Source organism: Salvia hispanica, chromosome 4 (genome assembly GCF_029641045.1).
Source record: "Salvia hispanica isolate PSC_SH4W2 chromosome 4, Shi_PSC_v1, whole genome shotgun sequence".
Taxonomy (NCBI): Eukaryota; Viridiplantae; Streptophyta; class Magnoliopsida; order Lamiales; family Lamiaceae; genus Salvia; species Salvia hispanica.
The window spans coordinates 26,326,501-26,398,589 of NC_142695.1; the positions used below are offsets into that span (position 1 = coordinate 26,326,501).

General features: G+C 40.5%; 4 protein-coding genes and 2 pseudogenes across 4 annotated transcripts; 3 read left to right on the forward strand and 3 right to left on the reverse strand.

The window, feature by feature from the left end:
- Nucleotides 1-646: 646 nt before the first annotated feature.
- On the forward strand, nucleotides 647-1,759 carry LOC148927564 (uncharacterized; annotated as a pseudogene).
- Nucleotides 1,760-16,103: 14,344 nt separating this feature from the next.
- LOC148927565 (uncharacterized) lies at nucleotides 16,104-17,029 on the reverse strand. Its single transcript, XM_089056649.1, has 2 exons — nucleotides 16,665-17,029; nucleotides 16,104-16,377 (listed from the first exon to the last, which is right to left on the reverse strand). Exons 1-2 carry the CDS (start codon nucleotides 17,027-17,029, stop codon nucleotides 16,104-16,106), a joined length of 639 nt encoding a protein of 212 aa, XP_088912775.1.
- Nucleotides 17,030-24,047: 7,018 nt separating this feature from the next.
- LOC125194919 (large ribosomal subunit protein uL30x pseudogene) lies at nucleotides 24,048-27,949 on the reverse strand (annotated as a pseudogene).
- Nucleotides 27,950-28,919: 970 nt separating this feature from the next.
- On the reverse strand, nucleotides 28,920-29,546 carry LOC125194920 (uncharacterized). Its single transcript, XM_048093135.2, has one exon. The coding sequence runs from the start codon at nucleotides 29,544-29,546 to the stop codon at nucleotides 28,920-28,922; it is 627 nt and encodes a 208-aa protein (XP_047949092.2).
- A 19,719-nt stretch (nucleotides 29,547-49,265) lies between these two features.
- Nucleotides 49,266-50,129, forward strand: LOC125194921 (uncharacterized). Its single transcript, XM_048093136.2, has one exon. The coding sequence runs from the start codon at nucleotides 49,266-49,268 to the stop codon at nucleotides 50,127-50,129; it is 864 nt and encodes a 287-aa protein (XP_047949093.2).
- Nucleotides 50,130-67,276: 17,147 nt separating this feature from the next.
- Nucleotides 67,277-67,735, forward strand: LOC148927566 (uncharacterized). The gene has a single exon (XM_089056650.1). The coding sequence runs from the start codon at nucleotides 67,277-67,279 to the stop codon at nucleotides 67,733-67,735; it is 459 nt and encodes a 152-aa protein (XP_088912776.1).
- Nucleotides 67,736-72,089: the final 4,354 nt, after the last annotated feature.

A 72,089-nucleotide genomic window follows, 5' to 3' on the forward strand; every position in this document is an offset into this window, starting at 1 on the left:
TTCTTGCTTTCATTCTTGATTTCAAGTTAAGTATTGCATTTACGAATTTTTGAGGTTGAGCATTCATCAATGGAGTTTGTTAGATCTGGTTAGTTTAGCTTGGTGAAGAAGAAAATGTCACAATCAAAGATATGTTACTTTTGTTACTTTTTGCTTTTGTACTTGCACTTTTTCAGCTTTTCTGCAACCCAGCAGCCAGTCTGCCAGCATGTCCTTTGATTCCCTTTACCTTTTGTCTAGTCATTTTTAGTAAGTTTTATCTAGTAGCTTCTCATATGCACAACTAGGTGTCCAGCTTTCACAATCACGTACACATCCAGTAGCATTAAGCATTTAGTTACCTACTGGTCAGTATAGGTAGAGTCTCATTTTACTTTTACGCCTAGGTAGAACTCAACCCCAAAAGCGTGGTAGCAAACCAACCCTTCCGATATGTCTTTGCAATTGCACTTCGCCTACATCCATCTCTGTGGGATCGACCCTTACTCCATTATACTAGCCAGTAGAAGTGGGTTGAGGTATTTTTGTTGACAAGAGGTTTTAGGCACAGACTCAACGACACAGCTAGGTCTAGGCACTCTCCTGGCCAGTTGACGCACACACAAGAGTCGCCGCCCCTAAAAAATAAAACCTCGTCCTTGTCAAAATGGCGCCGTTGCCGGGGATGGATGGTGTATCATGTGCTTTTGTTAAGAATTTTGGTGTAAATATTGTAAATAAACTTTTTTTTTATTTTTTGTGTACCGCAGTTTAAAGACACTGAGTCCAACTGGCTAAGGAGAGAAGGGGTAAATCCAGTTACCGCTCATTCAGAATTAACCACTGCCTTGGCCGTTGACTTGGATACGAGCAGTGAGGAAGATTGTGACACAACCATCAAGAGTAATCCGGATTCATTATCCACATCTGAAGAGGAGAAAGCCAACATGGCTCACTGTACGCCCACTTAATTGGTGAACCACTGCAAGCTATCGTCACGACCCGAGGACAAGAAGCAGTCTACGTGAAGCCCCACATTATGGCCGTCCTGCCTGTGTTCTTGGGGAGGTGTTGTGACAACCCTTATGAGTTTTTACATGAATTTTGCAAGATCTGCAAGACACAGAAGCGGCCAGCGGGATCAAGCGCGGATGACTATAGGCTGAAGGCCCTTCCCCTTGCTCTTAAAGGGGAGGCGAATACTTGGTTCATGAGGCTGCCACCAAATTCTATCAGAACCTGGTCAGACTTCAAGATGATGTTTTTGGATCAGTTCTTCCCAGCGGCCAAGACAAGAGCACTCAGGGAGGAAATTCGAGGAACTACACAAGGTTATGATGAGACCCTAAATCAGTACTGGTCAAGATACATGGGTCTGTTGGAGGCATGTCCAAACCACCACATGTTGGAAATAGAAATTTACTCGATTTTCTATGAGGGGATGAATAAGGAGAGCAAGTACTTAGTGAACTCATCGAGTGGAGGAAGTTTTTCCAAACTACGAGTTAGTAAGGCCAAGAGAATTATGGAAAGACTTCTCTACGCGAAAAGGGCCTATGACGATCCACGTGCTCCCCTGCCCAGGAGAGGTATGGCGAATGCTGCAGCAATTGGAAATGATGATCAGTTGGAGAGTCGGATTGACAAGCTCGAGAGGGCACTTTTTTCGGCAATTGAGAATAATAAACCACAAGCTCTTCCAATCAAGGCCACCACAGTAACTGCCCAAGAGATCACTATCGAAATACGACTGGGCTTTGGAATTCAAATAGGAGCTTGAATCCTGGAAGGCAGGAGGATGCACCTTGGAAAGAACACCCGAACTTTAAATGGGAAGAGGGAAACGCTAACCAGCCTAACCCGCCTCAGAATTCCTACGGTGGACCCCCAACCCAAGATACACAGCCGAACTGGTTAGGAAGAAACCAACATCACCACCCCAACCAGTTCAGCCAGTACCCTTCACACCAAAATCAGCCAAACTACCCATACAATCAAAACCATCCAAACTACCAGCCGCTTTCCACCGACCAGTATAACTCCCATCACAAAAAAAAAAAATCCCTACCAAAACCACCCAAATCCCAATCATAGTCAACGCCACAACTCTAACCAACTTGACCAGTACCCCTCTCATCAAAATCAGCCAAACTATACCTACCACCCACACCCTAACACCCAGTATAATCCCCACCATCAGCAGAACCCCAACCATTTCCCACACCAAAACACGCCAGGAAGATCTATGGAAGAGGTGATGGGAGAGATGCTTGCTTCACAGAAAAACATGAGGAATGATCTGCAGTCAAACAATGAGGTGGTGCAAGGCATGCAAAATGCCCAGAAAGAGCATAAGGCATATATGGACATGCTGAATAATCAATTGCCCCACCTGGCCAGTTCGATGAATGAGATTTGTGGGAATACGGAAAGGCTCCCAGCCACTGTGCACATACCTGACAAGGGTAATGAGAGCAAGGCGACATTATGGTTGGGAACATCCTACAAGGAGCCTGAATGGAATGAGCCATTGGGGGAATCAAGCAAGACGAAGGATAAGGGGGACATACTGACCAAGAGGAGTGGTCCTGATGAAACTGAACCAGTTGTTGGACCTCAAATTATCGAGGCCCCAAAGGAGAGTTCAAGGGAAACCACTGAAGAACCTGAAGAAGGGGTGAGGAAGGTGGATGAAGATGCTGCCAAGATGGCTGAGGGTCCGGACCTCGCATCTGAGGCAGTAGGAGATAAGAGCCCAGCAGAACCGATAAGAGAACCAGAGGAGGAACCTGCCAAGCCAGTAGAGAAGGAGGAAATCGAGAAAGTGATGGAAACGGAACCACAAGTCCCTACTGCTCCATCTGTGGCAGAAAAGTCAACCTTGACGAAACCCGAACCGGTAAAGTGGAAGTTGGTATTGAGGGATGAGCTGAAGGAGAAGCAGAGGCCGATGCGTGTATCGAAAAGATATCTCGGGCATGGGATGGCAAAGAAGACAGGGGCAACCACTGCATCTAAGGCAATGGAGATTTCGAGCGATGAAGATCAGGAGGATCCTACAAAACCTGGGGAGAATCCCGACTTGACTACTGCCCAGAAGGAAAGCCACCCAATTACAGAATCAGAATCGTCTACCGCTACTAGCCAGGAAGAAGGGACTCCTACAAAACCTGGGGAGAACCTATCTGAAGGGCCAAAAGAGGAGGTGGTCACTGAAGCCCGAGAGCGCCAGTCTACTGCCCAGGAAGAGATACCAGCACCAGAAACCGACGTACATGAAAAGCAAGACAAAGAGGAAAGATACGACCAAGAAGAAAGAAAGAAGAAAGGAAAGGGGGCAGCAAAAAAGAAGAAGACCAAGAATTCCAGGGAGGTCCTAACGGCTGTTATCATCAGGAAACTGGAACGATGGCCCAAACTGATCAGGAGCAAGGACCCCTCTAACCATCGTCTACGGCCCATGGAAAAGAGGAAAATCATGGGGACTTTTAAGAATCATAAGAAAAAGAGAATGACACCTCCGATGATGTACCACCTGAAATACCCAGCCAGCAGCTACACAATGCACCACCCCGAAGAGGAGCCGAAGGAAGCAATGACACAACCCCACACTGACCAGTTAGTTTTTCTTTTAGATTATCGTAATTTTTAGTTTCTTTTCTATGTGTGTCAGTTTTACGTTTATGTGTTAATATGTTTGTGATAGCATGCGTATACCCTTTTTCATAACACTTAGCCTATTTCATAGTCTAAGTGTGAGAAGGCTAGGGTTTATACCAGATATGTGTTTAGGTTGTTTAGAAATTTTCATTCTGTTATGTGATTTTTTTTAGGATATGTGTTGAATGAACGGGCTTAACACTCAATTGTTTTAAACTAACGGTGAGGGGAATTGATGAAAATAAAGCATGCTAAAAAATGGAAACTACCCCTCCCAGTAGATCCTAGTCAGTACAGATGATGCGAGTATGAGAGAAAAGCCCAAACTTAAGGCCAGATACGAAAGCCCTCTTAAATGGTGAGTGAGAAGCCTAAAGTGGAACTACTTTCCGCTAAACATATAAAAAAAAGAAGAGTGGCTGCCACATGATGTCTAGGGTGAAGTGACCACGTGTAGAAAAATCCTAAGGGCAATAGGAAAACCCCCCTGAAAAAAAATAAAAATAAAAAAATAAAAAATCTTCCCTTAGAACCCTTTTTTCTAGCCCATCTCCTTTAAACCCCCGATATAACCCACTGGCCACCGGGACTGTGTGTATGAAAGGCATGGCAAAGAGCTACTGATCAAGAACAAGGGCAGAAAAACCAGCCGGTGAAAGGAGCAGAAAAAAATAAAGAAAACTGACCAGGAGGAAATACTTGGTCCCAAAAAAAAAGGAATAAGGGTGGCAAAGCCACGAAAAAGAAAAAAAAAGAAGAAAAAAATGGAGAAAATGGCCTGGAAAAAGTATCCGGACCACACAAAATAAAAAAGAGAAGAAGGAATAAGGGTGGCAAAGCCACAAAGGATGTCTACTGACCAGTTGGAGGCCAAATCGTGAAAAACATCAAGCCAAGCAAGAAGAGATGCCAAGCGCCTGAATACACACAGCTCCTCCGCATCAGAATAAAATAGTGTTGTTTTAAACCTTAGAGCCTTAGGAACATCCACCCCAAACATTACAAGCCCATGGCCCCGTTACAAGCCAATAAAGACCCTTAGGAGCTGCACGTGAGATCTATGTCCGAAGCATCTGTGGTTCAGCATTTTGAGGGAAACAGTCCTAACATCCCTGGTGAGGAATGAGTGACTGAGCGAATCTAGTGTTTGGCCGAGGGTTTGGGTAATCTTGACGAGCGGATGTACTGGCTAGGAAGGAAAAGGGGGCCGGCGGAAATTCGAGGCTGCTTATAGCCGGATTGAACTCAAACTTGAAGGGAAGAATGGTTGAAAATATAGCCTATTCAATGTGTTTTAATGTGTTTTCATTTATGTGTAATTTTTCTTTTAGTGTTTTTTCTATTTGCGTCAAGGTTATTAGAGTGTTGCGTCTTTTGTTCTTTTTAGTTTAGGTCGGTCAGGGGAGGTAACCAGGCTTGCGAACTCAACTCATTATTTTTATTTGGCTTGTTTCTTCATACTTGAGGACAAGTATGTGTTAAGTGTGAGCAGTTTGATGAGTCTCGTTCTAAGCCTTGGTTACTGGTCAGTATAATGTGCTTTATTGGATAATATCTGCAAAATAGTTGCTAAAGTGTGCAGGTTGAGGTACCAAATCAGGAGGAAAGGATCGGAAGAAATTCGAGTGAAAAAGCAGCAAAAAATGTCCAACTGGCCAGTATGAGCAGGAAAAGTGCAAACTGGCAATTATGGGCAGAAAAGGTGCAAACTGGCCAGAATGGATGCTACCGAACTGGACACGAGAAGGAAGGACTTGCTTGGAACAATCAACTACTAAAGAGGGGCAAAATTTTCATTTCGCATGAAGAGGCAGCCCTAGAAATTAGGGCAAGCCACCCTATAAATAGGATTTGAACATAAGGAGGAAGAACTTATCACTTTGGACTTATCACTTTTTTCATCACTTTGAAATCACTTTTGAGAGAATAGCTCCATTAGCTCTAAGTTCCACTCTCTAAATCCAGCAGCCTGCCATGAAGATTCCGGCCACCAGCCGGCGGGGAGTCATCATGCCCGAATCATTCCAGCCGCCGTAGTCCAGTTCCAGTTTCAGAAGAAGCCATCAACCATTTACATGCTTTCTTTTAATGCTTTCTTAGTTTAAGAACTTGTTTTGCTTGCATTAAACTTGGATTCTAGTAGTTACTTTGGTTGGAACATCTTTTGGGTGATAATCTTGAATGCAATGAAGTTTATTGTAGTTTTATTTTGTGTTTCAGCTTGCTTACGATTTCATTCTGCCTAGTTAGCTTGATCTGGTAGTTTTATGTTGATTTCTGTTGCTTAAGTGCTTGAATCTGCCTACCTTAGTTAGATCTAATCTTTCCTTAATGTGTTTACAAGTTTTAATCGGTTTAAGTTTCTAAAAAATGCATGGAATTCGTTTCTGTTTGTTTCTGTCACTCTGTCCTATTGACCAGTATGCGTAAATCTCAGTTTTTCTTGCTTTCGTTCTTGATTTCAAGTTAAGTATTGCATTTACGAATTTTTGAGGTTGAGCATTCATCAATGGAGTTTGTTAGATCTGGTTAGTTTAGCTTGGTGAAGAAGAAAATGTCACAATCAAAGATATGTTACTTTTGTTACTTTTTGCTTTTGTACTTGCACTTTTTCAGCTTTTCTGCAACCCAGCAGCCAGTCTGCCAGCATGTCCTTTGATTCCCTTTACCTTTTGTCTAGTCATTTTTAGTAAGTTTTATCTAGTAGCTTCTCATATGCACAACTAGGTGTCCAGCTTTCACTATCACGTACACATCCAGTAGCATTAAGCATTTAGTTACCTACTGGTCAGTATAGGTAGAGTCTCATTTTACTTTTACGCCTAGGTAGAACTCAACCCCAAAAGCGTGGTAGCAAACCAACCCTTCCGATATGTCTTTGCAATTGCACTTCGCCTACATCCATCTCTGTGGGATCGACCCTTACTCCATTATACTAGCCAGTAGAAGTGGGTTGAGGTATTTTTGTTGACAAGAGGTTTTAGGCACAGACTCAACGACACAGCTAGGTCTAGGCACTCTCCTGGCCAGTTGACGCACACACAAGAGTCGCCGCCCCTAAAAAATAAAACCTCGTCCTTGTCAAACATCTACTAGTAGCTCACCAATACTCTTCTAACTATGACTTGTCAATCTTGGTGAAGATGATAATTCTCTTTTGCAACCTCCATTCCTTGTCAATGAAATATGTTGTAACACACATGTAGTTTGTGTTATTTTCTCTTTACTGAAAAACACTTTCATTTGTTCCTTCTACTGCAAAAACATCTTTACGCAATCAACTCGTACCGTATATCTGTTCGGGATTTGGAACATAGGGGATATTTTTGCCACGAAAATCTTGAATCCTTTTTTCTCCACGGCTCTGAAGGGAAGTTCATCAAGGATAATATACTTGCATAAACCTATCCTTGCCTCAGTTTGATTGAATCTCCAACTAATAGGGACCCTGATCCTTCTTGGCTGAGCTTTATTTGAGTCTTTCCTGGTTGTTGTTTCTTCAAACACGAAGCATGATGTTTCCACATTGTAGAGGTGCCATTCAACTTCGAATCAACCACGATCAACTTGCCACACATCTTACATTTTCCTTTTCGAACATGCACGGGAGGATCTCCTACATCAACAAAAGTTTTCTCAAATTCATCCCACACATTAGACCTCTCTTTTGCCCTCTCTTAGGTTTTTTGGACTTCTCTTTCTCCTTTTCTTTTATTGTAGCTCTGTCCCTAAGTCTTCTATTTCAATATCTTTTAACATCTCAACATTAAGCTCTGGCTGGTTGTTAGCTATTTCTTGAGTGATAGATTCAAAACGTTCCATCTTCATAATTCACAACTTCAAAGTTCAAACTGTTAAACAATCTAATGTTAAATACAAAATCACAATGAATATGAATTATTGGTAGAGCTACAGATGATTTTAGTAATAATTAAACCATAATTACTTAATTTCCATCACAATTCAAAAACATACACTAAAAGTGGCTAATGATTAAGAGATCATACAGGCAAAATATTAATCATTCCATCACAAACACACACAACAAAATTTATATCACGTACATGATAACAAATTACAAAACCTAATTTAATCATATAATCTTGAACAACACACGTATAAATCCCTCACACTAATTACCTCCTTCACTAATCTATTTGATCAACAATAATTCCTAACATGTGCAACATAAGTTAAATAACTTAAATATAACATATGCATTAGATAATTCCTAATCTGCTAAATTGTTGAATGCCTGCATTACGAAGTATTAGACATGTAGTAAATTTCGGAGAGCGGCATGCATGAAGAGTGAAGAAGAGCATACCTTCAATCCCAACAACAGTATGGAGAGAAGAGAAGAACAACAACGACGTGGAGGTGGAGCAGTTGCAGAGAATGTGAGCAGCAACGGCGTGGTTTGATAGAATATTGTGAGCAACTGTTAATTAGGTTTTTAACCTTTTTACAATTCTAATTTTTATTTTTTAAAACCAAAATAATAAAATTAAAATAAATATATAAAAATTAAATATTAGAAAATAACGGTTATTCGGTTCTAACCTTTCGGTTCTCGGTTAGCACCGACACCTAATCTTAACCTTATTTTTTTTGTTCTCGGTTAACCTTAATTCAAATGATATGCAGTCAAAACTAGCCAAAACTTGGCCTTAGAAACATGCAAATTCCACGTTTATCAATTTTGTTATCAAAACCAATACTCCCTTCCAAAACCCTAGCTTCGTTTGTTTGCAAAGATCGCCTCTCGTGATCTCAACCCCTTTTCCAAACCCAACTCTCTGAGTTTTTCCGTTCTCTCAGGCCTTCGTTACAAGTACGTTGTATCATGCGGTGCTTTCATCCCGAACTCACCATGATAGCTGAACCAATCAAGCTAGAGATGGAGGTACTGGTGATGCACTATTTTTTAGCACTATTAATACCTAAAAGTATATAGGGTAGCAACAGTATAACTAAAGGTCAGTACCGGATATCGAACACGGGGAAAACAAAGAGGCTCCTAGCACAATGAAGTACTTTTGTAACAGCCCGCCCTCCTAGGGTACAATAAATGCGGCGGCTGCTACCCAAACGGACTCCAAAGAAGAAAACATAGGCTAGGGTTTCATTTAAAGAGTTTTGACCAAAGCATTTAAAGGAAACATCAGAGTAATAAAACAACAACTTAACCTAGAAGCTTAAGTAAGAAATAGGAAGGTAACATAAATAATGAGCATAATCTCAAGAGTATGACATGGTTTACACGATAAAAGGCCTCAAAAGCCAAAGGAATAGGTGCAAATTTATCCATAACAACACTAAAGTGTATCAAAAACTCAGCGGAAAACGACCAAGAGAAAACAAGCTTAACACCCGCCACCGCTCGTCATTGTTCAACCTGCACATAAGGAAAACACATGCAGGGCTGAGTATTTTGAAATACTCAGTGAACACGTTGCCAAAACGTTTTATAAGTTATGCCACCCTTACCAAGTGAACTCGATTTTAAGCAGTTATAAAGAGAATATCACGAGTATCACAAAAATATATTTTCCAATAGACTGGCCAGTCAAAATAACTCCCCATTTTCTCATAAATTTCCACAATCACAATTAAAATGTTTCCATGGTGCGACGAAAGTGTGGCCACACTTTTCGCCCACGAGACCGGCCGACTAGCAAGGACGGCTCCCGATCCCATCGTGTACACAGCCTGGTAGGGTTTGCGGCCCATACTCAGACCCGAATTCGTATAATCACATTCATAGCCCTATAGCCCAATGGAGCAAACTCACAAACTAGGTATCATGCACACAATATCACAATAAAACAAACATAGGCATGACATAACAGTTAAACCACCCTTATAACACCAATCAATATTTTTGACAAAATAAAAGAGAGTTTTAAGAGTAAAGCCCACCTCGACTGCTTAAATTTCAAGTAGTTTCGCTTTTCCGTTATCCGGCTTCGCAACCGAGGTTTCACCTTTTAATCACATAGGCACGTATCACAAATTAGATTCAAGACAAACTCCTAACTCATGCATGTCTCTACACTTTCCCTTTTCCCATTGATTTATCTTATAATTACCAAACAAAGATTATGTTCATCATATGACTTTCACTTGCATTTCAACTCTAAACCTAACATCAACATAAGCTACACAAGAGTATTTAGCCATCAAGCACACACCACACAACACAACACACACACACGACACACACACACACGCACACACACCACGCACACGCCACACACACATATTGCATACATATTTACATACCCCTTTCTATCCCACTTTCACTCAAACAAGATGCATGAGGGTTCAAGAAGATCGATTCATCGGTTAGAAAGAAGAGGAATTGAGTAGAATCAAGAAGATGGATATAAAAATACCTTAAGAGAAAAACAAACGGTAGAAATTAAGTATTAGACTCGGTTCTTCATAATTCTTGGATCAAACTTCAATTCTTCACAAAGGATGGAGGATTATTGGAGTAAAGGTAGAAGAAAATTGAGAGAGAGTGGAGAGATGAGAGGGGGCGTGTAGTATGGTGAGGGGGGCGAAATTTTATGGGGTTAGAGTTAGGGGTTCTCTTATTTATAGAGTTAAATAAAATCTTTAGGTAAATAAATAGAATAATTGGTAAGATCCAATTCTCCACATTTAAATAAATAAATATTGTGAAGTAGGGAAGAAGAATTAACAAAAATAGATCCTAGGGAAAAATCCTCTAGGTTTCGAAAATTAGGCCACTAATTAGTCAAGATTTCGTTTTGAATATTTCACGGAGTAGAATAGAATATCACGGAGCAAGATAAAAATAAGAATTCTCCCAACTTGGAGTCAAAAGAGGCATCCCCTATGCCTTTTATATAAGGCATGAATTTTTAATATTGACTAGAATGAGGTAAAGCAAGATCTCTTGAAGTATGAAAAGATTTGGTAGAATATTTAAATTCTAGGTATGGAAGGAAATCAAATAAGGAATCAATAACAATAAGCAAAATATTACTTCCTTCCTCACATAGTGATTTTCGAAAATCACTATTAAATAGGGGGGGGGGGGGGAGGTGTCGATTTTTTTATTAAAATAAGGAATAATTGGGTGTTGGATTTAATTTGGAATATCATCCCAAGAATTAAATTAAATCCGGAAAAAATAAAATTACTTCTTCAAAAATCAAGGGGGCCGAAAATCACAAGAATTGGGTGACAAGTATTTATGGAAATTTTCCTCTAATATTTTCACTCACCCTTAACAAATAATTCACATTATAATAAAATCACATGCCACATCGCATAGTCAACAAATTTGACTTTTCAAACTTCCAACGCAAACCCTAGACTCAATTCGGCCATAGCATCACATGAAATAAATGCATTCACGACTCCACGTCATCAATAATAAATTTTAGGGCTCTAAAATTAGGGTTCTAAATTCCGAGATGTTACATCCTACCACTCTTTAAAGAAATTTTGTCCCGATATTTGGTACCTCTAGGGGAAGAGTTCCGGGTATAGTTCCATCATCTTATCCTCAAGCTCCCATGTGGCTTCCTCGGGCCCGTGGTTTCTCCATTGTATTTTCACGTAGGCAGTAGATTTATTTCTCGAGGTTTGAACCTTCCGATCCAAGATCATCTGGGGTTGCTCCTCGTAGCTCAGGTTCGGGTTTACGGCAACTTCCTCGTAGCGAATCACATGCTTCAGATCGAACACGTATTTCCGCAACTGTGACACATGAAAGACGTTGTGCACATTCCCAACGCTGGGCAGCAGCGCTAAACGATAAGCTACGGGTCCTACTCTTTCTAGAATTTCGTACGGCCCGATGAAACGCGGTTTCAGTTTCCCTTTCACCCCAAAACGCGTTATCCCTTTCGACGGGGATACCTTGACGAAAAACTTTATCGCCAGTGTAGAACTGTAAGTCCGTCCGTCAGACGTCGGCGTACGACTTCTGTTTTGTCCTGGGCTTCCTTCATTCGCGCACGGATTTGTCAAACGATTCCGACCATCTCTTCGACTGCATCGAGTCCAAGTGGCCTTCGTTCACCAACTTCATCCCAATAGAGCGGAGATCTACACTTTCTCCCATAAAGTGCTTCATATGGCGCCATGCCGATCGTTGCTTGGAAGCTGTTGTTGTAAGCGAACTCGATCAGAGGGAGTGCGGTCTCCCAACTTCCGCATCGGTCGAGCACCACGGCCCATAGCATATCCTCGAGAGTTTGTATTGTTCTTTCGGATTGTCCGTCGGACTGTGGGTGAAAAGCCGTGCTAAAGTTTAGTCGGGTTCCAAGCTCACGCTGTAGGCTAATCCAAAATTTCGAGGTGAACTTCGGGTCACGATCAGACGTAATCGTCACTGGGACTCCATGTAATCGTACGATCTCTTGAATGTAGATCCGAGCTAGCCTATCCGATCCATGGTTACGGGAATTGGTATGAAATGTGCACTCTTGGTAAGTCGATCTATGATCACCCAGATCGCGGTGTTCCCTTTTAGGGTCTTCGGCAACGCCGTCAAGAAATCCATGGCGATGTGCGCCCATTTCCACTCGGGTATCTCAAGCGGTTGTAGCTTCCCGTACGGTCGTTGGTGTAAGGCTTTCACCTGTTGGCAGGCTAAACAGCGCTCCACAAATGCTGCGACATCCCTCTTCATGCCGTTCCACCAAAAGAACTTCTTCAGATCCTGGTACATCTTCGTGCTCCCGGGGTGAGCAGTGTATGGGGTTTCGTGGGCTTCGCTCATGATCTCGTTCCTAAGTCCCTCGTCGTTCGGCACGCACAGTCTTCCTTCAAAGGTGAGAGCGCTGTCGGAAGCCTCGCTAAAATTTCCGGATTCACCAGTTCTTACTTCGACTCGAATCTCCTCCAATCTCACATCTAGCCGTTGTGCTGCAACGATCCTCGTCCTTAGATTAGGTTCTACTACTAACTCGGCGATTCGGCCCTCTATGGTTTCGGGTGTCCTAACTACTTCTATCCGCAACTTACTCAACTCCCGCACTAAACTTTCCTCTTCTGTCAGAAAAACAGCGAGTTGCGAATGGTCTCTACGGCTTAAAGCATCTGCTACTACGTTTGCCTTGCCGGGGTGGTAGTTGATGCCACAATCGTAGTCCTTCACCAGCTCGAGCCACCTCCGTTGTCGCATGTTCAGGTCCTTCTGCTCGAAAAAGTACTTCAAACTCTTATGATCCGTAAAGATTTCACACCTAACTCCGTAGAGATGGTGCCTCCAAATCTTTAGGGCATGCACTACTGCGGCTAACTCTAAATCGTGGGTGGGGTAGTTCAACTCGTGCGGTTTCAATTGTCGTGACGCGTAGGCGATCACCTTGTTGTTCTGCATCAATACGCATCCTAATCCGACCTTCGAAGCGTCGGTGTAAACTACGTAGTTCACTCCAAGCTCTGGCACAGCTAACACTGGTGCGGTGGTCAATTTCTCCTTCAAGAGTTAGAAGCTCGCCTCACACTCCGGCGTCCAGTTCACCTAGATCCTTTTCTTCAGTTGCTTGGTCATCGGTCTCGCTATCTTGGAGAATCCTTCTATGAACCTTCGGTAGTATCCTGCCGAGCCCAGGAAACTTCGAATCTCGTTCGGCGTTGATGGCGACTTCCACTGTTGCACCACCTCAACCTTGGCGGGGTCCACTCGAATTCCTTCTGCCGACACGATGTGCCCTAAAAAGTTGACTTCCTTCAGCCAGAATTTGCACTTGCTGAATTTGGCGTACAGCTTTTCCATCCCCAATGTCTCCAGCGCGATTCGTAGGTGCTCCGCGTGCTCCTTCTCGTCCTTCGAGTAGACTAAGATATCATCTATGAACACTAGGACGAACGTATCTAGGTACGAGTGGAAAACTCGGTTCATCAAGTCCAAGAACACTGCTGGGGCATTCGTCAGACCGAACAACATCACAACGAACTCATAGTGACCATATCTGGTACGGAATGCGGTCTTAGGTATATCCTCCTTTCGCACTTTCAGCTGGTGGTATCCGGACTTTAGATCCATTTTTGAGAACACGCCGGCTCCTCGGAGTTGATCGAACAGATCGTCTATCCTCGGCAATGGGTACTTGTTCTTGAGGGTCAATTTGTTCAACTCTCTGTAGTTGATACACATTCTCATTGACCTGTCTTTCTTCTTAACGAAGAGCACCGGTGCGCCCTATGGCGAAACACTAGGCCTAACGAAACCTAAATCCATGAGCTCTTGTAGCTGTATCTTTAGTTCCTCCAATTCCTTAGGCGCCATTCGGTACGGTGCCTTGGATTTAGGTGCGGCTCCAGGTTCAAGGTCGATCGTAAATTCTAACTGCCTATCCGGCGGCGGTCCAGGTAACTCCTCGGGAAAAACATCGGGAAAATCTCGTACGACAGCAACGTCTTCAAGCCTCCTTTCCTCCTTCCCTTCTCCGTGGAGATAGATAAGGTAGGCTGGGCGTCCTTTCTTTATCCTGGCGGTGGCTTGTAGCGCGGAGATTATGGCGGTTCGCCGGTCCATCGAGATTCCGTGGTACACGATGGGTTTCGTACCCGGGGCTTGTAGGGATATCTGTCGCTCCTTACAATTAATCGTTGCAAAGTTCGCGGTTAACCAGTCCATTCCTAAGATTACGTCGATATCTCTCATTGCCATAACTCGCAGATTATAAGCAACTAATTTAAGCTCTCCTAGTGCGATTTCTATGTTCGTGCAAAATCGGGAAATCTCTACTATCCCTCCTACTGGTGAGGACACCATCATCTTATGTTCAGATTTCCAAACAGGTAAGCTCAAGTTATGCACACACAACTCAGATATGAACGAATGCGATGCGCCCGTGTCAAACAAAACAACAATAGGGGTATCAAGGATTTCGCCTATACCTGCTAAATTTCCACTCTCGGGATTCCCTTGCTCAATATTGGGCTGCTTCTGACTAATGGCGTACGCTCTAGCCGGGGCGGGAAGCTTGGGCGGACAGGCTGCTGTTGTCGCGGTGGCTGGTCCCGGTTCGCTCCTAAGCCCGTAGGTGGCGCCCTCGGCTGCTGACGGAAACCCTGATGGTTCTGCCTCTACCCGGTTCCCATATTCTTGCTCGGACACTCCCTCGAGAAATGACCGTTCCCTCCACAGTTGAAGCACCTAGTCGGGTTCGGTCCTCTACACTCCCCGAAATGGTACTTGGCGCAAACGTTACACTGGGGTGGCCTGGTCCGGGGGTCGCTCCTCGGATTTAACAAAGTCTGTCCTCCTCCGTACAACGGCCGGTTCTGAGTGGGGCGGTATCGCTTGTTGTCATAGTGAATCCTACCCTCATCCCACCTCCTCTTATCGTGGTTAGGGCGTGGCGGGGGTAGTGCCGTTGTAGTGTTCCCCGCGCTCCTCTCCTTTGGCATTGCTGCCTCTACATCCAGTGCGAGGGCCAGCGCCTCGGTGTACGTAAGGGTCCCACGAACTGCCAATGTCATCCTAATCTCGTGCCTTAGACCCTCACGAAACTTATCGGCCAGCTTCTCATCGGTATCCGTCTATTCCGGCGCATAGCGGGTCATGTCACAAAGTGCGCGGTCATATTCGGTCACGGACAGACGTCCCTGGGTGAGGTTGTGGAACTCGGCTGCCTTTGCCTTGCGGTAGCTTTTGGGTATGTACTTTTCATAGACCTCGATCTTGAAGTCCTCCCATGTCATCCCGTCCACTCGATCCTGTGGCATGGTCTTTAACTTAGTATCCCACCAAAAGTCGGCGGACCCGGTCAGTTGATGCGTCACGCATATCATCTTCTCCACATCGTTGCACACTAAGGTCTTGAAGATGAACTCTAAAGCGCGTATCCAGGTTTCAGCCTTTGCGGGTTCACCCATCCCGTCGAAGGTAGGAGGCCTTTGGTCAAGGAATAGTTTCACGACTTCCCTATCTACTCATGGAGGTGGTGGTGGCGGCCTTGGTTGCGTCACGCTGTCTTCTTCCGAAGCCCGGGAAGGGGGTTCCTCGTTTCTCACATTGCGTCTAGGAGGCATTCTGATTCATTTCACTCGAGTTATTAGCGTACTTATTCGAACCCAAAATAGCGACGTGGTACATTTGAAAGAAAAATCTAACTCCTTCTACAAGTAGGGTCCAAGGAAACACCACACAATAGCAGTTGTAACGAAAAACAGTTGTGCAAGAGAAAGCATAATAAGGTTGCATCATAAGATGGAAAACACTTGGAAGATAATAGAACGAGCAAGTATATTCACGCAATAAGGATAGAAAAGAGTGAAGACGGCTCATTGCAAGATGATAAAATAAAAAGGTGCAAATTCCCCATTAAATCTCTACAGTGGTCTCAAAAGGTCTTGGTACAATGAATGAAAAGGAGCGAAACAATTGCGAAAGAAAATGACAACGTAAAAAGAAGTTCTAGAATTCAAAACATGGGGAAAGGAAAAACAAAATCACTATCCGAGCACTAGACATCTCCGCCCTCGTCCTCTTTGGGTTCTTCCGACTCTCCGACACTCTCCGCGTTCGAACTCTCTCCCTTCTCGAACGGTCCCATCTCCTCGTCTTCCTTCTCGTCGCTTAGGAGCGAAGGAATCGAGGTAAGCATCTCTTCAGCCTCTCTTATGATCCTTCGAGGGGCCGAAACGCGCATCCTAAGGGTCCTTCTACGGGGAACGCGGGAAACGTGCGGCTCCTCATCATCGCGGTACTTCATTTGACGTGTTGCTCCTGGCGAGTACCTTTGCGTTGGCGGATAGAGTGGAGGTCCATCAACGGCGGCAGACATGGCCGGAAGTAAACACTCTCCGCCTTCGAACTCTCTCCCTTCTCAAACGGTCCCATCTCCTCGTCTTCCTTCTCATCGCTTAGGGGCGAAGGAATCGAGGTAAGCATCTCTTCGGCCTCTCTTATGATCCTTCGAGGGGCCGAAACGTGCATCCTAAGGGTACTTCTATGGGGAACGCAGGCAACGTGCGGCTCCTCATCATCGCGGTACTTCATTTGACGTGCTGCTCCTGGCGAGTACCTTTGCGTTGGCGGATAGAGTGGAGGTCCGTCAACGGCAGCAGACATGGCCGGAAGTAAGACTCCTATTAGGCCGACGAAGTCTCCTCGAGGCGTGTATTTGGGCGGGCTAAACCAGGTGTAGGATACTGAGGCTTGAGCAGTCCACTCGCTCCAAGGGGAAGGTAGTATGTGGATAAGTCGCATGATTCCCTCGTAATGGGTAGTTCCATACGCGTAAGTGTCCAGCCAATGACCATAGAAATCGGTGACGAAGTTCAAGAGGAACTGGTTTCCGTCCCATTCCAGCTCTCTGTATCGCTCTACCGGAAAGTTCCTATTCTTGGCGTAACGGTGACGCATAAGGGCGTGATAGGGTTGAACCATCTACAAAAAGGGGGAAAGGAACAAGTCAGCACTGTCACAAGGGTGGAAAAGAATAGCTAGTGTGTGATCTCAAATGGTGCTGCGAATGTGTATAAAAGTCAAAAGGTGATGGTACAAAGGTAGCGTCGCGTCCAAAGTTCTCGTTCTTAAGATAACCATTCGTGCGTTTTCCATTCGCGTTTCGTCGAATCTCCAAATACACTACGGCCTTATACTAGTCATTCCACGTTTCTATTGTTGGTACAAGCGTTGTGATCGTATAGCTAAGTCATGCTAGGTTCTAAAAAGTCCAAGTCTAAGCATCGCAACATTTCAACATAGTCTCACGCCATCACATTCGCATTTTACAATTTTCACAAGTTCTCATACAACATTCAACAAATCACCATTCAAGAAGCATCGCTTCACATTCATAATATTTCCAAACCCCTAGGAATCATCATTCACAAGCACAACAATATTTTCAACACTTATGGCATGGTTTCTATGTTCTCAACAAATGACATTTTCCACAAAATTTCCAAGAGCATAAAGTTTCAATCATAGAAATATTCTGTACCTCTTTCTTCGTGGTTGAACAAGACGAGTTGCGGTGTTGAGCCTTCCATATTCAGTTCGTTAGAAAATGATTACAAGGACAACTTAGATTTTCGAAAAGACTCTTGGGTCCAGAGCAGAAAGAAACTGAGGCTCTGATACCAACTGTAACAGCCTACCCTCCTAGGGTACAATAAATGCGGCGGCTGCTACCCAAACGGACTCGAAAGAAGAAAACATAAGCTAGGGTTTCATTTAAAGAGTTTTGACCAAAGCATTTAAAGGAAACATCAGAGTAATAAAACAACAACTTAACCTAGAAGCTTAAGTAAGAAATAGGAAGGTAACATAAATAACGAGCATAATCTAAAGAGTATGACATGGTTTCCATGATAAAATCCTCAAGAAGAGCCTAAGGCCTCAAAAGCCAAAGGAATAGGTGCAAAGTATCCATAACAAAACTAAAGTGTATCAAAAACTCAGCGGAAAACGACCAAGAAAAAAAAGCAGCTATGTATGAAGACACAACTACACTTGAAGTTCAAATTATCCATCTTAATTAGTTAACAAGCTCAACACCCGCCACCGCTCGTCATCGTTCAACCTGCACATAAGGAAAACACATGCAGGGCTGAGTATTTTGAAATACTCAGTGAACTCGTTGCCAAAACGTTTTATAAGTTATGCCACCCTTACCAAGTGAACTCGATTTTAAGCAGTTATAAAGAGAATATCACGAGTATCACAAAAATATATTTTCCAATAGACTGGCCAGTCAAAATAACTCCCCATTTTCTCATAAATTTCCACAATCACAATTAAAATGTTTCCATGGTGCGACGAAAGTGTGGCCACACTTTTCGCCCACGAGACCGGCCGACTAGCAAGGACGGCTCCCGATCCCATCGTGTACACAGCCTGGTAGGGTTTGCGGCCCATACTCAGACCCGAATTCGTATAATCACATTCATAGCCCTATAGCCCAATGGAGCAAACTCACAAACTAGGTATCATGCACACAATATCACAATAAAACAAACATAGGCATGACATAACAGTTAAACCACCCTTATAACACCAATCAATATTTTTGACAAAATAAAAGAGAGTTTTAAGAGTAAAGCCCACCTCGACTGCTTAAATTTCAAGTAGTTTCGCTTTTCCGTTATCCGGCTTCGCAACTGAGGTTTCACCTTTTAATCACATAGGCACGTATCACAAATTAGATTCAAGACAAACTCCTAACTCATGCATGTCTCTAAACTTTCCCTTTTCCCATTGATTTATCTTATAATTACCAAACAAAGATTATGTTCATCATATGACTTTCACTTGCATTTCAACTCTAAATCTAACATCAACATAAGCTACACAAGAGTATTTAGCCATCAAGCACACACCACACAACACAACACACACACACGACACACACACACACACGCGCACACACCACGCACACGCCACACACACATATTGCATACATATTTACATACCCCTTTCTATCCCACTTTCACTCAAACAAGATGCATGAGGGTTCAAGAAGATCGATTCATCGGTTAGAAAGAAGAGGAATTGAGTAGAATCAAGAAGATGGATATAAAAATACCTTAAGAGAAAAACGAACGGTAGAAATTAAGTATTAGACTCGGTTCTGCAAAATTCTTGGATCAAACTTCAATTCTTCACAAAGGATGGAGGATTATTGGAGTAAAGGTAGAAGAAAATTGAGAGAGAGTGGAGAGATGAGAGGGGGCGTGTAGTATGGTGAGGGGAGCGAAATTTTATGGGGTTAGGGTTAGGGGTTCTCTTATTTATAGAGTTAAATAAAATATTTAGGTAAATAAATAGAATATTTGGTAAGATCTTATTCTCCACAATTAAATAAATAAATATTGTGAAGTAGGGAAGAAGAATTAACAAAAATAGATCCTAAGGGAAAAATCCTCTAGGTTTCGAAAATTAGGCCACTAATTAGTCAAGATTTCGTTTTGAATATTTCACGGAGTAGAATAAAATATCACGGAGCAAGATAAAAACAAGAATTCTCCCAACTTGGAGTCAAAAGAGGCGTCCCCTATGCCTTTTAAATAAGGCATGGATTTTTAATATTGACTAGAATGAGGTAAGGCAAGATCTCTTGAAGTATGGAAAGATTTGGTAGAATATTTAAATTCTAGGTATGGAAGGAAATCAAATAAGGAATCAATAACAATAAGCAAAACATTACTTCCTTCCCCACATAGTGATTTTCGAAAATCACTATTAAATAAGGGGAGGGGGGGGGGTGTCGATTTTTTTATTAAAATAAGTAATAATTGGGTGTTGGATTTAATTTGGAATATCATCCCAGGAATTAAATTAAATCCGGAAAAAATAATATTACTTCTTCAAAAATCAAGGGGGCCGAAAATCACAAGAATTGGGTGACAAGTATTTATGGAAATTTTCCTCTAATATTTTCACTCACCCTTAACAAATAATTCACATTATAATAAAATCACATGCCACATCACATAGTCAACAAATTTGACTTTTCAAACTTCCAACGCAAACCCTAGACTCAATTCGGCCATAGCATCACATGAAATAAATGCATTCACAACTCCACGTCATCAATAATAAATTTTAGGGCTGTAAAATTAGGGTTCTAAATTCCGAGATGTTACAACTCTAACTTTTAATCTCTGGGAATTATGATGCAAAAAGAGGCTCTCATTTGATGAAGCTTGAGGTCTTATTTATAGGGGAAAGTCACTCCTCATCCTAGAAGGAAAAGATCTTCAAAATATGGTAAATTGTGGAGAGAAATCTAGGTCGAATCTGATTCGCCGCTTTTCATGGCGGGCCGCCGCATGTTCTCCGGCGGTCGCCGCGCGGTAGTCCACAGTCTCTGCCTCCACGGAGGCAGGCCGCCACACTTCCTCCAGCGGTCGCCGGGCGAGACTCCTTTTCTAACACAGATTTTCCGAGGCGGGGCGCTACAAGCCATTGGCCGCCGGGCACCGGCGGTCGCCGTCTGAACTCCAGATTTCCAAACTTGCGTTTTGACTTCCTTTTTCGGCTCAAATATGCGCATTTCTCACAAAACACGTCAAAATATCAAAATGTATAAAATGTGCAAATAATAGACATGTAACGTGATTTTGGCATTAAAAACAAACCAAATTATGGCCTGAAAACAATGCAAAATCCGAGCGTATCAATTCCCCCAAACTTACAATTTTGTTTATCCTTGAACAAAACAATAAAGACAAAAATATAGGCGTACGGAATGCACAAGGACTAGACGTCGTAATTGCCTCAAAAGATGAAAGAATAGATTAAGCATGTATTAACGCAATCTAATCAAACAAGGCTTATTAGTGCACTTTCATTACTAATTTGTGGAATACCTTGAATTCAAGCACTCACATGTGGCAACCATCCAAAGATAGGAAGTGTTCTCTCACTCTCAAAGCGTATAAAGGTAATGTGTATAAGCACTCAAATCATGCATCATGCAAAGTTTACCATAGGCTTGCTCAAAGTCTAATCCCTCCTCTACTCGATGTGATTAAGCATCAAAAGTCCGAAATGTCTTTATTTTTTGTTGTAATGTAGGGCCTTTGGTAGGTGAGAAATATTTGGCAAAAAAGTGACTAAACCCAATCATTGCAAAAGTGATCAATTTCTACTACATCAAACTTAACACCCAACCAACAATTCAAATCTCAGTAAACTTAGACTTTGTCTATATTTCTTCTCACTTCCCAAATTACTTTGATTTTTTTTGTTCTTTTCTATTTTCTTCACAACCTTTTTTCTTTTCTTTTTTTCTTTTCTTTTCTTTCTAGAACAAGCACAGTTTTGCATTTTTTCTATTCACAACCTCCACTTTTCTATATTAAGCACACTACTTTTTATAACTTTCCTCCTTATCTATCCAATTCCTTTACAAAAGAAAATAAATACTATACTAACCCAAGGAATTGTCTCCATTTATATGGCTTCCAAACAAAAGCCTTAACGGCTCACAAGGGAAAAATTTTGAAATTTGAGAGGGTCGAAAATTTTGGGTATAAAAGTAGCTATGAAAAGATGGCCTAACATCTTCCCTTATCAACTTAAACAAAATGTAAACTTAGGAAGACTAGGAGTAAGTTCTAAAAACATATACATGAATGAAGATAAATCACACAATAAAGAATTTAAGGCTCAAATCTCACAAGGTATAAGCATGATTCAAGGCGAACAAGCAATTCACTAATTATGCACCTTTTAACCAAACCATGAAATCAAGACGTTAAACCATACTTATACATGGATGGAATGTAATATCATCGGCAACTCGGTCTAATGTGTCCCTAAGCATGCATGTTATAAGTTCTTCTATTAAGTTCATGACATGGATTCAAGAAAATTCACCTACGGGATTTTTGAAAACAAAAACTTAAACTAAAGCCCTAAACAAAAACCCTAATCTCACGGTCCACCACGTCATACCCCCAAACTTATTCACAACAAATTGTAAAATAAGTTTGTAGAGTCGGTCGGGACGTGAGTAAACTACTAAAAAGAAAACATACCTTGAAAAATTTCACGTAGAGGATGGACGGGGAGAAAATTCGCGCTGGAAACTGCATTCGGGTGGCGCTCGCAGGTGGCGGCCTGTTAGGTTTGGTATACTGAAAAGCATGTTTCGAGCAAGTTTTGTGCGAATACAATCTTACTTGTATACGTAAAACTCTACAATCCACTTTTAACCCGATTCAGTATTATTCGAGCGGTTTCGCATGAATAGAATCAGTATATTATTACATTGTGTTTGCTTGTGCATTTATAAGATGTTTTATAAACATTTAAATGCATAAAAAGCAAACCAAGTCTAAGTCTTTTGCATAGTAGATTGGTTGTGGGCGTTGTCCACTTTAAGGCTACACAGTCGGTTCTATCAATGCTTTGCAAAAGAAAAAAATGAATTTCACAACCCAGATAGGCTTAGACTACCTATTGTGAAAGGTTGCAATGTCAGTCCGATTATTTCTAAGCCTTTCTGAAATAAGATGACGTTGGTGTGGTATAGCACTGAATGGATCTAACAGCAAGATGTGTCTTTATGCTATCTACTGAAAGACTAGGTCTTGATAAATAACTATTTCTTAATCTACATACGTTAGCATTGAGCATACGGTATTGATTATGCACTACTTTGACTTATCAAATGGTGCGGGTTTTTCGCAACCCAATAATCCTGATATATTGGGTAGTGATGATTAATATCTCGCGGTGCTAGGATTGCTATTATGTTGAATCACGCGCGTGGTGAGTCTCGTTTGATAATGTCCTCAAGAGGAGCTTGAACAAGGTTTTATTATTCGGGAAACTAGCTAGTTGGAGTTTTATCACTCTATGAATAATAAATAAGTGTTTCTTGCTGAGTCCACTCTTGGAAATAATAAGATGTTAATTAATTATGTCTATAGCAGACTTCAATTAATTAATGGATATTTATATCTTAAGCGCGGGAAATAAATAATATAAATAACGGAAACCCGGATTACTTGTAATTTTGGATTTGGATGGGGAGTGCAATATTACTTCTGTAGTGGCTCCTCGTGATATTCCAATATAAGCTTGTATTAAGTTGTGGGTTCAATTTAATTAGTAGAAAGCTAATTGGGGGAGCCCATATCCAAAACCTTCCATAGATCCCTGACTGGGCCAATATGAACTTAATATAAATAGGAGAATAAAGGAGAGACAAAAATATAATTATTATTCATTGAAATTTTCGTCCCTCTCTAAGTTTTAAAGGAGCTCGAAAATTCTTCAGCTCTCCTCCGTGAGAAATTTCTGTCTTCTTTTATTCAAGTCCTAGTATTTTGATAAGATCAGCCCACCTTGATATCGAGATACAGTTCGGGAACCATTCAGAAGATCCATGGTCTAGTATTGAAGATCATCACGTGGAGAAGGCGCGAGCAATCGTCGATTCTTTTGAAAATCAAATCGGTAACTCTAAACCGTAGAAATCATGTTTAGGATTTATATTTTCTAAGCATGAATTATTTGCGTTCTAGCATGCAATTATCTGTTTAACATGTGAATTGATTAATCGCATAATCGGTCAAATAGATCCTCGTCTGATTTATTTGTTTTGTGCAAGTCTTCCGATGTGCAAGGGGCACCAAACCCCAGCAATTGGTATCAGAGCCAATTTTTGGCTCTGATTATGTGGATTAATTTCATGTTATGTGAATTGCTTGAATGCACGTGGCTTCCGGTGTGTTCTTCTCGTGTTGACATTGACGACATGCTTAGGAATTAGTTTCCTAATTATTGTCTCATTACATGGGACTTATTTACTTCTTTTTTTTTTTTTGATCGAAGGCAGAAATGTAAAATTAGCAACAAATAGGTTGTATGATGCAAGTAAGTTTTAGGAACAAATGTCAGTAAAACAATCAGAAGAAAACGAAACAAACATAAAATATCCCCAAAATTCCGAAAATTTCATAGCTTATAAAAAATTCTAGTTCATCCTTCTAATGAGTTTATTGATGTAGTCTTCGCGGTTCCCAGCATCTCCGCCTTCCACATAGTGGTTCCTCTTTCTCTCGAATCCACCCAAGGGTGCCGATAGTTGGAACAGCCAGAGGAAATTGTTAGCCTCCTTAAAGTGAGGCCCAACAGTCAGGATCTCATGGATGAGATCTTCAATGCAGATAATGCCGCATTTGCCAAGAGTCTGTTCAATAATCGAGTTGTCGGTCAAGGCAATGCAATGCTTGTTGACCTTGCTAAATCCCCTCTTGTAAATCAATTCTCTGACACTCTTCAAGTTTGGGTACCCGAAAGTAACATATGGCTCAACCCTGTGCAGCATATTCACTGTTGCTTTGTTCACTTTTAGGAACACTCCGTTAAAAATCTGACGAAGACGCAGCAATTGCAGGATCTTCTTTATGGTAGGATGCATTGCATTAATACCACGGATGCGAATGATGAAAAGCAACTTAGCCTCAGGGTTCACATAGAACCCTCCTTTCAACCTCGCCTCGCGCTTCAACTGAATAAGCTCCCTTTCCTGTGCGGCATATTCCTGTTTGCAGCCTTCTTTTCCTTGAGAGCTGCAATGTAACAGCCCGCCCTCCTAGGGTATAATAAATGCGGCAACTGCTACCAATCGGACTCGAAGAAATGAACAAAGGCTAGGATTTCATTTAAAGAGTGTTGACCAAAAGATTAGAAAGAACTATCAGAGTATTTAAACAACAACTTCACCTAGAATCTTGAATAAGAAAAAGGAAGGTATAATAAATGGCGTTCAAGAATCTCCAGAGTATGACATAGTTTCCAAGATACAAACCACAAGATAGTCTAAGGTCTCTAAACCGAAAGGAGAGTGCAAAATATTCAAAATATACATAAGTGTATCAAAACTCAGTGGAAAGCGACCAAGAGAAAGAATAGCTATGTATGAAAACACAACTACGCTTGAAGTTCATAACAATCATCTTAATTAATTATCATGCTCAACACCCGCCACCGCTCGTCATCGTTCAACCTGCACATAAGGAAAACACATGCAGGGCTGAGTATTTTGAAATACTCAGTGAGCTCATTGCCAAAACATTTTATAAGTTATGCCACCCTTACCCTAGTGAACTCGATGTTTTACACTTTTCAAGATAAATATTCAACGCGTATCACAAAAATATTTCCATAGATTGGCCAATCAAACAACTCCCCACTTTACTCATCAATTTCCACACTCACAACATTTCCATGGTGCGACGAAAGTCTGGCCACACTTTTCACCCACGAGACCGGCCGACTAGCAAGGACGGCTCCCGATCCCCTCGTGTACACAGTCTGGTAGGGTTTGCGGCCCGTACTGAGACCCGAATTCGTTTAATCATATCCATAGCCCTATAGCCCAATGGAGCAAACTCTCAAACTGGGCATCAGGCGCACAATATCACAACAAAACAGACATAGGCATGGCATAACAGTTAAACCACCCTTATTTCTCCACATTCATAAATTTGCACATAAAGGAGTTTAAGAGTAAAACCCACCTCGACTGCTTAGATTTCAAGTAGTTTCGCTTTTCCGTTATCCGGCTTCGCAACCAAAGTTTCACCTTTTAATCACATAGGCACATATCACCAATTAGGTTCAACACTACTCTTACTCATGCATGTCTCAAAACTTTTCCCTTTTCCCATCGATTTATCTTATCATTACTAGTCAATCAAAATCATGTTTATCACACAAGTTCCATTCGCATCTCCAATCTAGATCTAACATCGACATATGTTACGCAAGGATATTTAGCCATCGAACACATACTACACCAACACAACACACACACACACGTCTCGCACACACACACACACACACGCACACGCACACACATGAAACATATTCCCACATCCCCTTTTATCTCACTTTCACTCAACCAAGATGTATGAGGGTTCAAGAAGACCGATGAATCGGTTAGAAAGAAGAGGTATTGAGTAGAATTAAGAAGATGGATATAAAATTACCTTAAGAGATAAACGAACGGTAGAAATTAAGTATTAGACTCGGTTCTTCCAAATTCTTGGATCAAACTTCAATTCTTCACAAAGGATGGAGGATTATTGGAGTAAAGTAGAAGAAAATTGAGAGAGTATGGAGAAGAAGAGGGGACGAAAAATGTGGGGGCTAGGGTTGGGGCTTCTCTTATTTATAGTGCTCAACAAGATCTTTAGGTAAATAGAATAGAATATTTGGTAAGATTTATTCTCCACAATTAAATAAAACAATATTATGGAGTAGGGGAGAAGAAATACCAAAAATAAGCTCTAAGGCACAAATCATGGGATTTTCGAAAATTTGGCTTCTTAATTAGCCAAGATTTTATTTTGGTATATTTTACGGAGTAGAATATAATATCACGGAGCAAAATAAAAATAAAAATCCTACCCCATTGGCATAGAAATAAGCGTGTAATATGTGCCTTAAATAAGGCATAGATTTTTGATATTAACTAAAATAGGATATGGCAAGATCTCTTGAGGTATCGAAAGATTTGATAGAATATTCTAATTCTAGGTATGGAAGGAAATCAAATAAGGGATCCATAAAAACAAAATAAATTCTTCCTTCCCAAGAATAGGTGATTTTCGAAAATCACCTTAGAAATAATAGGGTGCAATTTTCTCATCAAGAAATAAGGAAATAATTAGGTTTTGGATTTAATTTGGATAAATATCCCAAGAATTAAATTAAATCCGAAAAAATAGAATTCCTTCTCCAAAAGTCCAAGGGTTCGAAAATCTCAATATTTAGATGGCTAGCATTTATGGAAATTTTCTCTAATATTCCCACTCACCCTTAAACAAATAAATTTCACCTCATAATTTAATAAATCACATGCCACATCACCTAATTAACAAGTTTGACTTTTCAAACTCCCCGGTCAAGGAAACTCATGCAATAAATTCATTTAGCAAATAATTCACATCCCTCACGTCATCAATAATAAATTTTAGGTCTCTAAAATTAGGGTTTGGAAATTCGGGATGTTACATCCTACCACTCTTAAAAGAAATTTCGTCCCGAAATTTGGTACCTTCAAGGGAAGAGTTCGGGGTATAGTTCCATCATCTTGTTCTCAAGCTTCCACGTGGCTTCCTCGTGTCCGTGATTTCTCCAAAGTATTTTCACTGAGGTGACAGATTTGTTTCTTAGGGTTTGAACCTTACGGTCTAGGATCATCTGGGGTCTCTCCTTGTAGCTCAAGTTCGGATTCAACGCAACTCCCTTGTAGTGAATCACGTGCTTCGGGTCGAACACGTACTTCCGCAGCTGTGACACATGGAAAACGTTGTGTACGTTCCCAAGGCTTGGGGGTAGCGCCAATCGATACACAACGGGTCCTATTCTTTCTATGATTTCGTACGGTCCGATAAAACGTGGTTTCAGTTTCCCTTTAACCCCAAAACGCGTTATCCCTTTCGATGGGGATACCTTGAGGAAAACTTTATCGCCGGTTTGAAATTGTAAGTCGGTTCGTCGGACGTCAGCGTAAGACTTTTGCCTGTCCCGGGCTTCTTTCATTCTCGTGCGGATTTGTCGAACGATTTCGACCATCTCTTCAACGGCATCGGGTCCGAGTACCCTTCGTTCGCCAACCTCATCCTAGTATAGCGGTGATTTACACGTTCTGGCATATAGTGCTTCGTACAGCGCCATGTTGATCGTTGCCTGAAAGCTGTTGTTGTAAGAGAATTGGCTCAAAGGTAGTGCAGTCTCCCAACTTCCACCTCGGTCGAGCACCACGGCCCTTAGCATGTCTTCGAGAGTCTGAATCGTCCTTTCGGATTGTCCGTCGGACTGTGGGTGGAATGCCATGCTAAAGTTTAATTGGGTTCCTAGTTCGCGTTGTAGGCTAATCCAGAATTTCGAGGTGAACTTCGGGTCACGATCGGACGTAATCGTCACTGGGACTCCATGTAATCGCACGATTTCTTGTATGTAGATCCTAGCTAACTTATCTGATCGGGGTGGCTTGTAGCGCAGAGATGATAGCGGTTCTCCGGTTCATCGAGATTCCGTGGTATACGATGGGTTCTTTTCCCGGGGCTTCTAGGGATATCTGTCTCTCCTTACAACGAATCGTCGTGAAGTTCGCGCAAAACTCGCAGGTCGTAAGCAACTATCTTAAGTTTCTCCTAGTACGATTTCTATGTTCAAGCAAAATTGGGAAATCTCTACTATCCCTCCTACTGGTGAGGACACCATTATCCTATGTTCAGATTTTCTAACAGGAAAGCTCAAGGTATGCACACACAACTCAGATATGAACGAATACGATGCGCCCGTGTCAAACAAAACAACAATAGGAGTATCGAAGATTTCGCCTATACCTGCCAAACTTCCATTCTCGTGATTTCCTTGCTCAATCCTGGGCTGCTTCTGACTCATGGCGTACGCTCTAGCTTGGGCAGACAGCCTTGGACGAAAAGGTTGTTGTTGCCGCTGCGGTTGATCCCGGTTCGCTCCCGATCCCGCTGGTGGCATTCTCGGCGGCTGTCGAAATCCCTGATGGTTTGGCCTTCCCCCGTTTCCCACGATCCTACTCGGACACTCCCTAGACACGTGACCGTTTCTCCCACAGCTAAAACACCTAATCGGATTCGGTGCCCTACATTCCCCGAATTGATACTTAGCGCATACGTTGCATTGGGGTTGTCTGGCCCGGTGGTCACTCCTCTGGTTGAACAAGGTCTGCCCTCCTTCGTACGGCGGTCGGCTTTGGGTGGGACGGTATCGCTTGTTATCGTAGTGGGTCCTACTTTCGTCCCATCTCCTCTTATCGTGGTTAGGGCGTGGCGGGGGTAGTGCTAGCGTAGTGTTTTCCCGCGCTCCTCTCTTTGGGCATCGCTGCCACAACATCCAGTGCGAGGGCTAGCTCTTCGGCGTACGTAAGGGTCCCACGGACTGCCAATGCCATCCTAATTTCGTACCTTAGGCCCTCACGAAACTTATCGGCCAACTTCTCGTCAGTATCCATCTGTTCCGGCGCATAACGGGTCATGTCACAAAGCGCGCGGTCGTATTCGGTCACGGACAGACGTCCCTGAGTGAGGTTGTGGAACTCGGATGCCTTTGCCTTGCGGTAGCTCTTAGGTACGTACTTGTCGTACACCTCGGTCTTGAAGTCTTCCCACGTCATCTCGTCCACACAATCCTGGGGCATGGTCTTCAGCTTGGTGTCCCAACAAAAGTCGGCGGACCCGGTCAGTTGATGCATCACGCAGATCATCTTCTCCGCATCATTGCACACTAAGGTTCTGAAAATGCGTTCCAGCGCGCGTACCCAAGTTTCGGCCTTTGCGGGTTCACCCATCCCGTCGAAGGTAGGAGGCTTTTGGTCTAGGAATAGCTTTACGACTTCCCTATCTACTCGTGGAGGTGGGGGAGGCAGTGGCGCCGGGATTGACTGCATCACGCTTTCCTCATTGGTGGGCTGAGGTGTCGGTTCACGGTTATTGCGTCTCGGCGGTATTCTAACTATGCATTAAACGAGTTATTAACAATCAAGTGGTTTGGTTGAATAACAGAGTCCATGGGTTAATCGCATCGAATTGAAATGGTGGGGTGTTCGCGCATCACCAGATATCATAGTGGATAACAAAAGAGCGGTGTCAAAATGTTAACATTTCGAGGATCAATTGCGTCATAGGATGGAAAAAGAATCATTGCTTATTTGGCAAGAGGAATTAGAGTGTAAGTGTCACAAAGACAACTGTACTATGAAGTAGCGAAGCATAAGGTGCAATAAGGCATTGGAAGACGGTTGCGCGGTAGGGTGTCATCATGCAATGGTATGATGAAGTAGCGATAGAAATTTCACAATGGTATGAAAAGACAATGAAATCCATTGCATCACAAGATAGCAAAAGGTGGAAAGATTTCTTCATGGCATATCAATTAAAACGTTGCCTCGATGAGGTCTTAGTATCAAAGGAAAAAAAAAATAAAGAGGGCAAAATGTAGAGAAGGTACGCAAAAGTCAAGCAAAACAATCGTATCATGGGGAAAAACAAAACAAAGTATCCTAGTCGATGTCGTTCATGTCCTCTTCGGGGTCCTCGTCCTTGTTCGCGCCTTCCATGTCCACATTACGCCCTTCCTTGTAGGGTTCTTCATCCTCGCTTGTTTCACCGTAGTGTGGGGGGGGGGGGGGAGGGGTGGGGCGGAGGGGTTATTGCAAACATTTCTTCCACATTCCCATGTATGGTCAAAGGATTAGTTTTACGAGTTCTATGTCTTGGTTTCCTAGGAACACGAGCAACATGTGGCTCTTCATCACAACGATACATCCATCGGCGGGCCTGGCTCGGCAGGTACTTGTGCGGTGGGGAACTATGCGGTGGTCCGTCCTTTGAGGCGGCCATGGCTGGAAGCAGTACTCCTAATAGGCCAACTATATCGCCTCGAGGCTTGTACTCGGGCGGACTGAACCACGTAATTGGTATAGCAGCTTGGATAAGTCTCGAGATCCCCGCGTGATGGTACTCCTCCATACGCGTACGCATCCATCCAACGGTCATAGGATTTGGTGACGTAGGTCAAAAGAAAGGACTTTACATCTCATTCGAACTCTTGGTAGGTCTCTACGGGGAAAACCTTATTCTTTGCATAGGTGCGTGATATCGGTTGGGCATCCACAAAAGGGAAAACGCAGCGCCAGCACAAGGATCGAAAATAAAAGTCAATAGTGTATAAGGTTTCAAGTGACGCTGAGAGTATGATGGATATGTAGGTGTCGAATAATGGAGGTGTGAAGGTACTATCATATCAAGAATAAATGGAATTTCGTTTCCAAGGCAAAGGGTTCGTATGTTTTCGCATTTCGAAGATTCACAATTGTCGCTTGCCTCGCGTTTGGCGCTTCGTGCCGCCACGTTCGATATCGTCACAAAGGGTGGAAAGGAATAACAAGTGTGTGTGGTTCCAAATGGTGTTGCAAATGGGGTGGACATGTGTATGAATTTCAAAAGATGACGGTACAAAGATAGTATCGTGTCGGGAATCTTCGCTTCTAAGGCAGTTATTCGCGCTTTTCCTTCCACGTTTCGTCGAGTCCTTATATACACTAATAATGGTTCAACGACATTATGTTATTGAAAAAAAAATCACATCAATGGATTCACGAGTCGTTAAAGGCAACTCAAAGTGATTGGAACTTTTCAGAACCGTTAAGGAAGAAGAGAACAGATAGCCTTAACTTGGTGCCGAGGAAAGAAAAATCATTGGGTGTGAAACAATATATGTAGTGAAACCGGGCTAAAAAGAATTTCACTTCTGCCAGAAAGAGCTTGCCACAAACATGGTTACAAAATAAAGGGGTGAGCTAAAGTTCCAAGAAGAATATTCCATCATTTGAAGAAAAACAAGTCTGGAGATGTGATCATACTGAAGGTCATAACTACAAACAACTTTAGGAATGAAGTTCAATGACGGAAGCTCACAAAATCAAATATCGTTGTTATGAACGACGAATTAAAGGATACTGCTCAAGCAAGAGGTCCAAAGTTACAAGGGCAAACACAATTTCAAGCCAAGTGAGTCATGACTCGATATAGGAAAAGAAATGATGGACATCACTTGCAAATTGTGAGTCAAACAAGGTCTTAGATAAACAAGGGCTCACTGTTAATCGAGAGGTTCCGAAAAAATTCTTAGGATCCAAGTAAGTACGGTTGATTTAAAAAATCGGTCATTCTTACTACGAAGGTCGCACTCCCTCGCACACTTTTCCGAGCCTAAACATGGCAACATCGTTACCTGGGCGACTTAAATGCAACAAAAACAAGGCTACGTCATTCTAAGAAACCGTAGGTTCCAGTTCAGATTTATCGTATCGTCAAAATTGATAACTATTTTTCGGATGGTCGCATCTCCAAAGTCTTATTCTCGCATGTCGCATAGTCATTTCCGATTGCCGGTATACACGTGGTCTTAATGTATCATAAACGTCGTCGTATTCGTGTTGCATCGCCATTTTGGCATGGTATGCAAGAGTGCATAGTTTTATTAGATCTTGGGTATGATCTCGCCATTGTAAGGGTACACCAAGGCTCGAAGCATACTTATTTTTGTTGGTTCTATCACTCAGGAAATTGATACAGCAGTTGTCAACCTACAACTAAGTTCTAGCACGTTCAGTCTGGCCTACTTCTTAGGCACTCTATAATTTCAAGCATAGCTTGGAGTCTTATACTAGTCATCCCGCGTTTCTACTGTTGATATAAGCGCTGTGATCGTATAACTAAGTCATGCTAGGTTCCAAGTAGTCCAGATCTAAGCATCGCAATATTTCAACATAAATCTCACGTAATCATATTCGCAACAAAGTTCAAAAGTTCCCCATTACCACACAAACTTCATCCATATATTATTCAATTAACAAGTTTATTTGAATAGCATATTTCACCACATAAATCATTTGATGTTCCATAGCATATCAAGCATCGTATATTAATGTATGTAAAGATTAGCACTTAGTCAATGCATCATCCACAAAATCGCATTTCCAACTTCATGCAGTTCATGTCCATCTATTTCACCATCACATAATTGTAACTACACATGCGTCATGCTTCGCCTTCACAATTTCAAAATCATATATTTTCAACCAAATATGCATTAAAATTTTCGCCTTCCAACTAATCAACATGTACGTCATTCAAGTTAAATTTGCAGTTTGAATATGTAATAACAAATCTCAACATCAAGCAACACGTGTTCACAATCATACCTAAATGTGTGATACATCATGCCTCATTATTAAACAAAAGCAATTACACATTTGCATAACGTCTCCCATTTCATAACTTCACCACATTTTCCAAAAGCCATAGTATTTACTTCATATTTCACATAGGAGTTGCTTCGTAGCAGCTAAGTAATCACATTTCACATTTCACAATTTCACAAACTCGCATACAATACTTGACAGATCACCATTCGGGAAGCATCGCTTCACAAAGAAATACATTTTCCACCGAAATTTTCAAGAGTATAAAGTTTCAATCATAAATCATAGTAATACATTGTACCTCTTTCCTTGTGGTTGAACGGGACGAGTCGTGGTGTTGAGCCTTCCATATTTAGTTCATTAGTATAAGAGTACAAGGATAAATTTCTATATTTTGAACAAAGACTCTTGGGTCCAGAGCGGACAGAAACTGAGGCTCTGATACCAACTGTAACAGCCCGCCCTCCTAGGGTACAATAAATGCGGCAACTGCTACCAATCGGACTCGAAGAAATGAACAAAGGCTAGAGTTTCATTTAAAGAGTGTTGACCAAAAGATTAGAAAGAACTATCAGAGTATTTAAAACAACAACTTCACCTAGAATCTTGAATAAGAAAAAGGAAGGTATAATAAATGGCGTTCAAGAATCTCCAGAGTACGACATAGTTTCCAAGATACAAACCACAAGATAGTCTAAGGCCTCTAAACCGAAAGGAGAGTGCAAAATATTCAAAATAAACATAAGTGTATCAAAACTCAGCGGAAAGCGACCAAGAGAAAGAATAGCTATGTATGAAAACACAACTACGCTTGAAGTTCATAACAATCATCTTAATTAATTATCATGCTCAACACCCGCCACCGCTCGTCATCGTTCAACCTGCACATAAGGAAAACACATGCAGGGCTGAGTATTTTGAAATACTCAGTGAGCTCATTGCCAAAACATTTTATAAGTTATGCCACCCTTACCATAGTGAACTCGAGGTTTTACACTTTTCAAGATAAATATTCAACGAGTATCACAAAAATATTTCCATAGATTGGCCAATCAAACAACTCCCCACTTTTTTCATCAATTTCCACAATCACAACATTTCCATGGTGTGACAAAAGTGTGGCCACACTTTTCGCCCACGAGACCGGCCGACTAGCAAGGACGGCTCCCGATCCCCTCGTGTACACAGCCTGGTAGGGTTTGCGGCCCGTACTCAGACCCGAATTCGTTTAAACATATCCATAGCCCTATAGCCCAATGGAGCGAACTCTCAAACTGGGCATCAGGCGCACAATATCACAACAAAACAGACATAGGCATGGCATAACAGTTAAACCACCCTTATTTCTCCACATTCATAAATTTGCACATAAAGGAGTTTAAGAGTAAAACCCACCTCGACTGCTAAGATTTCAAGTAGTTTCGCTTTTCCATTATCCGGCTTCGCAACCAAAGTTTCACCTTTTAATCACATAGGAACATATCACAAATTAGGTTCAACACTACTCTTACTCATGCATGTCTCAAAACTTTTCCCTTTTCCCATCGATTTATCTTATCATTACTAGTCAATCAAAATCATGTTTATCACACAAGTTCCATTCGCATCTCCAATCTAGATCTAACATCGACATATGTTACGCAAGGATATTTAGCCATCGAACACATACTACACCAACACAACACACACACACACGTCTCGCACACACACACACACACGCACACGCACACACATGAAACATATTCCCATATCCCATTTTATCTCACTTTCACTCAACCAAGATGTATGAGGGTTCAAGAAGACCGATGAATCAGTTAGAAAGAAGAGGAATTGAGTAGAATTAAGAAGATGGATATAAAAATACCTTAAGAGAAAAACGAACGGTAGAAATTAAGTATTAGACTCGGTTCTTCCAAATTCTTGGATCAAACTTAAATTCTTCACAAAGGATGGAGGATTATTGGAGTAAAGTAGAAGAAAATTGAGAGAGTATGGAGAAGAAGAGGGGACGAAAAATGTGGGGTTTAGGGTTGGGGCTTCTCTTATTTATAATGCTCAACAAGATCTTTAGGTAAATAGAATAGAATATTTGGTAAGATTTATTCTCCACAATTAAATAAAACAATATTATGGAGTAGGGGAGAAGAAATACCAAAAATAAGCTCTAAGGCACAAATCATGGGATTTTCGAAAATTTGGCTTCTTAATTAGCCAAGATTTTGTTTTGGTATAACGAAGAGGAAGAGCTGGTTAGAGTTAATTTCCATATCTCTTAAGAAGAACAAGGAAGTAAGAGTTATAGTTAGTTAAATCTTAGCTATCCTGTCTAGATAGCTTCTAGAGCGCGTTTTAACGTGCTTTTGCTGTGGCTCATGGTAGATAGTTCATCTGTGTCTCAAAAGATGGCTTTAAAGTCTTTTATTTGCGATAGATGGAACATCTACTGTAAGTCCGGACCATTAACTCAATGCTATCAAGCTTCTCGCGCGTAGCATGCTCGCTCAGTCGTTTCGCTCTCTACGGTACTTTCTTCTCTTCTCTGCGCTATGATGCTATCCTCCGAGCTGCCGGGGAGTTCGGCATACTAACGTTGCCTCTTCGTCTCGAATGGCGTGTAATATCTCTTGAGGTATGAAAAGATTTGATAGAATATTTTAATTCTAGGTATGGAAGGAAATCAAATAAGGGATCCATAAAAACAAAATAAATTCTTCCTTCCCAAGAATAGGTGATTTTCGAAAATCACCTTAGAAATAATAGGGTGCGATTTTCTCATCAAGAAATAAGGAAATAATTAGGTTTTGGATTTAATTTGGATAAATATCCCAAGAATTAAATTAAATCCGGAAAAATAGAATTCCTTCTCCAAAAGTCCAAGGGTTCGAAAATCTCAATATTTAGATGGCTAGCATTTATGGAAATTTTCTCTAATATTCTCACTCACCCTTAAACAAATAAATTTCACCTCATAATTTAATAAATCACATGCCACATCTAAAATTAGGGTTTGGAAATTCGGGATGTTACATGCAACCTCCTGCTTCTTGACCAAGGCCCATTCCTCTTCTCTCTTATGTTTCTCCAAAACAGACTCATGAACAATTTGTCCTACCTTCTCAGCCATCGGTGACTTCGATGAGATTCTCCGGTCGTGGCGGTAGCTGCTGTTGTGTGAAGGGTTGAATTATTTCATGGATTAATTATAGATTTTATCCACAAGATATATTCAAATCTTAATTCTGAATTATTTCATGGATTAATTATAGATTTTATCCACAAGATATATCCATGAAATAATTCAAGATTAATTTAGAATTAAGATTTGATTTTGTATTAAATCATGGATTAATTATAGATTTTATCCTTATTTTATGGATTTGTAGGGATTTAATTCCTAGATGAATCCTAGTTAAATTTGGATAATGACAATCTAATTTTTATTTATATCCTATGGATTAATGTGGATTTATCATAGACAAATCCTAGTTGGATCTAGATAATGATAATATTATTTTATTCTTATCATATGAGTTTATATGAATTTATTCATATATAAATTCTAGATGAATTTGGATAGTGATAATATAATATTTTATTCTTATCTTATAGATTTATATGGATTTATTCCTAGATAAATCTTGGATAGATTTGAATAATTATAATATAATATAATATTATCTTATTCTATGGATTTATTTCAAGATAAATCCTAGATGAATTAGGATAAACATTCATATTAATTTATTTTATCCTATGGATTTGAATAGATTTATTTCTATTAAGACAAATCCTAGATGGATTAAAGTAAGTATAAATCCAAGTTATCCTTATCTTTTGGATTTATGTCCTAGATAGATTAGGATGTTAATGATATATAAAAAATTCTTATTTAATTGGATTTAGATAAATTTATTTATCTAAGAAATCCTACGTAATGTTTGATATATTTTGGATGTCTATTCTAAATAGAATTAAGATTTGTATAAATCTTGGTTGATAGGATTTTATTTTTATCTTATGGATTATGATGAGATTGTTTCTATCTAGTAATATCCTAGTACGATTTAAATAATGATAATCCTAGATCAACGTTATCTTGAATTGTAGGATTTGATTTTACTGAAATAAAATCTAGAATAATCCTAAATGGATCTAGATAGTTTACACTATCTTGATAAGTCCTAAATGAATTTGGATAACCATTATCCATGATAAAACTTTATTATTTAATTTATTTTCCCTTGACTAGATTAAATAATTTTCGATAATTAACCTGTGTGTTTAAATGTCATGCATTAAATGGATTTATCTGTTTATTTGTTGTTTATCTATTCTAAGTGGGATTATCTGCTTTATCTGCTTATGTGATAATTATGCAAAAACCATATTAAAATATCTAAGAAATGATTACAACAAGTGCGTTGTATACGGTCTCCATCGGTTGGTTTGCAAATTTGTGAAGCCATTTTCTAATATTATCGTCACCCATGCTGTGGGGACAATAATCCTAAGAAATAGCAAGTTCATAAGGGCAGACTTCTCAAATATAAATAGTATGAACTAGAAAGTAGTTTCTAATATTATCGCCACCCATGCTGTGGGGACAATAATCCTAATAAATTACAAGTTTCAGAAGTTCAAACAGAATTTATGAGATAACTTGGTTTTGTTATCAGCACATGAGCATTGTTATGGAAGTGTGTTGTAGAAACAAGATTCTGTAATGCTAAATCTGATGGTCGTGCTTAGGCAACATTTGGCGGCCATGCCGTGCTGCGGTCTCTGGACTATTCGTCGGTGTTGTGACCAGTAAATTTGCTAAAATTTTAATGTGTATTGACCTCTGCTTGAGGGTACAAAATTTTAATTTTACAGTTGCAAGATACATAATTGTTTTGTGGTTATTAGCGATTATGTATTGAGCATGAGTATGTGATAATAAGTTTGTTTGCCAAATCTTCATTATGTCATTTAATATTTGCCTGCGGTCCTTAAAGAAAGTAAACTCGAATGCCTAAATTACGCAGACCGGAAACGAAAATGGATAAGATTCTCATCACTGAAAACTTGGAGTTTATACTCAATGATTCATGTCCTCCATTTCCTCGACGTAATTCCACGAAGAATGTTCGAGAATGCATTATGCATGTACTTGACAAGCTCTTTGAGGAATAAGGTCAAGCTATTTTCCTTTAAGTAGCTCGACAAGTCTTGGTTAATGACGATGAAAGATGGATATTAATAGAAACTGTCAAGATGATTCGATTGGAATATCCTAGAGTGGAAGAATGTTTTGAGGATCTTTTGATCACTCAAATAGTTTCAGACATAAGTCATCGCCTAAAGTAATAAGAAATGACTACAAGAAGGTTTAACTGAAAAGTAGAAAATCTTCAGAATAATAGTCGTTATATTACTGTTAGATGAAAGTAATATGATAGATGACGAATTCATAAAGGCTGCATTTTTCTTAAGTCCTAGTTCATTTGAACAAAAGACTAGATATGGAAATGGAATAGCCTGAATTGTCATCAAAGTTTGTTTAAAGCAAAAAAAAGATGCTTTGTGAGTTAGATTGACCTATTTTATAGAAGGACAATGACTTACATGACAATGCAACTTCTAAGTAAGAGATCTTGATTTAGTTAGGTTTTTGTTGCAGTGGGAGCTATTAATGCTCAACTATGTTTTATGGTTGATGCTTAAGGCATCATAGAATTAAAATAATATAAGTGCGACAAGGTTGAGTATTCTACAATACATCAACTTCTTAATCATTGAATGATAAAGTATTTATGGCTCTTAGTCTTAAGGCCAAGAAAATACTTAGCAATTGTTCGAACTGATCTACACTATCAAGATTTTAACATTTCGTTAAATAGCTTGAGAGTTGAGAAAGTCTGTTTGGTGCACTATGAGTTAGAATCATTTGATCTTTCAAGAGATTCAGACTACTTATAGAAGTGCAACATAGAAAGACTATCAAGTCTCAATGGTTTACACCATAAGGAGACGATCAAAGGGTTATTATCAGTAGTGGGAGTCTAATCTCCATTAACGAATCCAAGCATTCATCTAATGAATGGGATAGTTATGTAAGAAGGAATCGAAGTCTTTCTAAGACAAGTTTGATTAAGTGATGAGTTGTACTCATTAAAATCTTATCATTGATGGGATAAACATTAAAGAAACTACCAACATCAGTACCTTCTACAAAACACGAGTTGTGGACTAGAGTGTCTCTAGTCTAGCACATCTCAAGGTGTAATGTTATTCCAACACGTGTTGGAAAAGTGTCCAAGAAATTGGAGTTGAGTACTGAGGCATGTTTTAAGGTTTGTTCCAAATGATGTAAGGTTATAAGTTCTGTAATCTTCAAAGATATAATTCGGGTATGAAGATCAAAAGATGAACTACAAGCCTAACAGCGTGATAACTCTCAAAATAAAGAGAGAGATATTGGATTTTCCACATTACCAAGAAGTCATACCATTAGAAACTTTTGCTCGAATAAAATCAACTTCAGTACCTATGATTATGAGAACCAGGTCGTAGTGGGAGCGTTCTTAGGAACATAACAAGTTCATGGGTCTAAGAGTGTCGCAAGACTCAGTCTTAGATCAACTTGAACATAATCCCTTTAACTACAATGTAGTATTGTATTGGTTCATTTGGATATTCATCCTTGAAAAGGTGATAGATTGACAACATGTTTTACAAGACTTGCAAAACTACCTATAGGCTGTGTCACTATTACCTATCGGGAAATAGTGAAGTTGTTCTTAGAGCAGAAACCACCTATGTTTGATGGACTGGGAGAACCGACCAAGGCCGAATCTTGGATCTGCGCGCTAGAGCGCATCTTCGCAATTTTGGGATGCAATGATAGAGAACGAATGAGTTGTGTGACCAGAATGAAGACCATGCCACGAGACCAAGCAGAGGCGATGACATGGGAAGGTTTAAAGATAGAAATGTACAACAAGTATGTGCCAAAGAGCTACCGAAAGGCAAAGGCATCCGAGTTCTACAATCTGACCCAAGGACACATGACTGTGACCGAGTACGACCGAGCGCTCAATAGCATGACCCGATACGCACTTGATCAGGTCGATACTGACAAGAAGCTGTCTGAAAAGTTCCATGAGGGACTAAGGCACGAGATAAGAATGTCATTGGCTAGTCGAGGGAAACTCCCCTACGCCGAAGCATTAGCACTCGCACTAGATATTGAGGCAGTGATGCCTAAGGAGAGAGCTAAGGAGAACACTACATCGTCTTTACCACCATCACACCACACCCGAGAGAAAAGGAAGTGGAATGATTCAAGGACATCATACGATGGAAAATGGTACCAACTGAATCAGCATCGGTCCCAACACGGAGGAGGGCAACATACATCTAGCCAGAGAGGAGACTACAGACCCAGGGCGCTACAGTGCAATGTGTGCACTAAGTACCATTTCGGAGAATGCCGACATCAGAACATTATCAAGTGCTACACCTGCGGAAGGAACGGTCACTTCTCTGGGGAGTGTCCGAGTAAGAAGGTAGGATCGGGATCGAGGCAGAACAATCAGGGATCCCGTCAGCAGTCAAGGGCACCGCATAATGAATCATGGGGAAATCGCGACCCGCCGTTGCAACTGCAACAACCTCACCGCCCAAGACTTCATCCTCAAGCTAGAGCGTACGTGTTGGAACTAAAGAACCGAAGATTGAGCAAGATGAACGCGAGAAAAGAAACCTGACAGGTATGGGCAAAATCCTCGACACCCTTATTGTTAAGTTGTTTGACACGGGCGCATCGCATTCATTAATATCTGAAATATGTGTGCACACTTTAAACTTGCCTGTTAGAAAATCTGAACATAGGGTGATAATGTCATCACCAGTGGGTGGAACAACAGAAATCTCTCGAACATGCTCGAATGTAGAAATTCTATTAGGAGATCTTAAATTAGTCGCTCACGACCTGCAAGTTATGGCGATGGGAGATATCGATGTAACCCTAGAAATGGATTGGTTGTCCGCGAATTTTGCAACGATTCGTTGTAAAGAGAGACAAAAATCCCTACAAGCTCCAGGAAAGGAACCCACCGTATATCACGGAATCTCGGGGAACCGGCGAACCGCCATAATCTCTGCGCTCCAAGCTACCACAATGATGAGAATCATGCAGCATCAAAACTACTTAGGGAAGAAACAAAGTAGAAACAAAATGGATATTAAATAGAAAAATGAATTGTATAAACCAATAAAGTTACTAACACATCCAAAGAATCCTATGAATTTAGTTAGACATAATTGAATAAGCTAAAAACATAGATTGAAGTGAAAACAATTGGAACATAAAACTAAAGAAAATAAAACTCGTAGGTTGAATCCTTGTCGTTCTTGATGTTCTTGCTTCTTTCTCCAACCCCTTGCACAATGAAGAACTCTCAAATTTATGCTATGGAAGTAATTGGTAAAAAGATGATGAAGAATTAGGATTGCAGGAGGAGCTATGAAGCTCCCCTTTTGGGGGCTAAGGAAGGGTTGGATTCTATGAATGAGGTTATGGGGTATATATAAGCTTGAGAAGGATTTAAATTTGGTAATAAGTTTCCCCCAAGCATTAGGAAAGATGTAATTTTCGTTCCCAATAGTAGAAGGAAAAGATTTGGCTTCACAAGGTAATATCTTCTTTCCTTCTTCATATTTCCGCCTAGACTGCAGCCCGCAGCTTTGCGCGACTTTGGTAGAACGGTCATAACTCTCTCCACAGAACTCTGATTGAGGTGATTCTTGAACCATCTTAAAGCTCTTTTCAAGACGAAGAAAGTGGTGTGTAGGATCACCGGAAAATTGAATTTGAAGACAGATTTCGCGCGCCGAGTTTTTATGGCGGGCCGCCGCACCTTGGCATGCGGTCGCCGCGCGCAGTCCAGAAGTTTCTAACTCCTCGTGGCGGTCGCCGGGCGTGTCTTTGTCTTCGCTAAGCGCAGGCGGTCGCCGAATGTGTTGCGGCGGTCGCCGGAGAAGCTCCAGATTTCCTACTTTCGCGTTTTGACTCCCTTTTTAGGCTCAAATATGAACATTTCTTACAAAACATGTCAAAATACCAAAACAGACAAAATATGCAAATAATGGATATGTAATGCAACTTTGACCTTAAAAACAGGCCAAATAATGGCCTTAAAATCGTGCAAGATCTGAGCGTATCAACTCCCCCAAACTTACATTTTTGTTTGTCCTCGAACAAAACAAGAAAGAAACATAAAATAGACGCACAGAATGCACAAGGACTAGACGTCATAATTGTTAGGTTTGGTATACTGAAAAGCATGTTTCGAGCAAGTTTCGCTCTAATAGAATCTTGCTTGTATACGTAAAACTCTATAATCCACTTTTAACCCGATTCAGTATTATTCGAGCAGTTTCGCACGAATAGAATCAGTATATTATTACATTGTGTTTGCTTGTGCATTTAGAAGATGTTTTATAAACATTTGAATGTATAAGAAGCAAACAAAGTCTAAGTCTTTTGCTTAGTAGACTGGTTGTGGGCGTCGTCCACTTTAAGGTAACACAGTCGGTTCTATGCAATGCTTTGCAAAAGAAAAAGAAGAATTTCACAACCCAGATAGGCTTAGACTACCTATCGTGAAAGGTTGCAATGTCAGTCCGATTATTTCTAAGCCTTACTGAAATAAGATGACGTTGGTGTGGTATAGCACTGAATGGATCTAACAACAAGACGTGTCTTTATGCTATCTACTGAACGACTAGGTCTTGATAAAATACTATTTCTTAATATACATACGTTAGCATTGAGCATACGGTATTGATTATGCACTACTTTGACTTATCAAATGGTGCGGGTTTTTCGCAACCCAATAATCCTGATATATTAGGTAGTGGTGATTAATATCTAGCGGTGCTAGGATTGCTATTATGTTGAATCGTGCGCGAGGTGAGTCTCGTTTGATAATGTCCTCAAGAGGAGCTTGAACAAGGTTTTATTATTCGAAAACTGGCCAGTTGGAGTTTTATTACTCTATGAATAATAAATAAGTGTTTCTTGCTAAGTCCACTCTTGGAATTAATAAGATGTTAATTAATTAAGTCCATAGCAGACATTAATTAATTAATGGACATTTATATCTTAAGCGCGGGAAATAAATAATATAAATAATGGAAACCCGGATTACTTGTAATTTCGGATTTGGATGGGGAGAGTTCAATATTACTTCTGTAGTGGCTGCTCGTAATATTCCAATATAAGCTTGTATTAAATTGTGGGTTCAATTTAATTAGTAAAAAGCTAATTGGGCTAGCCCATATCCAAAACCTTCTATAGATCCCTGTCTGGGCCCAAAAGGAACTTAATATAAATAGGAGAATAAAGGAGACAGAATAATCACAATTTTACTTCTTGTAATTTTCGAAATTTTCGAAAATCTCCAGCTGTGGAGAATTTCGAATTCTTCTCCTATTCCCAAATGGATTTCTTCTGTCTTCTTTATTTAAGTCCTAGTATTTTGATAAGATCAGCCCACCCTAATATCGAGATACAGTTCGGGAACCAGTCAGAAGATCCGTGGTCTAGTATTGAAGATCATCACGTGGAGAAGGCGCAAGCAATCGTCGATTCTTTGGAGAATCAAATCGGTAACTTTAAACCGTAGTATTCATGTTTAGGATTTACTTTCTATGAGCATTAATTATTTGCGTTCTAGCATGCAATTATCTGTTTAACATGTGAATTGATTAATCGCATAATCGGTCAAATAGATCCGTATCTAATTTATTTGTTTTGTACAAGTCTTCCGCTGTGCAAGGGGCACCAAACCCCATCAATAATTGCCTCAAAGGATGAAAGAATAGATTAATCATGTATTAATGCAATCAAATCAAGCAAGGCTTATTAGTGCACTTTCATTACTAACTCGCGAAACACCTTGAATTCATGCACTCACATGTGGCATACTTCCAAAGATGGGAAGTGTTCTCTCACTCTCAAAGTGTATAAAGGTAATGTGTATATAAGCACTCAAATCATGCATCATGCAAAGTTTACCATAGGCTTTCTCAAAGTCTAATCTCTCATCTACTCGATGTGATTAAGCATCAAAAGTCCGAAAGGTCTTTATCTTTGGTTGTAATGTAGGCTCTTTGGTAGGTGAGGAATATTTGGCTAAAAAGTGACTAAACCCAATAATAGCAAAAGTGATCAATTTCTACCACATCAAACTTAGCACCCAACCATCAATTCAAATCTCAGTAAACTTAGACTTTGTCTATTTTTCTTCTCACTTCCCAAATTCCTTTGATTTTTCTTTCTTCTCACAACCTTTCACACTTTTTCTCTTTCTTTTTTTTTTCCATACGCATCCTTACTAGAATCAAGCACATATTTAGAATTTTCACTATTACACAACTTGCACTTTCTTTACATTCAAGCACACTACTTTTTGTACTTTCTTCCTTATCTCTCCAATTCCTTTACAAAATAAGATAGCAAAAACTAACTAACCCAAGGAATTGTTCCCATTATGTTGGCTTCCGAAGAATAGGCTTAAAGGCTCAAAATTGGCTCCAAAGGGAAAAAATTTAAAATTTGAGAAGGTCAAAACTTTTGGATAAAAGTAGGCTAAGAAAAGATGGTCAATCATCCTCCTAAATCAACTTAAACACTATGAAAACTTAGGCAAGACTAGGAGCAAATTCTAGAAACAAATACATGAATGCAGATAAATCACACAAGAATGAAATTTAGGCTCAAATCCTCACAAGGTATAAAGCATGATTCAAGACGAACAAACAATTCACTAATTATGCATCTTTTCACCAAACCATTAAATCAAGACGTTAAGCCACACTTAAGCATAGATGGAATGTATTATCATTGGCAACTCAGTCTAAAGTGTGTCCCTAAGCATGCGTGTTTCTAAGTTCTTCATGTTAAGTTCATGACATGGATTCAAGAAAACATTTTAGAATATAAAATTCAGCTACGAGATTTTTGAAAAACAACATAAAAAACAAACTTAAAACCTAAAACAAAAACCTAAACTCACGGTCCACCACTTCATCCCCCCAAACTTATTTACAACAAAGTTTAATAAAATAAGTTTGTACAGTCGGTCGGGACGTGAGTGAATGACCAAAAAGAAAACATACCTTGAAAAATTTTGTGTAGAGGTTAGAAGGGGTAAAAATTTGAAAAATCGCGCTGGAGACTGTGCTCAGGTGGCGAACCGCCTCGGCCGGTTCCGCAGTCGCCGCACATCATCAGATTGTTCCAGCGAGCAGGTGGCGGGCCGCAGCAACACATGCGGCGGTCGCCACAGAATGGTCAGAACCTGGGAAAAAAAAAATTCAAAGTAGAAAATTAAACAAAAACCAAAAAGGTATTCAAAAACTAGAAATAAATGGTTGGGTTGTCTCCCAACAAGCGCTTATTTTTCGTCTTTAGCTTGACGTTCTTTGAAGCTCATGTTATCCCCTATCGTGGGAATTCCTTTGGGATGCCTTTGTACCTACAAATTCTCAATGTATGTCCTTGCTGTTCTTCTTTCGGCAGGCCGCCGCAACTAACGCGGCAACCGCCAACCCTGCTCCAGATTTTTTTTAAAAAAAAAACGAAAAATAAACTTTTTAAAAAAAACGTAAATATATATTTTTTTTAAACTACTAGCTTTAGTTCCACGGAGGAAAACTTCAGCTCTACGGAAGAAAAACAAACTAAACTAGAAAATTAAAAAAACTAGAAAGCAATTAACATGAAACCTTATACCTCACCCACACTCTACGGAGCTTATCAAGTGTTGCAGCAGAAGATTTTGCAAACACAGAATTTGAAAATGGACACATAATATTGAACCCACACAAATTGTACCTCAGATATTTTGGACAACTTCTTAGCTTGAACTTGGATTTTTTGGTTTTGCTCCAACTTTTCCTCCATGCATGACTTAATTGTGAATCTTCACCAAAATCAGATTTGTCAGCAATAAAAGGAATTAACATTATAGAGAGAGAGGGTTTGAAAGAATTAACCAAAGTTTTGTTCGCCTCTTCTTCTTCATCTTCATGGGAAGGCACGGTTATAGTGTCAGCGTTGATACGCTCGGATTTTGCACTGTTTTAAGGCCATTATTTGGTCCGTTTGTTTATGTCAAAGTCACTCTACACGTCCATTATTTGCATATTTTGTCTATTCTGGTATCTTGACGTGTTTTGTGAGAAATGTGCATAAATGAGCCGAAAAAGGGAGCCAAAACGCCAAGTTTGGGAATCTGGAGTCAAACGGCGACCGCCGACCGCCGCGGATGTGTGCGGCGCCCGCCGGCGCCCGCCGGGCAGATCAATTCAGCGGTCCACGTCGGAAAAATGTGCTTGGAAGAGAAGTCTCGTCCGGCGACCGCCGGAAGATGAGCGGCGGTCCGCCGCCGAGGGAACAGACTCTCTGGACTCCAACGCGGCGACCGCCGGCCAAGGTGCGGTGGCCGGCCGGAGAAAGGCGGCGAATCCGAGAAGCCCAAGATTTGCGCCCAGATTTACCATATTTCGGAGATTTTTTCCTTTCACAACAAGGATTGGTTTTTCCCTATAAATAAGGCTTCAAGCTTCATCAAAAAGAGAGAACTTCTACTTGCAAAATATTTCATAGAGATCAAGACCTAGAGTACTTCATTGGTGAAAGGAGTTGGAGAAGGATTTCAAGAACGTCAAGAACGACAAGGATTCAACCCACGGGTTTATTTGCTTTAGTTTTATGTTCAAATTGTCTTCCCTTCACTATGTTTTTAGCTTATTCAATTATGTGTAACTAAACTCATAGGATTCTAGGGATGTGTTAGTAACGATTTTGGTTATACAAATTCCTTTTTCTATCTAATATCCATTTTGTTTTTACTTTGTTTCTTCCCTAAGTAGTTTTGATGCTGCATGATTGAGTGACATAATCGTGTATGATTTAATATAACTTGCTTCATAACTGTGACAGAGTTGTAGCGAGTTAGATTCACTTAGTAGACACTACAGTTAGCTTCCCTTAAAATGGCACTGTTAATTGAGAGTGAGGACTTTTCAAGGGTCTTAGGAGCTTTTTGGAGTTACGTGTTAGGATTGACAACCCTAATCTTGTAATCAACATTTGTATCGCATGAGCATAAGCGGGTGACTCGTCCTTTCAAAGTATAAACTGTGCTAGGGTATTGTAGTTGGAATTTTGTATAACCATAACTGTGAACACACATCCCTGGGATTCCCTTATCTCTATTGTCTTCCTCTTGATTTATCTGCTTTTTGTTGATCTATGTTTTCTATTGTTTTTAGTTTTTAAAAAGTTTTCAAAACCCAATTGTTTTTCCAGATAGTATTTGAGTGTTAGTAGAAGATAGACACTTTGTGTTCGTCTTCCCCGTGTTTGACATCCGGTACTAACCTTTAGCTATACTATATATACTCTGTATACTTGCAGGTTTATTTAGTGCTAATAAAAAGTGCATCAAGTTTTTGGCGCCGTTGTCAGGGAAGACAATTCACTTTGGAGTGATATCTTCAAACGGATAATTTTACTACTTTGGATTTTACTGCTTTCATTTTATATTTTATTTTTATTTTCGTTCTTATTTTTATTTTTATTTTTATTTTTATTTTTATTTTTATTTTCGTTCTTATTTTTATTTTTATTTTTCTTCTTTTTTTAGTTTCTGCAGGTTGTGCAGATCTGCGTATCGTGTGGAGATAATAAGATGGCGGAGCCTACCAACCACGATCTTATCGTCGCCCTCCGAAAGGAGGTGGAAAAGATGCGAGAAGAGAGATCTCGGGCAAAAGCTGAAAAAGAAAAACAAGCAAGTGGTAGTTCCAGTCTTGAATATGTTTAGTCATGGTAACATTGTGGATATTCCTGCAGGTCCGCAGACAGAGGCCAACAACTTCAAGTTGGGGATACCATTAATCAATAGGGTTGAACAAAATGCCTTCGCAGGAAGAGACACCGAGGACACAAATCGACATCTCACCAAGTTCGTGGAAATAGCTAATACAATCAAGATCAATGGTGTTGATGATGATATTGTGAGGGTAAGGCTTTTTCCCTTTTCCTTAACTGATGCTGCTAAAGAATGGTATGATTGTCTGCCTGCAGATAAAACCAAAAATTGGAAGGATCTAGTGGTACTCTTCCTCGAAAAGTACTACCCGCCTGGCACCATCCTAAAGCTTAAGTGTGAGATCTTTCAATTCATACAAGGATCCGATGAGCCTCTATATGAAGCTCTCGCACGTTTCAAAGCCCTTCTCCGCAAATTCCCAAACCATGGTTTTGGAATAGACCATCAGGTAGGAATCCTTTATAATGGGTTTAACGAAAAAATCTCTAGTTTGTTGGATTCAGGGGCGAATGGGGGATTCTTGAGGAAAGGAGGAGTTGTTGCTATGGAGGTGATAGAGGAATTAGCTACAAATAGTCGAGGTTGGTCCAAGGAAAAACACAAAGCTGAAAGGCTAGATGCAGTGAAGAAACCATGTGGGAATGAGACATCCCAAGAATTGGCATTCATCAGAGCAAGACTAGAAAAATTGGAAGCTCCAGGCAAAGAAGGGAATGCCATCAAAGATGTCAAATATGTTCAAAATGGGGGTGATCCCAACAGGCTTTATAATAATAATTAACGCCCTAATCAGGGGGGCGGTAATTTTAATAATTATAATGGAAATCACCCACATCCACATGTATCTCATGCTAATAATCATAACTTTGTCCAATCTCATGCAGGGTTCAATCTAGGCAAAGAGAAAGGAATGGAGCCACCTACCAAGGAAGACAAATATGAGGCTGGCATCCAAAAGATCTTGGAGCTAATGTTAGAGGATAGAAAGAACAACGAGACCAAGATGGGAGTTGTAGAGGAAAGACTAACCAAGCTTGAATCTGGGTTAAACACTGTTGTCTCCACTATGTCCATCATTAAGTTGCAAATGGATCAATTCCAAAAGAAGGCAGTGGAGGATAAAGGCAAGGCTGTTGCCAAGGTTGTCGGTATCAATAAGGATGAAGCCAGCATCTCCGGAAGGAGTTTTGGGGACTGTCCGACACCCAGCGGACCTCCGCATACGTTGCAGCGGGCCGCAACTGGGGCACAGTTTGGATCCTGCCCGACGTCTGGCGGACCGCCGCAAACCCCGCAGCGGCCCGCCACTGAAGAGGCAGAGGCACCCGCCAAGATAGAACTCGTGCGGCATAATGGGATTGTACTCCCCTTCCAGCCGAGGAAGCCGTTCAAGCTTGAAGAGCAATTCCAACAATTTTTAAATATGTTCTGTAAATGTCATACTAACCTCCCTCTTGTTGATGCATTGCAGGAAATACCTAGGTATGCCAAGCTCTTGAGAGAGGCGGTGATGAAAAAGCAAAAGCTCCAGAAATCTGATCTAAAGCTACCTCTTCACTGTAGTGATATGATCCAAAAGCAAAGGACTGTCAAGCAGAGGGACCCTGGCCAATTCATCATTCGCTGTTCCATTGGGAATGGCAAGGTAGACAAGGCTCTTTGTGATCTTGGAGCTAGCGTCAACATAATGCCATTGGAGTACTACGAGAAGCTCAACATCGAGCCGCTCAAATCCACAGATACCTGCTTAAGGATGGCCGATAACACTGCGGTAAATGCGGTAAGGGTAATTGAGGATGTGTTAGTAAAGGTTGATTACTTCATATTCCCTGCCGATTTCTTTGTTTTAGACATGAAAGTTGATACACAAGTTCCTCTAATTTTAGGCAGAAATTTTCTAGCCACATGCAAAGCTCTTATTGATGTAGGTAAAGGAGAAATCACAATAAGTGATCATGGAGGAAAGTCGACCTACAACATAGAAAGCATGATGCTTAAGTATGAAGAGGCGAAACAAGCTAAGATGGAGCATGATTGCAGGGAGGTCATGGTGACCGATTTGTCTAAGCCTTATGATCCATTTGGAGGGGAAGATCTTTCTAACCCTACTATTTTCATTGTTAACACTTTACCTCAAGCTCCTAAAAAGGGCGAGTATAATCCTACTAAGCCTACCTTGCAGGAAAAGCCCAAGAGAAAAAAGAGGAAGAAGACTCCACCTCAAGATGACCCCAAAATCTACGTAATCAAAACCTCGAATGGAAAATTCAAATGGTGGAAGAAAGTTTTCAACAAGTTGGTTCCATTAGCGGTGGCAGAGACTAAAATTGTTGGTACGAAGGCATTCCAAAGGAATCCTCATGATGGGGGATAACTCATGAGCTTCAAAGAACGTCAAGCTAAAGACGAAAAATAAGCACTTGTTGGGAGGCAACCCAACCTTGTTTTTGACAATTTTTGCTTTAAGTTAAGTATTTTTTGCTTTAGATTAATTTTGTGCATTGAAATTTTTTTTGCAGGCTCTGACCTCTCCGTAGCGACTGTCGCATGTGCTGCGGTCCGCCACCTGCTCGCTGGAACATTCTGTTGACACGCGGCGACCGCCGGACATGCTGCGGCGGGCCGCCGCCTGGGTGTATTTCTCCAGCGCGATTTTTCTAAAGTTTCTCAACTTTAGCCCGGTCAAGCCTCAACGCGAGAATTTTCAAGGTACGTTTTTTTTCAGTAGTTCACTCAAGTCCCTACCAACTCTGCAAACTTATTTTACACTTTGTTGTAAATAAGTTTGGGTGGACCGTGAGTTTAGTTTTTGCTTTTGTTTTCAATAACCTCGTAGGTGAATTTTGTGCTCAAAAAAACGTTTTCTTGAATCCATGTCGTGAACTTAACATGAAGAACTTAGAAACACGCATGCTTAGGGACACACTTTAGATTGAGTTGCCGATGATATTACATTCCATCTATGTTTAAGTGTGGATTAACGTTTTGATTTGATGGTTTGGTGAAAAGGTGCATAACTAGTGAATTGCTTGTTCGCCTTGAATCATGCTTATACCTTGTGAGGATTTGAGCCTATTATTTCATTCTTGTGTGATTTATCTGCATTCATGTATTTGTTTCTAGAACTTGCTCCTAGTCTTGCCTAAGTTTACATAGTGTTTAAGTTGATTTAGGAGGATGATTGACCATCTTTTCTTAGCCTACTTTTATCCAAAATTTTGACCCTCTCAAAAATTCAAAATTTTTCCCTTTGGAGCCAAGTTTAAGCCTTTAAGCCTTTTCTTTGGAAGCCAAAATAATGGGGACAATTCCTTGGGTTAGTTAGTTTTTGCTATCTTATTTGTAAAGGATTTGGAGAGATAAGGGGAAAGTATAAAAGTAGTGTGCTTAATGTAAAGAAAGTACAAGTTGTGAAATTGAGAAAGAATGCAAACATGTGCTTGGTCTTAGAAAAAAAAAAGGATGTGTAAGAATAAAAAAGAAAAAGAAAAAAAAATGTGAAAGGTTGAAAAAAAATATATAGAAAGAAAATCAAAGGATTGGAAAGTGAGTTGAAGGAGATAAATGAAGTGTTAAAAGTGCCTTGGGTTTAGAAAAGTGGAGTTATCTTTACTCTACTTGAGATATTTTTATTTTTAGTCACTTTTTAGCCAAATATTCCTCACCTACCAAAGAGCCTACATTATAACCAAAGATAAAGACCTTTCGGACTTTTGAAGCTTAATCACATTTAGTAAAGGAGGGAGTAGACTTTGAGCGAGCCTATGATAAACTTTGCATGATGTATGATTTGAGTGCTTGTGTACACATTATCCTTATACACTTTGAGAGTGAGAGAACACTTCCCATCTTAAATTTGCCACGTGCGAGGGCTTGAATTCAAGGTGTTCCACGAGTTAGTAATGAAAGTGCACTAATAAGCCTTGCTTGATTTAATTGCGTTAATACATGTTTAAACTGTTCTTCCATCTTTTGAGGCAATTATGACATCTAGTCCTTGTGCATTCCGTGCGTCTATTCTTGTATCTTTATTGTTTCGTTCGAGGACAAACAAAAATGTAAGTTTGGGGGAGTTGACACGCTCGAATTTTGCACTGTTTTAAAGCCATTATTTGGTCCGTTTTTTATGTCAAAGTCACTCTACACGTCCATTATTTGCATATTTTGTCTATTTTGGTATTTTGACGTGTTTTGTGAGAAATATGCATAAATGAGCCGAAAAAGGGAGCCAAAACGCCAAGTTTGGGAATCTGGAGTCAGACGGCGACCGCCGACCGCCGCGGATGTGTGCGGCGCCCGCCGGCGCCCGCCGGGCAGATCAATTCAGCGGTCCACGTCGGAAAAATGTGCTTGGAAGAGAAGTCTCGTCCGGCGACCGCCGGAAGATGAGCGGCGGTCCGCCGCCGAGGGAACAGACTCTCTGGACTCCAACGCGGCGACCGCCGGCCAAGGTGCGGTGGCCGGCCGGAGAAAGGCGGCGAATCCGAGAAGCCCTAGATTTGCACCCAGATTTACCATATTTCGGAGATTTTTTCCTTTCACAACAAGGATTGGTTTTTCCCTATAAATAAGGCCTCAAGCTTCATCAAAAAGAGAGAACTTCTACTTGCAAAATATTTCATAGAGATCAAGACCTAGAGTACTTCATTGGTGCAAGGAGTTGGAGAAGGATTTCAAGAACATCAAGAACGATAAGGATTTAACCCTCGGGTTTTATTTGCTTTAGTTTTATATTCAAATTGTCTTCCCTTCAATCTATGTTTTTAGCTTATTCAATTATGTGTAACTAAACTCATAGGACTCTAGGGATGTGTTAGTAACGACTTTGGTTATACAAATTCCTTTTTCTATCTAATATCCGTTTTGTTTTTACTTTGTTTCTTCCCTAAGTAGTTTTGATGCTGCATGATTGAGTGACACAATCGTGTATGATTTAATATAACTTGCTTCATAACTGTGATAGAGTTGTAGCGAGTTAGATTCACTTAGTAGACACTACAGTTAGCTTCCCTTAAAACGGCACTGTTAATTGAGAGTGAGGACTTTTCAAGGGTCTTAGGAGCTTTTTGGAGTTACGTGTTAGGATTGACAACCCTAATCTTGTAATCAATATTTGTATCGCATGAGCATAAGCAGGTGACTCGTCCTTTCAAAGTATAAACTGTGCTAGGGTATTGTAGTTGGAAATTTTTATAACCATAACTGTGAACGCACATCCCTGGGATTCTCTTATCTCTATTGTCTTCCTCTTGATTTATCTGCTTTTAGTTGATCTATGCATTCTATTGTTTTTAATTTTTAGAAAGTTTTCAAAACCCAATTGTTTTTCCAGATAGTATTTGAGTCTTAGTAGAAGATAGACACTTTGTGTTCGTCTTCCCCGTGTTCGATATCTGGTACTAACCTTTAGCTATACTATATATACTCTGTATACTTGCAGGTTTATTTAGTGCTAATAAAGAGTGCCTCAAGCGTTAGAAACTTGCGACTCTGGGGACTGACTTTCAGGCGTCAGACCACTGCAAAGTGATGTAGCGGCCGCTGGCGGCTGCTCTGCAACTGTGTCCGAATCGGACTCGGCTGGCTGTGAAGTTCCCGACGGACCGCTGTGAAGATGTTATCTTCAAAACATGGAAGTATCGCCTCAGTCATCTTCTTGCTAATGTTTTCAAGACCTTCGTTGATCTCTTTGCATTTCTTTTCCATGGACTTCATCGTGTTTCCCATTCTAATTTTTAGTTGTTGACTCTCCTCTCCATGTCTTTCAAGTTCTCGTAATATGAATTCAAGTCCACGGCACTTTTGCTCGGATTCTTCATTGGTAGTGTATGCCTATGTCTGCTGACTCCAATATTGAAACGCATCCATCGTTGCGCTCCTTGCTTCTCCTCAAATACCTAAAAAAACAAAAGAAAAAGAAAATTAAATAATAATACACTCTAAATTAGTATAATCAACCTTTCTACAATACCAGCTTAAAGCAAGAATATTCCCCGGCAACGGCGACAAAAACTTGATGCACTTTTTATTAGCACTAAAAATACCTGCAAGTATACAAGGTAGATCTAGTATAGCTAAAGGTCAGTACCGGGATATCGAAAACGGGGAATATAATTGCAACAGGCTATTATGTATTAAGCGTCAAATACTATCTAGAGAAACAAGAGAATTATGAAAACTTTGGAAACTGAAAACAATTAAAAGCAATCAAACAACTAAATGCAATTAAATCACAACGATAAAATATGAGCGATAAGAGAATTCCATGGATGTGTGTTCACAGTTATGGTTATACAAATTCCAACTACAATACCCTAGCACAGTTTATACTTTTAAAGGACGAGTCACCTAGCTTATGCTCATGTGATGCAAACGTTGATTACAATAGTAGGGATGTCAATCCTAACACGTAACTCCAAAAAGCTCCTAAGACCCTTGAAAAGTCATCACTTTCAATTAACAGTGCCGTTTTAAGGGAAGCTAACTGTAGCGTCTACTAAGTGAATCTAACTCACTAGAACTCTGTCACAGTTATGAAGCAAGCTATATTAAATCATACAAGATTGTGTAACTCATTCATGCAGCATAAAAACTACTTAGGGAAGAAACAAAGTAAAAACAAAACGGATATTAAATAGAAAAATGAATTGTATAAACCAATAAAAGTTACTAACACATCCAAAGAATCCTATGAATTTAGTTAGACATAATTGAATAAGCTAAACACATAGATTGGAGTGAAAACAATTGGAACATAGAACTAAGGCAATTAAAACCCGTAGGTTGAATCCTTATCGTTCTTGATGTTCTTGCTTCTTTCTCCAACCCCTTGCACAATGAAGAACTATCAAATTTATGCTATGGAAGTAATTGGCAAAAAGATGATGAAGAATTAGGGTTGCAGGAGGAGCTATGAAAGCTCCCCTTTCGGGGGCTAAGGAAGGGTTGAATTCTATGAATGAGGTTATGGGGTATATATAAGCTTGAGAAGGATTTAAATTTGGTAATAAGTTTCCTCCAAGCATTAGGAAAGATGTAATTTTCGTTCCCCATAGTAGAAGGAAAAGATTTGGCTTCACAAGGTAATATATTCTTTCCTTCTTCAAATTTCCGCCTAGACTGCAGCCCGCAACTTTGCGCGACTTTGGTAGAACGGCCATAACTCTTTCCACATAACTCTGATTGAGGTGATTCTTGTACCATCTTAAAGCTCTTTTCAAGATGAAGAAAGTGGAGTGTAGGATTGCCAGAAAATTGAGTTTGAAGACAGCTGTCGCACACCATATTTTTGTGGCGGGCCGGGCATGTCTTTGTCTTCGCTAAGCACCGGCGGTCACCGGAAGTGTTGCGGCGGTCGCCGGAGAAGCTCCAGATTTCCTAGTTTCGTGTTTTGACACCCTTTTTAGGCTCAAATATACACATTTCTCGCAAAACATGTCAAAATACAAAAATAAACAAAATATACAAATAATGCAACTTTGACCTTAAAAATGGGCCAAAACACATGCAGGGCTAAGTACCTATAAAGATACTCAGTGGACTTATGCCGAAAACAATTTTATCAAAAATATTAGTTATCATGCCAGTTCCAGGTGTCCATCCGGGTTTTATATCTGCAAAATCACGGTTGATGAGTCTCGTTCTAAGGCTTGGTTACTGGTCAGTATAACGTGCTTTAATGGATAATATGTGCAAAATAGTTGCTAAAGTGTGCAGGTTGAGGTACTAAATCAGGAGGAGAGGATCACAAGGAATTGGCGTGAAAAAGCATTAAAAAAGTGTGCAACTGCCAGTATGAGCAGAAAAGGTGCAAACTTGCCAGGATGCATGCTACAGAACTGGATACGAGAAGGAAGGACTTGCTTCGAACAATCAACTACTAAAGAGGGGCAAAATTGTCATTTCGCATGAAGAGGCAGCCCTAGAAATTAGGGCAAGCCACCCTATAAATAGGAGCTGAACATAAGGAGAGATAACTTTATCATCACTTTATCATTTTTTTTTACATCACTTACAACTCATTTTTTGGGGAGAATAGCTCCATTGGCTCTTAGTTCCACTCTCTAAATCCAGCAGCCTGCCATGAAGATTCCGGCCACCAGCCGGCGGGGAGTCATCATGCGTGAATCATTCCAGCCGCCATAGTTCCAGAAGTTCTTCCATTTTCAGTTTCCGAGCAGCCAAACAATCTCTTACTTGCTTTGTTTTTAAGATTTCTTAGCTACTTGTTTTAGTTCTTAAATTTCAAAGCTTAATTTGTAGTTTAATCATGTTTTGTTTTAGTTTACATTTTGTATCTTGATTATCGTTTTATGCTATGGAGTTCTTGTTGGATTTATTTCGTGTTTCATTTGTCTTAGCTTATGTCTTGTGTTATTCCTGCCTAGCTTAGTTAGATCTAGTCTTTCCTCAAGTGTTTACAAGTTTTAATCGGTTTAAGTTTTACAAAAATGAATGGCATTCGTTTCTGTTTGTTTCTGTCACTCTGTCCTGTTGACCAGTATGTGTAAACCTCAGGTTTTCTTGCTTTTGTTCTTGATTTCAAGTTAAATATTGCATTTACGAATTTTTGAGCTTGAGCATTCATCAATGGAGTTTGTTAGATCTTGTTATTTTAGCTTGTTGAAAAAGAAATTGTCACAATCAAGAATGGGACCACTTGTGTTGTTTTGTTACTTTTTGCTTTTGTACTTGCACTTTTTTTAACTTTTCTGCAAACCAAGCAGCCAGTCTGCCAACATGTCCTTTGATTCCCTTTACCTTTTGTCTAGCCATTTTTAGTAAGTTTTGTCTAGTAGCTTCTCATATGCATAACTAGGTGTCCAACTTTCACATTCAAGTACACATCCAGTAGCATTAAGCATTTAGTTACCTACTGGTCAGTATAGGTAGAGTCTCATTTTAATTTTACGCCTAGGTAGAACTCAACCCCAAAAGCGTGGTAGCTAACCAACCCTTCCAAAATGTCTTTGCAATTGCACTTCGCCTACATCCATCTCTGTGGGATCGACCCTTACTCCACTATACTAACCAGTAGAAGTGGGTTGAGGTATTTTTGTTGACAAGAGGTTTTAGGCACAGACCCAACGACACAGCTAGATCTAGGTACCCTCCTGGCCAGTTGACACACACACACAAGAGTCGCCGCCCTAATAAAAACCTCATCCGTCAATGTTCATGCAACCATATTTTCTCATCGACGTTTACCATATCCTCATTCTACATGACAAGGAATGCGGCCGCATTCCAGGTCACTAGACTGGCCAACCAGTACGCCAGCACACGGTCTAACATTGGTGTACACTAACCCAAGTAGAGTTTGCGGCTCTACAAGGATCTGAATTCGATTTAATCAATAGTGGCATAGCCACAATGGGTTGGCACGACAAAACAAATCACGGCATGATAACACAGATTTCATTCTCATCAATAAAGATTTAGGACGTTTTCCTTATTTTAAAAGAAAAGCCCACCTCGACAGCTTAGATCTCAAGCACTCTCTTCCCTTTTCTATCACGCTTCGAGCGCAAGTTATCACCTTTAAATTATGTGTATCACAAATCAGTCTCAATCATCGACTCAAAAATCAAGCATGTCCCCAACGTTTCCCTTTTTCCCATCGATTCGTTTTAATTATCATTCAAAATCAAGAGATGATCATCATATCAATTTTATTCACACTACAACTCGAGATCTATCATCAAATCATATCACGCATGAGTGTTCTTCCACTCACATCACACGCACACACATAAACACACACACGCACACCGAGGCGCACACACACATGCATCCCATTCATCAATCGGTTCCCCTTTTCACTCGATCTATATGCATGGGGGTTCAAGAACACCGATTAAACGGTTAGATGAGAAAAGATAGATCAAAATACCTCTTCTTGATAAAAACGATCGGTAGAAAGAAAGTAGAATCTTGATTCTTCAATAGTTCTTGAGTCTTCAACTTGAATTCTTCTCAAAGGTGAAGAACTCTTGGAGAAAAATAGAAGAAAAATTGAGAGAGAGTGGGAGAGAAAGTGGCGTGAATTGAGAGAGAGGGGGAGGCGTGTATTTTGATTCTAGGTTTAGGGTTTCACTCTTATTTATAGAGTGCAAAATGCAATATATTTAATTAAATAAATTAAAGATTTGAGAAATGTTGGAGGAGGGAGTTGGCGTGATTTTTGATAGAGAATATTAGGGGATTTTAGAATTCCATGCTATTTAATTAGCATGTGATTAATTTGGTATTTCATGGAGTAGAATAAAATATCACGGAGCAGAATAAAAATAATAAATCCTCCCAATAAAATATATGGAGTAGGCGATTTTATGCCTAGGATTAATTTCAAATCCTAATTTAAATAGGATATGGCAAGATCTCCTAAGATATGGTAAGATATGCTAACAAAGGAGCATGGGTAAGGTCATTTTTCAAAGTGTTAAAGGCTCTTTCTTGCTCCTCTCCCCACTCAAATTCTACATTCTTCTTCACAATGTGATTTAGGGGAGAGGCCTTAATGGAAAAGTCCCTCACAAACCTCCTATAGAAGTTTGCTAGACCATGGAAAGATCGAATCTCACTCACATTCTTGGGTGTAGGCCACTCCCTAATCGCCTTCACTTTCTCCTCATCTACCTTCACACCATCCCTCCCCACAACAAATCCAAGAAACACCACCTCATCAACACAAAAAGTGCATTTAGATAATTTGGCATACAAAGCATGCATTCTCAACACTTCAAAACATTTTTAAGATGACTAGCATGTTCTTCCACACTTTTACTATAAATCAAGATATCATCAAAGTATACCACCACAAATTTTCCAATGAAAGGACGAAGCACATGATTCATCAAACGCATGAAAGTGGAAGGAGCATTAGTAAACCTAAAAGGCATAACAAGCCATTCAAACAAGCCAAATTTGGTTTTAAAAGCAGTTTTCCATTCATCCCCTTCTTTCATGCGAATTTGGTGATACCCACTTGCTAAATCAATTTTGAAGAAACAATTAGAGCCACATAGATCCTCAAGCATGTCATCTAGCCTAGGTATGGGGTGTCTATACTTAATGGTGATCTTGTTGATAACTCTACAATCTACACACATTCTCCAAGTTCCATCCTTCTTAGGCACCAAAATAACGGGTACAACACAAGGTGAAAGAGATTCTCGAATCAAACCTTTGGCAAGGAGTCCCTCGACTTGCCTTTGAAGCTCTTGAGTCTCTTTTGGGTTGGCCTTGTACGCCGCCCGATTGGGAAGAGATGAACCCGACACAAAGTCAATTTGGTGCTCAATACCCCTCAATGGTGGAAGCTCATCGAGTAGCTCATCCGGGAAGACATCCTTAAGACCTTGCAAAACACTTTCAATCAACAAAGGACAAGGTTTAGTTTTAGCATTTAAACATAAATCGTTCCGGACCATGAGGAGAATGGTTGAACGGAATTTTAGTGCCCACCCAAGGTCGGGAGTCCTAGCTAACAAGCAACCTTTTCCCTTCCTTGCTTGTAGTTTTTCTTGTTTAGGTACTTTATTTTTGCTTTCACCACCCCCTCTCTCACTTGGCTTTTTTAGCTCACGCTCACTCATAAGCCTTTTCTCTCTATCCCGTTCCCTTTCCCTTTGTAGATGTTGGTATGCCTCAAACACATCCTTAGGTAAGAGGGGCTTCAACCTAACCTTCAAACCATTCACCATGTAGAAATATTCATTGGTGAAACCATTCTTATACACCCTCCTATCAAACTCCCAAGGCCTTCCCAACAACATATGACAAGCCGTCATTGGAATGATATCACACATCACCTCATCCTCAAAGACACCAATTCTTCAAAAGAACTAAGCATTGAGCCGTCACCTTTAGCTCTCCGGACTCCCCTAGCCATTGAAGCTTGTACGGATTGGGATGTTTGTCAACTTTCAACCCCAACTTGGCCACCACTTGTTCACGTACCACATTAGCACAACTACATCCATCAATAATCACCAAACAAGTTTTAGTTCGTACCTTGTAATTCATATGGAAGATGTTGCACCTTTGCTCCTTATGCTCTTCAAGGTCGGGTTGTACATTGAGAATCCTTAGCATCACTAGTGTCTTCGACCCCTCATCCTCTTCTTCTCCACCAGAATATGACATACGCGGTTCCACACTCGCCTCCTTGCCTTCCTCCACTCTATCCTCCTCATCCTCACTATGCACGCTACCATCTTGCCCAATAACCATCACTCTTTGGTTAGGGCACTCACGTGCATAGTGACCATAGCCCTTACACTTGAAACATTTCACCTTGCTACTTTCCGTTGAAGGAGGATTTTTGGTAGCTTGTGGGCTCGGGTTTGGCGATGCCTTGTATGGTGCCTTGCCTTGAGTAATAGGCGGACTCTCCATCTTCTTGGAAGGGGCACTCCACTTGTTCCCTCCCATCCCGGTTTGGTTAGAGGCCACCCTCGCCTTGCTAAGAGCCACTTCTTTTCCTTGACTCTCAAAAGTTTCGGAAAAACGTAGTACTTCCCCCAATGTGATTCTCCTTAAAGCCTCAATTTGAACTTTATGCTTCAACGAAATGTTGAGACCATGGATGAATCGGTCTTGAGTGGATTCCTCCGATTCATTCACTCCAATCTTGTTCATCAAGGCAAGAAGTTCATAGTAGTAATCCATCACACTCATGGATCTTTGCCTTAGCTCTGGAAGTTCCCCACGAAGCTTGTGATAATAGGACCTAGGCACAAAGGACTCTTTCATGACTCGGCATTACTCATCCCATGAACGCACATCCCCCATCCTAGCTATCCTCCTCTTCCTCAACACATCATTCTGTTAGAGTTTGTATACTATAAATCACGTTACGAGTGATTGAATACTGTAAACTCTTATTTTATTTTCCAAGGAATAAAACAGATTATTTTTGTCATAATGTTGTTATGTTTTACATTTAATGGATATTATTTGTTAGAGTTTGTATACTAGAAATCATGTTTCGAGTGATTGAATACTGTAAAACTCTTATTTTATTTTCCAATGAATAAAACAGATTATTTTTGTCATAATGTTGTTGATTCACTTGGATTTTACATGATTTTAGAGGGTAGTTTTACTTGAATTTGATCGTATATTGTGTATTTTGAGACATGGTTTATAGCTACTTCTTTATGTTATTGGTATTTTGACCATTTTGTGAAGAATGTGTAGAAAAAAGGGTCGAAAATGAGCTTAAATAGAGAAAGGTGGAAAAAGGACGAAATTGCAGCACAAGGCTGGCGAACCGCCAGCTTCGCATCAGTACCAACCTGGCGACTCGCCAGCTTCACCGTACAACGAACCTGGCGACCCGCCAGGTTCGCCGTACAACGAACCTGGCGACCCCGCCAGGTTCGGCCGACAGATTCAAACAAGGAAATTTCGAGCTCTATTTAACCTAATGTGCATGGGACGCCTCCTACAACATTCTACACGCCTTCAACCCCAAAAATACTACTTTTTCACCTAGGAAGAAGAGAAGAACGAGCAGAGGACGAGTATTCATCGCAAGATTGAAGACGAGACCTCCAATCCGCCCAATCCAATTCTAGGAGTTTCTACCTTTAGTTTATTCTTGTTTAAACAATGTTTTTGAATACTTCTTTGAATATTTCTTTGACTTTTGTGTTGAACATGAGTAGCTAAATCCTTCGTAGAGTTCTACGGGGGAGATACAATGATTCTTATGTTTAATTGATTTTCTTTTTCTATGCCTTGGCTCATGTGGTTATTTTGATTTCTTCTGTGCTTATACATTTATTTGACTGATCACCTTATAAATGCGTGTGGATTTTACTACAAGAACTGAGAAGTGAGTAGTTTAATTTGAAAGAGAAGAAATTGACGTCTTTGCCAATATAATCGAGAGATTTGAGCCTTTGAATGAAGCTAAGTATCTTAGGAGCTATTAGGAGTTGTTGCGTTAGTTCTAGGAAGGAGACTTTGGTTCTAGGTAGCAATCTACAAATTATATGCTTTGAGAAAAGATATAGTTTTACCTCAGTGATAGCTTAATAACCCTTGAGACCCTTTGTTGGCATAGTTAGGAAGTTAGTTGAGCATAGGATAGTTGTTATCGATCCCGTAGGATTCTACCTTCTCATCCTTGATCTACATCCGTTTTCATATTTGCTTTTAGTTCTCTATTTGTTTTTAATTGTTTTTACCTTATTTTTAAATAGATTTAGAAAACCCAAAAATCCGATTCATCTAGATAGTAGTTGAGGTTGGTTCGTGGTAATTAGGTTGGCACTCATTGTCTCTGTGGATACGATACTCTTTGCTTACTATTTGCTACATTAGCCTCGTACACTTGCGGGTATACTTGTGTTAAAAATAAGTTGAGTCAAGTTTTTGGCGCCGTTGCCGGGGATAATTTTGTGTTACTATAGCCTAATATCGTGATAAAAATTAAGATTACTAATTTAGATTTTACTTGCTTTATTTTTCTTTTCTTTTTGAGTTATTCTCACTTTCGTGTTTTTCTTTTCAGGTTGTATGCTCACTCGCTTTAATGGGCAACCATTAGAGTTATTCGATCCTGAGATCGAAGCATCCAATCGAAGGAGAAACGCTCAGAGAAGGCTCAACCAAAGGCGATCACTTTCGCCTCATAAGAGAGAACCGCCTATTCTTGTTGCAGTAACAATGGCGGACAACGGAGAGAACAATGCACCACATCCAGATCCGGTAGTCCAACAGCTCCAACTACAACTTGCAGATTTGGTGAAACAAGTTAAAGAAAAAAATGAACAACAAGCCCTGGTGCCAGTGCAAAACATGTACGCTTACAGAGGGGTAGAGGACACACCAATTGGCAATGATGGGATCGATGCCAATCATTTTGAGATCAAGCCAGGATTGCTAACTATGGCTGAGGCTAATGCTTTCGCGGGGAAGGCCAATGAAGATCCCAACAAGCATCTTACTAAGTTTATTCAGATCAGTAACACGGTGAAGCTTAATGGGGTGAGAGATGAACAAATCAGATTAAGGCTATTTCCATTTTCCTTGAGAGATGATGCTAGAGACTGGTACGACAGCATGGGGTCAGGATCTGTTAAAACGTGGGATGCCATGGTAGACTTATTTTTGGAGAAGTATTTCCCACCCAGTGAAGTTCTAAGGAGGAAAGCAGAGATAATTCAGTTTAAGATGAAGCCTCATGAGACAATCCGAGAAGCATGGGCTAGATTCAAGACACTGCTGAAAAGATGCCCCAAACATGGTCTAAGACCGGGACACCAAGTCATAACTTTTTATAGGGGATGTACTCCAGAGGCAATGCGTGAACTGAATTGGAGCGCCGGAGGAGCATTGCTTCAATTAGGAGAGAATGATGCCATGCAAGTGATTGAGAGAGTAGCTTCCACTGATGAAGGATGGAATAATGAAAGAAACACGTCATACAGGGTGACCTCTGTTGTAGAAGATGATAGGATAGACAAGTTGTCTCAGCAGTTAGATCTTTTAACCACTCAATTGGGAATCATGGAGATGAGACAGCCTGGACCAGAACTGCAGGGAGGAGTTGAAAATGTGAACTATGTGCACCAAGGAGGAAATAATAGGAACTTCAACAACTATCGCTCCAACCAAGGTGGTGGTAACTACAACAATTATGGTAACAAGGTGCATCCCAATCTTTCATATGGGAATCCCAACAATGCTCTGCAACCACCGCCAGGATTCACAATGTCTAATGGGATGGTAGAACAGCAGAAAAAGCCTACTACTGAAGACATCTTGGCAGCATTCATGAATCAGACTACCAAGTGCATGGAGAAAACTGACAAGTACATGGAGAGCACTAGTCAAAGGTTGGGGAAGGTTGAAAACGACGTGCAAAGCTTGAATGTGCATATGAAGAGCATTGATACTCAGATAAGCCAAATCTCTCAAGTTGTGGGTGTCCATCATCAGCCAGGGCAATTTCCAGCACAGACCATAAACAATCCCAAGGACTGCAAGGCCATAAATTTGAGGAGCGGTAAAAGCTATGAAGGACCTTCCATGCCTATAGAGGAAAAGAAGAGTACTCCAGCGGAGGATGGCAAAGCAGAAGAGAATTCTAAGGGGAAGAACAAGGTCGACTTTCAGACAGAGAAAGAATCAGTGCCAGAAAAGATGCCCTCTCCGCCTATTCCTATGACAGTCAAGGTGCCTTTCCCATTTGAGATGAAGAAGAAAAAGATGGATGAGCAATTTTCCAAATTTCTTGATATTTTCAGGAAGGTGCAAATCAATATACCATTGGTGGAAGCTTTGCAAGAGATGCCAAACTATGCTAAGTTTTTGAAAGATGTTATCTCCAAGAAAAGAAGGTGGGGAGAATATGAAACTGTCAACTTGACAGAGAGCTGCAGTGCGATAATTCATAAGAAACTGCCAGCCAAGCTTAAGGATCCCGGTAGCTTCACTATTTCTTGCATAGTGGGGGACAATCAAGTGGGGAGAGCATTATGTGATTTAGGGGCAAGCATTAATCTTATGCCCCTATCATTCTTCAGAAAGCTTAAGATTGGAACATTGAAGCCTACTACTATCACACTACAAATGGCAGACAGGACAGTCACATATCCTAAAGGCATTGTGGAAGATATTCTAGTGAAAGTCAATAACTTTATCTATCCGGTGGACTTTGTTGTGCTAGATATGGAGGAGGACCAAAAGATCCCATTGATTTTGGGAAGACCTTTCCTTGCTACAGGGAAGGCAATGATAGATGTGGCAAAAGGAGAACTTACACTTCGCCTTGACAATGAGAGCATTACTTTTTCCATCTACAAGGCGATGAAAGTACATGATGATGAAGAAGTGGAGATGATAGAGCATTGCAACTATGTGCAAGTGGTGGAAGATTGTGTTGAAGGAGTGGCCGAGATCAACTCTTCACATGATCAACTTGAGCGATGCCTATTTCAATCTCTTTATTCTTCTTGTATTAATGAAATAACTGATGCTAACTCTAAATTACATGATTTTGTAGGTGCACTTGATTCCGCCGAAGAGATCCCTCGTCGTCATCAAAAATTCCTTCCATTAAGGAACGAGGATGAAGAGAAAGAAAAGGAGAAAGAAAAGGGAAACAAAGTTGAGCTAAAGCCATTGCCAACTCACTTAAAGTATGCATTCCTTGGAGAAAATAAAACATATCCGGTAATTGTATCTTCTTCCCTATCTGTATCTGAGCTTGATAAGTTGTTGAGAGTCCTTAGGAAACATAGAAGTGCTATTGGATGGTCTATTTCTGACATTAAAGGGATTAGACCAACTTTGTGCATGCATAAAATTTTGTTAGAAGAAGGGTATAAACCTAAGGTTCAAAATCAAAGAAGACTTAATCCAATTATGCAAGATGTGGTTAGGAAAGAGGTCATAAAGTGGTTAGATGCAGGAATTGTTTATGCCATATCTGACAGTGAATGGGTTAGTCCAACTCAAGTTGTAGCTAAGAAGGGTGGTATGACAGTTGTACAAGGAAAGAATGATGAATTGATAGCCACTAGAGTTGTGTCCGGGTGGAGAGTTTGTATTGATTACCGTGCTTTGAACGCAGCCACTAGGAAAGATCACTTCCCACTCCCTTTTATAGATCAAATGTTAGATAGGTTGGCAGGATATGAGTACTACTGTTTTCTTGATGGGTATTCGGGTTATAATCAGATTTTAATTGCCCCAGAAGATCAACATAAGTCTGCATTTGTGTGTCCTTACGGAGTTTATGCTTTTAGGAGAATGTCATTTGGTTTATGTAATGCTCCAGCCTATTTTCAGAGATGCATGATGGCAATATTTCATGACATGATTGAGAAAATAATGGAAGTTTTTATGGATGATTTTTCTGTTTATGGTACTTCTTTTGATCACTGCCTTGAAAATCTAACAAGTGTGTTGCAGCGTTGTAAAGAAACTAACCTTGTTTTGAATTGGGAAAAATGTCACTTTATGGTTAGAGATGGAATAGTGTTAGGCCACAAGATTTCTGCTGCAGGGCTCGAGGTTGATAGAGCAAAGATAGTGGCAATTGAGCAACTCCCACCACACATGCCGGGTTTTATAGGCGGTTTATCAAAGATTTCGCTAAGATATCTAAGCCTTTATGTCATTTATTAGAAAAAGATGCTGCATTTGAATTTTCTTCTGATTGTTTGCAGGCATTTGAAAAATTGAAGAAGGCGTTAGTTAGTGCTCCAGTGTTAATCACGCCGGATTGGACTCAACCATTTGAGATAATGTGTGATGCAAGTGATATAGCAGTTGGGTCCGCTCTTGGGAAGAAGAGAGATAGCCTTTTCAGAGTGATATACTACGCAAGCCGCACTTTGGACTCCGCGCAGGCAAATTACACCACCACAGAGAAGAAGATGTTGGCGGTTGTGTACTTGTTCGACAAATTCCGTGCCTACTTAATTGGGGCCAAGACGATAGTATACACTGACCATGAAACAATTCGACATATTTTTGCTAAAGTAGATTCCAAGCCGAGGTTGATTCGATGGATACTTCTGCTACAAGAGTTCGATGTAGAGATCGAGATAGAAGAGGATGTGAGAATGTTGTGGCTGACCACCTATCAAGGTTAGAGAAAGCAGTTGAAGGAGAAAACTTGGATGTGCCAATCAACGAAGTATTCCCCGATGAGCATTTGTTCCTTGCTCAAGATAACCACCCATGGTATGCTCACTTTGTCAATTTCTTGGTGGCCAAAATAATCCCAACCAAATTATCAACCTATCAAAAGACGAAGTTCTTCCATGATATCAAGTTCTACTCTGGGATGAGCCGTTCCTTTATAGAAGAAGTGCAGATATGGTGATAAGAAGATGTGTGCCGAATGAAGAATGGGAAGCAGTGATTAGACAATGCCACTCGTCCCCATCTGGGGGACATTTTGGAGCCAATCGAACAGCAATGAAGGTGCTTCAAAGCGGCCTTTATTGGCCAAGTATCTATGGTGATTGCCAAAAGTTCGTAGTTCAATGCAATGAATGCCAAAGAACCGGGGGTGTGTCAAAGAAGAAGGAGATGCCAATGACCCCGATCATAGAGGTTGAATTATTTGATGTTTGGGGGATCGACTTCATGGGCCCCTTTCCATCATCATGCGGTCATCAATACATTCTTTTGGCGGTGGATTACGTCTCAAGATGGGTAGAAGCCATTCCCTCCCACACCAATGATTCCAAGGTAGTCATTAAATTTGTGCAAAAGAATATATTTACTAGATTTGGTACTCCACGAGCCCTTATTAGTGATGGAGGTTCACACTTCAACAATCGATGGCTGGAAAGCGTGCTTGCAAAATATGGAGTGAAGCATAGGGTGACGACACCATAACATCCTCAAGCCAATGGCCAAACCGAGTTGGCCAATAGAGAGATCAAGCAAATCTTACAAAAGACAGTGAGCTCAAATCGGAAGGATTGGTCACTCAAGCTCGATGATGCACTTTGGGCGTATAGGACGGCATATAAAACCCCGATAGGGATGTCACCATATCAATTGGTGTTTGGGAAATCATGTCACCTTCCAGTGGAGATGGAACATCGCTCACATTGGGCAGTGAAGAAGTTGAACTTAGATTTCGCTAAGGCAGGCAAAGAAAGAATGCTACAGTTGAATATGCTTGACGAGTTTAAACACGAAGCCTTTGAAAATTCTTCTATTCTCAAGGAACGAATGAAGGCGTATCATGATAGAATGATTGAAAAGAGAGAGTTCATTCCGGGGGAAGCATTGTTGCTTTTCAATGCTAAACTTAATCTTTTCGCCGGAAAGTTGAAGTCTAAATGGTCGGGGCCTTACATTGTTAAAGAAGTGATGCAAAATGGCACATTGGAGTTACTAGGGGCAGATGGAAAAGTGTTCAAGGTGAATGGACAATATGTCAAGAGATTCTACAGTCCGGATCAGGCGAGGGAAGTGTTCGTCCTCAAATTGGCCTAAGTGCAAGCTTCAAGACGTCGAGCCAACGACGTAAAACAAAGGCACTTAAGGGGAGGTAACCCCTAGTAGGTAATCCTTGTTTTTATTTCATTTTTCCTTAGTCTTTTAGTTTGTTTTTTTAGTCCATCGGTAGCTAGTTTTCGAATTTCAGTTTTAAAAAAAAAAAAAAAATCAATACATCAAAAAATCAAAAAATCCCGTAGGTAACTGGCGGGTCGCCAAGTTCGCAGTAATACGAACCTAGCGACTCGCCAGGCGTGTCGTATCTCTCTGTAGGTGATTCGTCAAAACCCAACCTGGCGACTCGCCAGGTATGTTTTAAAAAAATTTCGTAGCTAGCTGGCGGCTCGCCAGCTTCGTTCCTCGCCCAACCTGGCGACTCGCCAGACACGTGCAGCGGTAAATTTAAAAGGTAAGTTTCGTTTTTTTTACTTTTTTTACCTTCTCTTCACCAATTTCGAACCCTAACACCCCCAACACCAAATTTCTTCCTTTCTTTTACTACATTCTACCAATTAATCTCAAATTCCTTCCACCCATTCGCTATTCTTGCTTATTAGAAGAGATCCACCATGTAATTTGTTGATTTTGAGTGTTTATTCAAGAAGACAAGTGAACTCTTACTTTTGCTCGAAATTGTGAATATTAAACTCAAAAGGTATGTTCCTTTACTCTAATCTCCATTATTGTTGATGGGTTTGTGTTAAAGTTGAGCTTTTGATATGCTAGAACTTGTTTTATGGTGAAATTCTTTGAAGCATTGGTGGATTATTGTTCAATTGAGTTTTATTGAGGTGTTCTTGTTGATTACTAAGATTTGGATGCTTCTAGACTTGGTTTCAGTAGAATAATTGTGTTGGGAGGTATAATTGGTTCAAGGATGACATGTTTCATAATGGGGGATATTGTGTGATGAATTGTTGGGAATTGCTATAGGGATCGAGTCTATCTCCCTAAATTGTGGTTAATGGTTATAGGGATTGAGTCTATCTCCCTCGTTTGTTAGTTAATGATGTTTTAGGGATCGAGTCTATCTACCTAGTTCTATAGGAATTGAGTCTATCTTCCTATGTGAATTTAGTTTATGCCTACTTCATGATGTGTCTTTTAACTGAGTTATTGTTTTTGTTACATAGAGACATGAAGTAGATGAAAGTTTGGGGGAGTTCGAGAACCCACCCCTCATACTTTATTCTTTGGTGAACTCACACATTCTTTTTATAGGTACATGTCTTCCACAGGAAAAGCCGAGGCACCGAGCAAATATGGTGTTCGAGGGCTCGATCAAGAACAGAAGCAGGCATGGGACAGACTATCCCGCAGGCCAACTGTGCCTACTCGATATTTGAAGGAGCATATGCTAAACTACTTAGGAGTAGAAGCAGACGTAGTAAAGTTGAGCTTAGTGGGCGAATCAGAGCAAGGAGTCCATGGATTCCTATTTCGAGCTTACCCGTCCTTCCGCAGATATACATTGGAGTTTTTGAGCTCCCTAAGGGTCATCAAGAGGAATGTTGGCAGACACGAGCTGATAGATAGAGTAGAATTTCGGTTAGACAATCAAAACCGAGTTCTCACCTTAGCCGATTTCGATGTTGTGTTTAAAAATGCAATGGATGGAGATCAAGAAAACTTTAACCATGATTCTTTTTGGAAGTTGATCACATTAGAAGAGCACTACACAGCTGGCACCTCCAAGGCGAGTGCCATTCGAAATCCAGTGCTGCGACTGTGCCACAGAGGGATCTCGAATTCGAACTTTGCCCGCTCCGACAGTGGAAGCATTAACAGTACCGAGATTTTCCTACTATACAGCCTTCTTCGTGGAAAACTCATCCATCTCAATCAGTATGTCCCTTTGTATTGGGAAAGAGTTGCTAGGAATAACACAGGGACGATCTGCTGTGGGGGACACATCACTGCTATCTGCAGTTTCTTCAACATCGAGCTCAACCCAAATCATATAATTCCAGGAGAGATGTACTTGACTTATGATGTCCTTCACCAAATGGACGTACTCAAGAGGGATCAGAACTGTTACGCCTATCTCTATCAAGGCTCACGAGGTGATCATTTTCCCCTGCCTAGCCCAGATTTGACACATGTTGATGGATGGAGCTTCCAAGATAATTGGAAGATGGATACATCTGCACACCGCCGAGTGGTGGCGGCCTTCCCTGCATGCTTACCTTGGAAGATGAGACAGTATCCACTTGCAGGTCCATTTCTTGACCCGGGAGTTGAAGCTAGTTCGAGCCAGCATATAGCCATTCATGAGGATGCGGAGGAGGAAGAAGATGAGATGGTCGAACCTTTGGGAACCTCTCATAGGTATCAACAAAGGAATCGAAGCAGAAGAAGGAACCAAAATGCCCGAGATGCAGAGTTTCAAGAGTCTGTCACTCACCAGCTGGATCAGTTGCAAAACTCCTACATCGACTTGTCTAATCGAGTGGATGAGCGGTGGGATCAACAACAATCTCAGTGGGTGCAGTATCAACAGTGGCATGGAGAGTGGAACCAAACTTGGGATCAGCATCAGCAAAACCATGACCAGTGGCAGCAGTTCCAAACTAATCAATGGAATGCGATGTATGATCGGGACATGCACGTTGCACGAGTTTTGGAGGAAGTGCAAAGGGAGCAACGAGAGAGTAGAGAGCAGTTAGACCAGCTGACTGCCATGATGAACCAATGGAACACCAACTTTTTCTCTAACTACCCGCCGCATCCACCACCACACTAGTGCAAGGTAAGTATAACTTCTCCACCAACGTTTCAAACTCATTCTTTGCGCAACTTTGAATAAGTTTGGGGGGGTGATATGGTGGATAGTGACACTTACGAGGTACGTAGTTTTTTTAGATTTATTTTTGCCTTAGTCGTTTAATTGACTTTTTGCTTTATTTTGTTTTAGTTTGATAGAACTCCATGAATTTTGCTTTGATTGGTTGGGATTTATTGAAAAAAAAAAATTTAAATTGAATTGGAAAATTTGGTAGTAATTTGGGTGAAGACTAGTCGTCTATGATAAAAGAACCTTCCACTTTGAGCTATCACTTGACCATTGACTTGAGAGTTTGAGTAATAGGATGCATAAGTAACGAATTGCTTGTTTGCCTTGATTCATGCTATTTGCCCAGTGAGACTTGAGCTTTTAATTCTTTCATGTGTGATTTATCATCAATGGTGTATGTGTTTCTAGAACTTGCTCCTTGTCTTCTTGAGTCTACATAGTGACCTTAAAGATAGGGGAAGATGTTAGGCTATTGTTGTTAGCCTCATTTTTACCTAAACACTAACCTTATTATGTAATAATACCCTTGATAGCCAAGTTTGAGCCTATTGCCTTTTCTTTTGTCAAGCTAATCAAAGGGGTTGGGAATTCTAGACTCTAGAATTGTTGAGCTATGAAAAGAAGAATTTGGAGAGTTTAGTTGTTGAAAGAAATTGGTCGTGTTTAGCTTATCAAGTTGGAAATTGGTTGTACTTAGAAGAAAAGAAAAAAAAATGTATAGTATATAGAGAATAATTTGAGGTCTTTGGAAGTTGGGAAGAAATTAGACAAAGTCTAGTTATTGTGGAAAAGTGTTTTGGCGAATGGTTGAAGTTAAAAGTTGTTTGTTGTGATTTCTTGGGATATTCATCTTTTGGGAATTTAGTCACTCTAGCCAAATATTGCCCCACCTTACCAAAGAGCCTACATTATAACCTAAACAAAAGACCTTTCGGACTCTAGATTTATTGTCACACGAAGTAGAGGAGAGGTTAGACATTGAGCAAGCCTATGGTAAACCATGCATTTTTTATTGATTTGAGTGTTACTTGATATCTTATACACTTTGAGTGAGGTGCATATACACATATATACACCTCGAGTGAAGCATGAATCCAAGGTGATATACGAGTTAGTAGTAAAAGTGCATTCGACGGCTTAACTTGATGGAATTTGTATTGTGATATGCTCTTTTATTCCGTATTATTTGAGACGATGATGATGTCTAAAACTCTTTTGAATCCAAGTTTCTTCTAGTTATTTTTCTTCATTGCTCGAAGACTTGCAATTGTTTAAGTTTGGGGGAGTTGATTCACTTGGATTTTACATGATTTTAGAGGGTAGTTTTACTTGAATTTGATCGTATATTGTGTATTTTGAGACATGGTTTATAGCTACTTCTTTATGTTATTGGTATTTTAACCATTTTATGAAGAATGTGTACAAAAAAAGGGTCGAAAATGAGCTTAAATGGCGAAAAGTGGAAAAAGGACGAAATTGCAGCACGAGGCTGGCGAACCGCCAGCTTCGCATCAGTACCAACCTGGCGACTCGCCAGGTCCTTCGCCCAGAATTGTC

Excerpts from the sequence above, each read along its gene's own strand:
- LOC148927565 (XM_089056649.1), bottom strand. The coding sequence starts at position 17,029 with ATGGTTCAACCCTATCACGCCCTTATGCGTCACCGTTACGCCAAGAAT. Across the intron at positions 16,378-16,664 it reads CTCTATCCGCCAACGCAAAG|GTACTCGCCAGGAGCAACAC; the intron begins GTACTCGCCAGG and ends GCCAACGCAAAG.
- LOC125194920 (XM_048093135.2), bottom strand. The coding sequence starts at position 29,546 with ATGCAGTCAATCCCGGCGCCACTGCCTCCCCCACCTCCACGAGTAGAT.
- LOC125194921 (XM_048093136.2), top strand. The coding sequence starts at position 49,266 with ATGAAAAAGCAAAAGCTCCAGAAATCTGATCTAAAGCTACCTCTTCAC.
- LOC148927566 (XM_089056650.1), top strand. The coding sequence starts at position 67,277 with ATGTCACCATATCAATTGGTGTTTGGGAAATCATGTCACCTTCCAGTG.